A 72089-nucleotide genomic window follows, 5' to 3' on the forward strand; every position below is an offset into this window, starting at 1 on the left:
CCACCCCCATGTCTCTGTCCACTGCTGGGAGTGATAGGCACCCACCCCTCACATGTTTATGTCCACTGCTGGGAGTGATAGGCACCCACCCCTCACATGTCTCTGTCCACTGATGTGAATCCTAGGCAGACACCCACCCACCCGCCTGCACCCTTGGTGCAGTACACTGCTCTCCTGGGCATACACCCCCCCCAATATACTGGTTAGATGCTGCACCAGGCCCTATGACAACATTCGTGGTGTGTGTACGCCTTGTATCACTAATGTACTGGTGCCTTAGGGGTACGCGTGATGCGGTCCGTACCCAGGTTCTCAGAGCGTGAGTACGGTCTGTACCCCTACATCACCAGAACTATGGTACACACGCTCTGAGGGCGTGGGTACAGGCTGTACCCCTACGTCACCCCAACAATGGTGGTACGGCCCGTACACACGCTCTGGGGGCGTGGGTACGGGCCGTACCACCATTGTTGGGGTGACGTAGGGGTACGGCCCGTACCCATGCTCTGAGGGCATGGGTACGGGCCGTACCACCATTGTTGGGGTGACGTGGACCTTGGAGGTGGGCAACAAAGAAATCTGTGCCTTATAAAATCAGAGTGTAAAATAGGTTAATTATCCCTTGCTGCCTGTCTCTCTCTTTCCAGTATTTAACCATGGGTAGCTAGCACACCTACACTAAAATAGATAATATACTTCAATGACCAAAGGGAAGAGTTTGCCAAAGACCTATTTAACGTAGGTAACACTGAGACTCTGAATTTCAGTATGTTTGTATAGGTTTGACAAATTTCTTCATCAACTACGCAGCTAAAGAAACTATATATTCGACCGCAGTACAGTTGTTTATTGGTGAGGAGAAATACTGGTTGGAATCTATGGTGGTGACGGACTCCTTTTTTTGCAAAATTAGTCACTGATAATTATGTAGTCTTGAAGATGTTGGGTTTTAGTAACACTTTAGAGCCCATCACCCTAATTTGTGGTGTCTGATTCCAGGTTCTTTCTTAAAGTACTTTCTTTGTTCTCTTTTGCATTCTTATCTTTTTTGGCTCTTCCCGAGAATGCGTCACTGTGGGATTTGTGGTTGGTTTCTTTTTCTTCTTTTTCCGGGTTTTCTGAATCTAAGGTATGTTTTGCCAAACTGTTTGGTTGGCTCTCAACGCACTTAGTTCAATGATTTCTGTAAACGAATTCACTGTACAATGATCTAGAATATCATGTTTGTAAAATGTGTAATTTGCATTATGCATTGTTACTGATTGCATGCACATTATGTTTGCAGCCCTGTGGAAGCCCTATTCAGGGTGAAACGCGTTGGCTGCATTGGTGCATCATTCTTTTGAACAAAGCAACTATTAAAATATCGTACTTGACGACATTGAAGAGTCCTGAAAAATCCATTCTCTCGTTTTTAGCATTTATGTGTTGTAACTTTGTGTTGCCTCTCTTTGCTTTTCTTTTTGTATTAAGCTAGTCGCACACACCTGTTACACAACCGCATCAAGAGGAGTGGGAATACTGGTAAATACGGGTAGCCCACTGGTAGTAGAAAAGATCTGGCACGACCCCCGGGGAAGGTCGGTGGCCGTTACGGGGAAATGGGAGGGACAGGCTATTAATATTGTCTCAAGTTACATTCCGCCGGCCATGAAGTCTGAAGCATTCACAGCGCTGGGGACCTTGCTGGTCAATCTTCCATCTGGGCTGCTGATGTTGGGAGGCAACATGAACTCTACTATTGACTGAGGGCTAGATAGAGAAACCGCATCAAGTAGAGAAGTAGAGAGAGAGGGGTGGAGCCACTTCAAGCGTTTGTTGAGGCTAAGGGCCTGGTAGATCTTTGGTGGATACATAATCCAGGAACTCACCAGTACACCTTTTACTCAGCAGCACACCGTAGTCACTCTCGCTTAGACCACGTACTGACACATAGAGGGGGTGAAGCGTGGTTCTCTAATGCCCAAATTGGTACATGAAGATCTCAGACCACTCTCCGGTGGAGGTGATGGTGCGGGGGCCGACACGGACAAATATTCTACCACTCAGACTAAATTCATAGTTCTTTAAAAACAAGGAAAATACTGACAAAGTTAGGGAGCGGGCGCAACTCTACTTCCAGGAAAATGAGAGTATGGTCGATGCAGCCTGCACTTTGTGGGAAGCATTTAAACCAGTTATAAGGGGACATATCCAGGTCTGCATAGGTGGTAGCAACAAGGAAAAAAGGCTACAGTGGGACAGATTGGAGGCGGCAGTGGTGGAGATGGAGACATGTTTTACAAAGGGAGGGAGAACTGATCAGGAGCTAGTGCACTGATTAGAACTTAAGAGGCAGGAACTGTGAGATCTGGCGAATAACGCCGCGAGATCGGCAGCACTGGCCACGCAGAGACGAGTGTACGATCTGGGGGATAAGGCCAACAAAATGATTGCCTGGTTAGAAAAGAGAGACAGGGACAGGAATTGGATTGCAGAAATACATGACAAACTTGGAGACATTTACACTACTGGGGAGAACATGGCACGGGTCTTTGCAGACTATTATGAAGAGATATACACGTCCACCCCTTTTAGGTCAGAGACAAACTGCAGTGAATTGTTAGCCAAAATGAAACTCCCAGTGTTTTCTGACGACGATAGAGAAAGTATCAAGAAACATAAAACAACTGAAGAAATAATTGGTGCTGTACAGGACTTACAGGCAGGGAAGGCACCAGGACCAAATGGGCTACCTACGGAGCTATTCAAATGCACGTTGAGTGTGGTGGCCCCGCACATACTGGATATGTTTAATGAATCGGGGAGTTAACCAATAGATCAGTGAACGGCAACCATTGTTGTAATCCCCAAGGCGGGCAAACCGGCGGATCAATGTGGCTCATATCAGCCAATATCCTTATTGAACATTGAAGTCAAAATATTGGCTAGGTCTTGGTGAATTGCCTTCTGGGACCAATCACAACATTGATACACCCAGACCAGTCTGGTTTTATGCCTCACCAGAGCACCAGGCTTAATCTTAGATGCTTATGAGGGGTGATGCACCTAGTAATATCCAATCAAGGGGTGGAAGCAGCACTACTGTCCCTTGATGCTCGTATGGTGTTCGACAGTATAAAATGGCACTACCTGTTCGAGGTCTTGGGACGATTCGGATTTGGTCCCCAATTTCAATCTTGGATTAAATTGCAATAAAAAAATCCCTTGGCATGGGTACGAGTGGATGGTTTGGTGTCCCACACTTTTGCCCTTCATAAGGGAACAAAACAGGGGTGCCCTCTTTCCCCGGTTCTATTTGCACTGGTGATGTAGCAGCTGGTGGCATGGGTGAGGGGGGATCTAGTGATCTCTGGTATCCCAGGGGGGAACCAATGGGAAGAGAGAATATCGTTATATGCAGACAATGTCCTCTTGTACGCGACAAGACCATGATTCACAATAAACTGGCTACTACAGATTTTTAAAATATTTGGGGGGTACTCAGGATACCAGATTAACTGGGATAAATCTCTCTGGTACATGTTACCAAACGGACCGCTGCGAGTGCTCAATGAGGAAACCAAACTACAGGTTAAAGATAGCTTTAAATATCTGGGCATACTGTTACCAAAACAGACACGGGATTTCTGGCTGGAAATCTACAGCCACAGCTAGAACGCTTAAAGAGGGATGTAGATCACTGGAGGACTCTGTCGATGTCCCTAATGGGTAGAGCGGTTCTCTTCAAGATGATTTTGTTGCCAAGAATGTTGTACATTCTGCAGAAGACCCCATGTCCAATACCTGACAATTTTTTTACGACAGTGGACAGCGAGTTGAGGACACTGCTGTGGGACAGAGGAGGTGCAAGGATTGCACTTGCCACGTTGCAGAGAAGAGTGTATGAAGGGGGGTTGGCCATTCCAGACCTCCAGAAATACTATTGGGCATCGCACCTAATGACAATTAATGACTGGATATTTACAGACAGGAACAACCCGGCGTACTGTGTAGACCATTGGGTGATGGGGGCTAGAGGATATATAGGTGCACTGTATGGACGGGAGGGAAAACAAAGTATGCCACCACATACTAAGACCGTGCTAAAAGTGTGGATGAGGGCCAATAGATTCCCAGGATGGGATAACAGACTGACGGAATGGACCACACTGTGGGATAGCGATATGCTACGAGAGGTAGGCAAACTACAAGGTTTCAGCAAATGGAAACTGATAGATATAGCACATCTGGGAGATGTTTGGCGGGGACAGGCGTCAATCTCGTTCTCCGAATTACAAAAAGAGTATCAGTTAGCAGATACAGAACGATATCGCTCTCTACAATTGGGACACGCACTGCGCAGGCACATCAAAGAAGGGGAGCAACTCCCTGAATATAGCCCATTGGAGGACAGACTAGTATTAGGCCCATTCCCAGAAAAGGCACTGTCCTGCACATATAGAAATATTACCAATAATTCCCTGGATCTACTAACAAAGCTACATGAGGTATGGGAGTCTGACGTTGGGTTACTAGAAGATGATGACTGGGAGGAAGCTGTGCAAAGCCCTAGAGAAGTAGCGATTAGAGCAAGATTCAGACTTGTATAGTTAAAAATTCTCCATAGGTTTTACTCCACTAGCACGCTTATGTTTCAGTTGGGACGCACTCTCACGGAGCATTGTCAACGGGGTGCAAACAGAGGGTAACCTTTTTCCATATAATCTGGGACTGCCCGGAAATACAATGGTTCTGGGGGAAGGTAACGCGGGTAATGTCGGAGGTTATTGGGCAGAAAGTTCCTTCAGAGGCCATGTGGCATATACTTTGTGTATCAGGGGATTTTTAAAAATGGCAACTAGTGGCGGCAGTGGTGGCCAAGAGGAATATCGCTGGGGCCTGGGGTGCCATTCAAGCACCGACGTTGGCGCAATAGAAAATGGATATGGATTGGTGCTGCGCAGCTGAGAAGACAATATATGAGAGCAGAGGTTGCCCCAACAAATGGGAAAAAGTGTGGAACCATTGGGACACATACAAGAGTCTATATGGGAAGTTAGACTACCGAGGTGGGAGGGGGTGGTGGACTAGGTGTACACAGGATTGGCGACATCTTAGAGCTGTTTGATAACCCATGAATGTTGCCGTTCCAAAAGAGTGCAAAGTATGATGCAAGGGGGGGCACATATTTATTATCAAACATTGATTGAAGTAATGCTGTACAATATCACTGACGCCTGTTTAATAAAAATAAGTTAAAAAAAAGATTCTTCATGTCTATCAAGAGGTAGTTTCACATCACCTTCCCTTATCCCCTCTACTCCCTGAGCCCAAACTACCATTTGGCTCTTCTTATTAGTAAGGGTATCCAATACAACCCAGGCGTTACATAAAAAAACACTACTGGAGCTCAATGGAATGAAGGGGGAAGGTACAAAGTTTGGGGGAAGACCACCACAGGTCTAACATGTGTTCCACCAACTGAAAGTGGGGAGCACTACACAACCTGTTTGTAGATCTCATCAGTAAGATCGAAGAACTTGGCTAGACCATCAGTATTGACGTGGTCTGACCTAGGATGGTGCCCCACAGTAAAGTCAATTTCCTGTAGGGAGATGGACCACTTCAACAGTATATTCACCCCTCATTTGTATGAACCATCTAGGGGCTCGTGGTCTGCTAGAATCAAGAAGTGAATCACAAACAGGTCTTCAGTGCCCAGACCAGAGCAAAAGCCTCCCTTTCAATTACACTCCACCTCTGTTTCCAGAGAAGTAACCTCCTGGTAATGAAGGCCACACATTTGGTCTAGGTACTCCTCACTTAAGTGTGCTAATACAGCCTCTATGCCATTCTCTGAAGCAACTGTCTGCACTGTGAACTCCTTAGAGTACACATGGCCTCCATGAGGGTATCAAAGGCTCTGTACACATCACCTTTCTGGGCTGCTTCTTTGAAGTCAGCTCTGTTGAGGGGGCGCCAATGGTGCCATTTTATTTAGCAAACCTCCTACAGTACCCTGTGAGACCCAGAAAGGCCCTCACCATAGTCTATGTTTTAGGGAGTTGCCAGGCCAAGGTAGTCTCAATCTTGGCCTGGAGGGGCTGCACCTCACCCTCGCCCACCATGTGGTGCAGATACCCCATGGTACCCTGCCCTATCTGGCACTTCCTGCTTTGATAGTCAGGCCCGCCTGCTGGAGGGCCTGAAATACCTCATAGAGGTGGTACAGGTGTTCCTCCCAGATGGAGGTGTAGACAGCTATGTCATTCAAGTAGGAAGCACAGAATGCCTCCTTCCCAGCTAGGACCCTGTTGCTCAACCTCTTAAAAGTAGTAGGGGCATTCTTTAAGCCAAAGGCTATCACCCAAAATTGTAAATGGCACTCTGGGGTTGAGAATGTTGACCTCTCTTTTGCCTTCTCAGTAAGAGCAGTCTGCCAGTAACCTGAGATAAGATCAAAGGTACTCAGGGACTTGCCAGTGCTCAGCCTGTCGATGACCTCATCAGCTCGCAGGATGGGTTGTGCATCAGTTTTTGAGACAGAATTGTGTCCCCTGTAGTCCTCATGGAACCTACGTTGTGGAGTAATGCCCGGTGGGGCGGCCCTGGGTACAAGAGCCACAGCACTGGACCAGGGGCTGTTGGAGGGGTCAGTAACACCAGCATCTTTCAGATCTGCTCCTTGATACTGGCATTTGCCTTGTCTAACAGCCTGTAAATTTTATTGTTGACAGACGGACAGTCTCTAGTGTTAATGTCATTGGCACCCAGATGTGTGAGGCCAGGGGTCAGGGAGAACAGAGAGGAAAACTGCCCGAGCAACTGGAGACAGTCACTGCTGTACTGGGGCCAGAGTTGGGAAAAGGTTGACACCCTGTATTGACCCATCATGCCTTTGGGAAGATAGCAGGTCAGGGAAAGGCTCACTCTCCCCTTCCACCCCTTCATCCATCAGAAGGAGCATGCTGACTCCGGACCCCTCAAAATGTGGTTTGAGGCAATTCACATTAAGCACCCTTAAGGGCTTCCTGTGGGTCTGGATATCCACAAGGTAATTGGACTCCCCCTCCTGCTCCTTCACCTCATATGGGCCTGTCCAGCTATTGTGGAGAGCTTTGGGCTCCACAGCCTCCATAGCCTACACTTTCTGGCCAGGTTGAAACTCTACCAGAAGGGTATTCTGGTTGTACCTGAGTTTGGTTACTTCTTGACTGGCCTCGAGATTTCTTTTAGCCTTTTTTCAGAAGTGATGCATCTGGTTGCAGAGGCCAGCATATAGCTGACCACAGCCTGAAGGGCTTTCCTGGGAGCTTGTGACCCTGCCACTATTACAAGGCTTAGAGGTCCCATAACAGAGTGGCCTTAAAGGAGTTCAAAGGGGCTAATCCCTACTTCTTTCTGTGGCATGTCCCTGTAGGCAAACAGAAGGAATGGCAGGATGATGTCCCACTTATGCCTCATGGGCTTAGATAGGCCCATGATTATGCGTTTGAGGGCCTTGTTTAATCTCTCCACAATACCATTGGTTTGGGAGTGATAGGGTGTGGAGAACTTATGTTAGTCCTGAGGTCATTTTTATCTGGGAGCAATAGAAGTGTGCAACAAGCCTAGCAAAGGTCTTGACTTGCCCCAGATGTCCTGCCAGGGGAATGTCATGAACCAACCCCAATAGAAAGGCCCTGTAACACTGGGGAACCACCAGCACATGGGCTGCCCCATGTCCAGGAACTTTAGGCTCGCTGTATAGTTCATTCTCTCAATAGATACGGTGATCTGAGAGGTATCGCCTGCTGCCTGGGCCTCTGCTTGCTGCCTCAAACCCTCTAGAGAGGGGTGCTCTTTCTGGGCCTAGCATAGTTCCTCCTGGTGGCCCCGCCCTCAACTTCCCATCCAGCAAGCTCATGCAGGTAATCTAGGCGGGTGGTGTCCTCCCCAGTTGGCTCAGGAGCCTACTCCTCAGGTGTCCTGTCAACCTGGACCATGGGAACATTCCTGTGCCCCTTGCCCCTGCCTGGGCCATTGTTCCAGGCTACAGGTGCCCTTATCTCCCTTCCCAGGCAGCCATGGACCTTGTGATCATACAGACCCATTCAGTCAATCCTAACACTTGCAAGTGTGACCTGAGCTCTACCTCCTTCCAGATTGTGTGCTCCAGGTTGTTGCCCAGCAGGAAATCTACATGCAGGGCAGGACTCACAGCTACCTTTACAGAACCTGGTACCTCCCTCCCCACTCAAAGTGAACCAGAGCCACGAGAAGATGGCTCTCATGGTTGTCTGCGACTATTACTTGGTGGAAAGTGTTAGGAAGAATCTGCTCTGAGGACACCAGCTGACACATCACAGTAGTTATGCTGGCTCCTATGCCCCTCAGAGTCTCCACACATTGCCCATTGATGGTGACCAACTTGCAGGCATATGGAGTGTTGGCACGATCTCCTTATCCCCCAGGGGCACTAGTGTCACCTCTGTTTTATAAATGCAAAAACAACAGTTGATGGACAGAATGCAGAACAATGTCATACATTCACCCCAGTACAAAGATCTGGGCCTAAATCCATCGTTGTTTTGCTCACCATGCCATTCCAGTTTGAACCCAGCCATATGCAAATCAGTCTTGACCCTGTGCCTCATGGGAACAGTCCAGCACGAACTGCCAAGCCAGGTCCTCCCTGGACTGGAAACAAGCATCCTCGGACCGGTTTCGAGGTTTCACCCCTCTTCAGACAGGGTAGCTTGATTCCAGTGGCATGGAGAGCACGGGACCCACGTCTGGGCATACCCGTCCCACTCGGGGTGACAAATGCAAAAACAACAGTTGATGGACAGAATGCAGAACAATGTCATACATTCACCCCAGTACAGAGATCTGGGCCTAAATCCATTGTTTTTTTGCTCACCATGCCATTCCAGTTTGAACCCAGTCATATGCATATCAGTCTTGACCCTGTGCCTTATGGGAACAGTCCAGCTCGAACTGCCAAGCCAGGTCCTCCCTGGACTGGAAACAAGCATCCTAGGGTGACATACCCTGAAACCGGTCCCAGGATGCTTGTTTCCGGTCCAGGGAGGACCTGGCCTGGCAGTTTGGTCTGTACTGTTCCCATGGGGCACAGGGTCAAGACTGATTTACATATGGCTGGGTCCAAACTGGGGTGGCGTAGTGGGCAAAAGAACGACTGATTTAACCCAGATCTTTTGACTGGGGGAGAATCTTTGCATTGTCAGCACCGTCCATCATTTGTTTTCTGTAACACCTCTGTTTGATAGCCAGAGCTAACTGGGTCCACCTCCTCCCCAAGAGCAACACTTGCCAACCCATGTGTCCCCTCTTGGGACATTTGGACTCTCCCTTGGAGTGCCCATGTTTGTATCACTCACTACATTGGTGGACCAACCTCCCTGTCTGTTTGTCAAAGAATCCAGTTTTTGTGGGTTCAGACTGGGACTGGTTACCACTATTCCCTTGGAAATTATTTTGGGGGCCTTTCAAGAACTTCTTACTTTTATGGGTTTCTCCCCCCTCTTTCTTCTTGTGAGACCTCCGACAACCCTTTTGGGAGTCCAACCAGATGCCTTTTTGCACTGTCTGGTGCCAACCCAGAGTTCTGCCTCCTCAGCAAGCTTCCTGGGGTCAGTCAGCTTGCTATCTGCTAGGTGCTTGCACAGCAGTGTAATGCAAGTTTTGAGTATGCGCTCCCTAAAAATCAGGTTGTACAGCCCATTGTAATAATCAGCCTTGCTGCCTCTCCCCCAGCAATTCCATGCCTTCTTAGAGTTGTCCAATAAATACACCCAAGACTGATGAGTTTGTGGTTTTCCCTGAATCTCTGGCAACACCTTTCAGGAGTCTTCTCAAAAGTAGCTAGCAGGATGGTTTTCATGGGGGTGTACCTGGTTTCGTCCTCTACTTCAAGGTCAATTAGAGTGTCCCACACTTTGGAGGCATATACTTCCACAGACCACCCTCTCCACTGGGATTTTGTATACTCACAGGGTCACCTCATAAGGCTGAAAACCATTTATCAATGTCATTCCCCACCACATAACTGCGTACCAGGTCTTTGGGTATACAAATCTTCCTGGCCCCTCCAGACACTGATGATATGCTGCCACCATTTCTGTTGGAATCTGCCTGTTGTGCCTTCAGTTCCAGCTCCCTAAGGCTCCTTCCATGGGCAATTGTCTTTATCTCAGCCTCCAGTCTGAGTTTGGCAATTTGTAGCTTGAATTCCCTCTTTGCCTTCCTGTCCTCCATCTCCTCTAGAGTCAGGCTTTGTGAGGAGACACTGCTTCCTGCTCTGGAAGGGAGTTCTAACTCAGGAGTTGGATCATACTCCTCCACCAAAGGTTGCATTTCAGGGCTGATGTCCAGATCCTGATACTGCTCATCCATCTCATCCTCACCATCCTGTTCCTCTATGGCTGTCGTCAACTGGTGGACCGCTGTCCAGGCTCTCAGAGCTTTCTGCAGCCCCAACATTTTGGTGCCCTTATGCATTTTTATCACCCTTTCCTTTCAGAACTGCTTAAGCTCTGTCACCGTGTAAGTTTCCAAGTTGACCAGCTCAAACTTCATTTTTGCAGGCATGGTTTTGGACAGTCCAGTGAAAGGAATGACGGTAGATTTGGAAGAAAAAGAAGAAACCAATCAGGGAGAATGTAAACATCAAAGTTGTCTTAATTTAGTAATGTGGGGTAATAGTGTGACACAGAATTAATGTATGGCACTGCAGAAACACAAGTCCTACCCTCACTGCTGACCACCAGTGTAAGAAATGGATTACTGGTTGAGGGGGGTGAAACACTTCTCAAGCAGCAACCACAATTCTTCTCATTGTGAAGTCACAAGAAACCCTAAATTGACCAGTGCTCAACACTCAGGTAACTTGGCACAGAGCAGTCAAGCTTAACTAAGAGGCAATGTGTAAACTATTTGTGCAACACTTTAAATAGTAACACAGTGAAAACACAATAAACAAGCATTTGCCATGCAATCGGTCTCGCCTTTGGGACCTTATAAGCATTTCGCCATGCAGCACATTACCGTACATTACTGCAAAGTAGCCTAGCTATGGACTGTATGGCAGTGATCATGGGACTGGCAGTAGATTTGGCAACAGACAAGTGAACGTGGTATTTGTGCTCTTAGGAGTTGTTTGAAGAGAAATACATTAAATTATTGATAATTAAATGTGTAAAGAAGTGGAGCCTACAAAAAAGTCTCTGTAAGTTTGTTGAAATAAAAATGCATGTTTTCAAGTTACTCCCGCCCTCCGATTCTCCACCCACAGTTCCCAAGCATGGTCTCAACGGAAAAGCATATACCAATACTGGCATACACAGGCAATGGCTTCACATCTAAAGGACACAAATCACACAAAGCAAAGTATTTTACTAAATGCAACACACAAGCAGCTGTTATCAGCACAACACCAGCCATGCGGCAACATGTGATGTGTGACAGCTCCACCACTCCGGGCTTTGTAGCCAACATTGCTGCACGTTGCATTCAGGGAAAATTCAGTACGGGCGCAACATCCTAGCACACAATGTGCCATTACTAAAAAGCTAAAAGTAGCTGAAAATGTAACACAAGACAGAAGGTCACAAAAAGAACTTCAAGAGAGCATGTACCAGTTCTTACCACCATGGCCAGATGACTGGTTTCAGCCTTTTAAGTGATCCTCCTCTACCCTCACACTGTTGTAACCCTCCCATTAGAAATACTGATGTGGACACTGTGGCTACGCTGCACCCCAGCCCACCTCTTGCCCTGTTCTCTGATTCACGAGCTGTGGCTACTTCTCCAGACTTTGCTCCTCAATCAATCTCACGGTGCTGCTGGGACATGGGTGGGAGGTTCGTGTTAGATGCCTGCGATCGAGTCCCTCTCTTTGGTAGCCATCTTGAAGTTGAATTTTCTACGGCCATTCAAATACAGCGGCGGGATTAAGCCAATGTTTGTGCTGATATTTGTTTTTTACAGGAGTGAAATGGTCAAAGATATGTTATGGAAGACTTTAGTGAGGGCACTGGTGCCACAACGTTTATAACAGTGTAGACATTATCGGGCCATTCATACTTTGTGGTTTGTAAACTGGAGGAGTCGCGTTTTAAATATTTGTTCCCAATGTCCCAGGGTCTGTTGTGATATTTTGCCTTCTAATTATGGATGTCCCGCTCTCTCAGGGCACCAGGGTATAGGAGAGGTTGCCTATATTCATTATCTCCACACCCTGCCAGACGCCTGGCTTCCGTTTGCTGCTGGCCATTCCCGATTGAGCCCCACCCTCAACCAGGCAACTGCTGCCTAACTTTTTTGGCACTACTTTAAAAACAAGCATTTGCAATGCAATAGGACTCGCTTTTCCGCAAGACCTATTGCATTGGAAACAGGTGTGTGGGAGGTCAGGAAGGCACGAACGGGAGGGGGGGTGAGAGGAGCTAGAGAAGTCACAGACTGTGGGAGGGTGCGGGGGAGACAGGGAAGAATATAGTGTTTCGAGTAAAGGGGCCAGAAGCCATGGAAGGATACAAATGACTGACATGGCCGTCATGGGGGGTGACTAACAAGCTTAAAACCAATCAGAAGGCAGCGTTTATAACCTAAGCCAATGAAGAAGATGGGCCGGAGAGTGGGCGGATCTTCCACGAAGCTTCCACACTATAGTGTATACTACATGCCTCGCAAAGCGATGGCGGCACATTCACGCTGCAAGGCTAGGCGAGACCTAAAAAGGGTCCCAGGCCAGTTTACAATAGTAGAGTATTTTTTTTATAACTAAAACAAGACCAAAATGATGAAAATCTAATCAGTAGAACCAGACATATAAAATTTTAAAGATTTAGGTAAAAATCGGGCCAAAAAGCACACAGTAACACTGGGGGACCACCAGCACACAGGCTGCCCCATGTCCAGGAACCTTAGGCTCATGGTATAGTTCATAAAGTGGCAACTGTGGATATCTGGTCACGCTGGACCGGGACAAAGTCACAGGTGCAGGCCAACCACAATGGAGTGTGGGTTGGCTATGCTGGCCCAATTAGGTCAGCTGGACAAAATACCTTAATTTATGGTTGCAGAGAGTTGTGAGGATCCACGTTGAAGATGCGCCATGCAGTCGAAGGGATGTGTAAGATTCGAGATGTGATGAGGTGTGAGGTCATGCATCGTCATTGAGGATCCCGTTAACGAAGGCTTGTGATGCGAAGTCCAGCTTCAAGGATGCATCATGCAGTTGGTGCAAGGCTTTGGTTCTGAGGAGCTGCAAGGCTCCAATACGGAGTCTGGCATCATCGCCGAGGCTGCTGTTGATGGGGATGTGAAGACCTGTGCCAAGGACACATTGCGCAGTGGTGATACCAAAACTGCGACGTGCTGCGATGTGGGTCTTTGCAACAGTTCCAATTCATATAGTAGTGGTGATTTGTTGGTTCTGCTCGTGGTTAAGACGCGCAGCAGAGGGTATGCGTCAGTTCCGCTGGATCCATAGAGGCAGACAGAGCACCTTGGTTCCACTTTCTAGAGTCCAGGACATGAGTGACGCCACTTGGCAGGGTAGATTCAAAGATGGCAGAGTTCAGGAGCTGGGTTCAAGGTTTTTGGAGCATTCTGACCCTGAGGCTCAAGTCAGAAAGCCAGCCAGTTATCTCTTGGAGTCACTTTGGAGTCGTGGGTCCAATGAATGTATCTCCATTCCTTCTTACCAAGGCAAGAGGGCAGCAGGCATCAGGTTAGCACAGTAGAGGAGCAGTCCTTCAGAGCAGCCGTCCACCAGAGTGCCAGTCCTTTCAGCAACACAGCAGTCCTTCTTCCTGGCAGAGTATCCACAGGTGCAGAAGGGTCCAGAAGAGTTGGGGTATCTGAGGTCCAGTATTTATACCTAGTGATGCCTTTGAAGTGGGTAAGAAGCTTATAGAAATTTCACTTTGAAGTCCCCAGGCACCATGCCTTCCTGTCCCGGCTCCAAACTAACCACAGGAGGTATGCAGCCCTTTGTGTGGAGGCAGGACACATCCTACTCAAGTGTAAGTAGGGCTGGGCCCAACTCCCCCCTCCCATCCAGCAGTGATAGCCTATTCAAGCACACCCTAACTCTATATTGTGTATACTTGTCTAGAAGGAATACACAGAGCCCAACTGTGAACTACACTCAGTCATATGACCCAGAGACAGGCTGTAGGCACCAAATGGCTAAGGCAGGACAATGACAAGTTTTGAAAATTGGAATTTTCTCAGTTGTAACTTAAAATCCACCTTCACTATAAATTTGAATTTTCCATTGCAATTCCAAAGACACCTAACATTAACTGGTTACCTGCTCCTATGTGGATATTGCAACTTACTTAATGTAATAAGGTAACTCCAATGTTAATCTATGGGAGAGGTAGGCCTTGCCTTGCAATAGGAAAAAACAAATGTAGGGTTTTATTTTACTATTAGGACATATAAAACTGAAAAGTGTATACCCCTCTTTTTAAGTATACTGCAGCTTCCCTCTGGTCTGTCCGGGGCCTATCTTAGGGGTGTGTTGTATGTATTAAAAGGAACATTTGGGTTTGGTAAAAGGGTCTTTTTTGGCAGGCCAAAATGACAGGTTAAAACTGTCCACACAGGCTGCAATGGCAGGCGTGAGACATGTTTAAAGGGCTATTTTTTGTTTTGTTTTTTGGTTAGGTGGTACAATAGTAATACACTTCACTCTCCAGAATACGTTACAAAATAAGGAATGTACAAGGAAATTAACACATAAAACAATTTATATATTTATAGAAAAAAGAGACTCCCAATAATATAGTGATATCATGTCAAAGGTAGTCCAATGTCAAACTGGCCTAGCAGTAACCAGAGCAAATAAACGTATCTAAATACATCAGGGCTTCAATCCAAACCCTTCACAGACAGCACAATCCAACAAAATTCATACCCCCTTCACATAAGCAATCATGTGGTTTAAAATATAAAGTGTAATCAATGATAGTGTAATATTGTAAATAAAGTGCCATATCCCTGGACAATCAAGCAGTAGTTCCAAAAGTTCGAATACGTAGCCTCAGATCATCTCGCTCTTCCTTAATTAGTGAAAAAGAATCACCACACCGTTCAAACTTTGTACGTTAGTTGTTTCTTTTGGCTTATGCACAGTCGAGCTGTTTTCCCCTAGACATTTAAGCTTGTCATTGAGCAAAAGATGAACATCTAGAAGTTCTCAAAAATTGTAAAATAAGTGATCTTGCTATTGTAACAACTAAAAAAATAATTTTTTTATACCCCTCAGAAAAGCCCCATTGTTACCAAGTTGCCCAAAAAGGACTCCTAATGGGCCTGGTTGCATCCTTTATGATAGTTGTTGGGTCATAAAATCAAATATCTGATCCTAAAATGTCTGCAAACTTGTGAAACTATAAAACTATGTGCCCATTCACCTTGCTCCATCATAGTAGATCTAAATCATTTATTGGGGACATTGGAAACACATTTATTAAAAAATTTTGTAGTCTATTATAAAGTGTCTATCTAGCAAAGTTGCACACAAAGACTGAAGTGGCAGGCCTCAGGCATGTTTAAAAAGGCTACGTAAGTGGGTGGCACAATCAGTGCTGCAGGCCCACTAGCAGCATTCAATTTATATACCCTGGACAAAGGTAGTTTCACTTGACTAGGAACTTATAAGTACATTAAATTTGCCAATTTGGGATAAGCCAATGTTACCATGCTTTAAGGAGTGAGCACAGGCACCTTAGCACTGGCTGGCAGAGCTAGAGTGTGCAGAGTCCTAAGGCCAGCAAATACAAGATGAGCAAAAATGGAGGAGGAAGGCAAAACGTCTGGGGGAAGACCCCCCCAAAGATGACAGCTCTAACACTCCCTGTCTTAGGATGGAGCTTGCACCTATATTCAAGAGACTGGCACCAGCAGGGGCCCTATAATGAAAGTGGGTGCTGGCTTTCCGTCATGTAGACAAGAAGTCCCAACTGAAATTAACCTGCTACAATCAAATTGACATTGAGGTTTTTGGTCAAGGATATCATGTGTGTTTGGTATCTTTACAAAAGCCGGGCACTTTAAGTGCTATTCACAATGGTGAACGTATGTGAGTAAATCTACGAATAAAAGTTTACTCTTACACTTTTGAGCAACTTTACTACTTTTGATTATTCATCATAACAAGTCTACAGCTGTCTAAAAATCGAGACTTACCTATTCCTACCTCCTGGCGGAGTCAATGCAAATGTGATATACAACGGTAAAGTTACTACTAGCAGTGACATTACCACTTTGTTTGACATTCACACTTTTTTTAAATATGCATAAGTTAAATGTTGATGTAAATTCACTTTATATAAGTATTTTAATTGCAGCTGTATTTTTTATAATATGCCGCATCATGATTAACAATATTTCATCAAAAACAAACTGTTTAACTATTAAAAATATATTTTTTTAAATGTTAATATGTATTTGTTGTGTATTACATGTTACTAAAATTACGTTTAAATTAATTAAAGTTTTATTGAGTTTTAAATTTAATAAAACTTTTTGAAATATTTTTAATAAAATCATATTTAATGAAATCGTACTTTTTTAAAAAACACCTTACATTATAAGCTACAACAACTGTAAAGAACAACTCCTGACTCTCTCCAGCACACCTAGCAACCGTCCCCTCGGAAGAAGCAACCCCACCCCAGTTCGAAAACGTTTCCAGCTGTGTATCAAGGTCAGACTTGCTCACTTGAGTAAAGCTGTGTAGTCATGCGCCGTTGAGTCTGAGAGAACCACAGAAAACTGAAATGGCCCAGACTGGAAACTCCATGTATTTCGAGAGGGATCCCCTCATCTAAGATGCCTACTGTTTATTTATTTCGAAAGTTTTATATAGCCCGAACTTGACCATTGCGGGTATCGGAGCGCTTTACAGAGTATGCATCACAAGGTAAAAAGCATACAAAACAGAATAACCAAAGCGACACATACAAAGTCAAAATTGACCAGCAATCTCGTGAAGGCATAGCAAAACACATCATAAGCAACAGAGGGAGCAGAAAGATCACAGTCTAGAATTGTCCGACTGACTCATGAACAAGGTGGCTGGAGAACAGACAACGGGTATGGACCCAGAATCAGAGGAAAGTGCCAGGCTAAGGCAGAAATTTCTTCATCGGTAACCCTTTGACTTCTTTTTTGAAGAAGACAGTAGACGGGTTCAGCCTGACTTCACGGAGAACGGAGTTCCAGATCCTCGGAGCCATCCCTGAGAAGGCTTGGTTATATGTCTTTTTTGTTGTTGAATTTTTGAGGTTTAAGCAAAAGGGAGCTGGTGCTTGTGGAGGCTCTAGAACCGCAGGAGAGTTCCAGTTTCTGCGCAAGGTACAGCGGCGTCTTGAATTGGATGGCTTTATGAGCCATTCATGCAACTTTTAGCTGTATCCGAGCTTCATATGGAAGCCAATTCAGTTACCGCAAGTCCGGGGAGATGTGGTGGTAATTTTGTGTCCTAACTCTGGGCAGGCCACAAAGTGTTGCACTACCATAGTCCAGCTTTGAGATCACTAATGCTTGAACTGCATGAGCAGGGAGGAAGGGAGGAAGGGTTTGAGCTTCCTAAGTAAGTTGAGTTGGAAGCTCCCTCCTTTGTTGAGGGAACTGATGTGCTTCTGCATGTTCAGGCTTTTGTCTGGAATGATGCCCAGAGAGGATGCTGAATCTACATGGTGCGGTCTGCAGTTAAGGGCAGTCAGCTGATTCAACCATTGCTCCACGACGAGGGATTGGTTGTGGGGGGAGATCAGTAGGAATTCCGTTTTTAGAGCATTTAGCTTCAAGTGATTGCATGTCAGCCATCTTTGTGTTTCCAGCAGGACTGAATTGAGGGAATGGATGTCTTCGGGGGAGGCGATCTTCAGGTATAGTTGGGTATCGTCTGCATACATATGATAGCGAATGCTGAATGATTTTAAAATTTCGACCAGGGGCTCCATAAACAGGTTAAAGAGCATGGGGGACAATGCTGACTCTTGTGGCACCCCCAAGGGGATGGTGCAGGGTGGGACAAGGATGGTTCGCCTTGAAGCTTTGGGATCTGTTTTGAAGGAAGGACGAGAACCAGCTTAATACCGGCCTAGACAGCCCCATCCTGTGCTCTAGGAGGTCAATTAGGTGATCATGTTTGACAGTATCAAATGCTGACGAAAGGTCCAGAAGGATCAGTAAGCACGACTCATTGTGATCCAGCATTCTAAGCGAATCATCCTCGAAGTGCGTTAACTCCAACTCTGTACTATGACCTGAGGGGAAACCAGATTGGCATTGATTCAGGAGTTGGAAATGGTCAATGTGATGGAAAAGTTGGGAAAGCACACATTTCTCCAAGAGCTCTGCCAAGGTGGGGATGTTAGTGATTGGGCGAAAATTAAGAAGGTCAGTTGGATCCGCATTTGGTTTCTTTAGGATCGGGGTAACTTGATCTGCTTTAAGGCAATCCGGAATAGCCCCTTGCATAAGAGAAGCATTGACGATTGTCGTCCAAAGAGTTAGTAAGGCGGATCTCACTTCTGGTAACAAGTTCGATGGCAGGGGGTCGTTGTAGTGTTTGGAAGGTTTCAAGGTCACCAGCATTTTTTGTATAGTGTATTCATCCACGGTTTGGAACAAATTCCAGGATGCATTGTTTTTGAGGCAGCAGGGCTGTGAGAGTTCAGTGATATTTGACTTTGAGGGGCAAAGAGTAATCAGCGGCCCGCTCGAGGTGTGATCATGGGCCGTGCGTAGTTCAGATTCGATCTTAATAGTCTTCTCCGTGAAGAAAACAGCTAATTCTTCACAGTTCGGCAATGTCCCTTGACCCGGGACTGAGAGGTTAGGATGATTATTAGATTGGGACTTGATGATTTCGAACAGTTTTTTCGGACGGTTTTTGCTTGGTCTATTGAGTTCTGAAGAAGGTAGCCTTCGAGCATCTGATGCGTTTGTTGTATATGCTTCACAAGGATCAGAGGTGACAAAGATGTTCAAGGGAGGGATACGATCGCCACTTCCATTCTGCAAGTCTTAAATTCCTTTTTTCATCATTAAGACTATCATTGAACCATGGTTTGGTGAGCTTAGCAGACACTCTTTTAAGCTGAAGTGGTGCCACTGAGTCAAGTACATTAAGCATTGCATGGTTATAGTGGGCCGTCAGGTCATGGACATCATACATGTTCAAAGGGTGTTATCACAGATCTCCATCAGGTCTTGCGAGTTGATGTTCCGTAAACATCTTTTTAACTGTTTTGGGTTCTTAGGTTGGGATCTGCTTGCTCTTACCGATTCAAGGACGAGGAAGGTGATGTAATAGTGTTCAGTACAGTCGCAAGGGAGGATCGCCTCCAAGCTGAAGGATTTGGGCTTACCAATGACAAGATCTAACATGGCTCCTTTGATATGTGTAGGGCTGTCACATATTTGGATAAGGTTAAGGTCAATTAGGAAGGATTTGAGGCTATTGACCAGCACATCATTCCAGTGGAGGTTGAAATCACCCAAAAACATCTGAGTGCCCTGGAAATCTGCATTGGCTGAAATAATATCCATGCTCTGTTCTGTGAAGGGAAGGTTGTCGCGAGGGGGGTGGTAGAACGCATGCAGTTTGCAAGAGTGATTGTTGCCCCCAGTCAATTCAATACAAAGGTATTCACAAGAGGGCAGGAGGTCGGCATGAATGACTTTCACTAGTAGATTACTACAATGTAAGCATGCGATGCCTCCCCCGTGACCACTGGTTCTGTCCAACCTAATGATATCAAAGTTGGGAGGCATTAGAAGGTCAAGGATGGGAGCGGCTGAGTCATTTAGCCAGGTTTGTGTCAGCATTACAAGGTCAAGATCCTGGACCAGAATGAGATCAGCAATATCCACAGCGTGTTTAACAGCAGATCTGCAGTTTAGGAGCGTGCATTTGAGACCGACGGGGTGTCCTTTGGTGGGGGTAGAGTGGGGGTGGGTATTGTGAGGTTGTTCTCATTTAAAGTTCTTAAGTTTGGCCTAGGTACCCTGAAGGGATCAGTAGGGATTGATTCAATTGCATGCAAGTTTGAAGGGGGGGAGGGAAGTGTCAGCTCGTGTGAAAGTCTTAGAGAATGAATATCGCTATCAGACAGGAAGGCTCTACACCTGGAGGGTCGAGAGGGGTCATTAGGGTGCGGAACGGAGGGCCAACTAGAAGGTGAGTGTATGAAGTGGGATGCAGTTCGCCTAGGGTAGTGGGGAGAAGGGCGCCAGGAGCAACCACAGTCTGTGCACGAGTGTAGATTGAGATTAGTCAAAAAGGAGCCACTTTGTCATAATACAGCAGCTACCTTAAATGAGGGACGGCCCTTCATCATCCATTGTGATTTTCCTGTTGGTCAAGAATAAGCTAATTATATAATGAATGGATAAACAGATGGATGATGGAAAGAAATTAATAGATGGGGCAATTGGTGGCTGAATAGATGATTAGAAGGTTGGGTTGGTCATTGGAAATAATGATATGGATGGATGTGGATGACTGGTAGATGGATGATAATGATTGATGAATGGAGGGGTGGAGGGGCAGATGGCATATCTACAGAAAGGGGCATACAAATACACATGGGAGAAATCATTCTCTCTTTCTCTATCCCTTTTGCTCTTTGTCTAACTCATCAGATACACTCTTCTAAAACAAAATTGACCCTGGAAGTATTCTATTTCATTGGAAATGTCAAAATAATCCTCTTATGCAAATGTACTTATGAATAAAGATTTGTTAAGTGAGGAGAGAGCCTTGTGTGACTACTCTGATGCTGGCCTCAAGAAAGGGTAGCCCCTTATAAAATTGTCTGCTCTTGGTTTCACTTGCATGAAGTACCAGACATCTGTCCAGATTGTTATTTAATCAGTCACCAACTCACAGCCATCGTCACCCTGCTCATTTTACCCATCAAATCATTGCTGTCTCTACCAATTCTTTGAATTATTGAATCAAGGAGTCAAAGGGGTGTGTCCATGGTGGATGCCCAGACGCATTTGCCCTCCAGCAGATGCAAACATACCATGCATGCTATCATCATCTATCATTCAACCACTGCAATAATATCTGTGCTGCAAGGAGTCATGCTGGTGGACATTTTCTGTCTCTAATACACTTTACCTCAGCCTTGGGAGTCCCATGAACAGCCACAGACTTTCATATTTGCAAGACCTCCATGCTGTTTGTGGCTCCTTTGATATACCAGCTGCAGCAGGGTGAACAGTGTATGGAATGCAGAGGTCAGTATGAGTGACTCTACAGGTTGCCAGCACCAAAGAACACCAAATGAGCCTGGGTGGTGTCTGGTATTGCACATGCATGCTTTCTGCAACTTTCATATATGTCCAGAGGAGCTCCATGCATCTTGTCTGTGAAAGGAACTCTGACTCTGCAGCTATATCCACCAACGCTGGCTTGCCCTTTACATCCTGTAGCATGTGGGCACCCTTTCTTTTACCTCAATTGTCACCTAAATCTGTTGCTACCTGTGGGCTCTGTTGGAGTACAGTGCTGAAGTAATTTATCACGCTGTGCTCTACAAACTCCCTGAACTGCAGTAGGGGATGGTGATTGCAAAGAGTGGTGGAGCCGGAGGGTAAAGACAGATATTCATTTTAACCAAACTCAATAGTCTTCTTTTTATCGACTTTAAGAGGATGAAAGGCTGAGAGGGGAGCTGGAGTTCAAACCACGGGGTGAAATACAGATCATCAGCCTTTTTGGAGGGCTTAGTGGATATATTAGTCCAATGAGCCTTCAGACCCAGCTAAAAGGCAAGAGGCCTGTGACTCACTAGATTCCATTCAAACCTTCACCAATATCACCAGCTTATGCTTAGCACTATTTCTCATCAACTTGCATTCATCCCTCCACCCATATACTGGTATTCCTTCACTGAACCATACACTCCCATCCACACACTCACCTATTCTAATATTCACTCTCTCACTCATAGTCATTCACACACAATCATGCATTCTCATCTACCCTCCCACTCACTGACCTAATTCACATTGCCTCACCCACTCACTGTTGTACTTTCACTTATTAAAATATAATATTGCATGCAACAGGTTGCATTTCAGGCAATTCATGGTGTTTTATTGAGCTTTTGACTACCCACCGTATCATGCCCATAGTCATTCACCTAGTTACTTTTTCAACTACTCAAGATCATTCACTAACCTATACACATTCAACAATTCATTCACTTCCCCACCTTACATCAATCACTGACCCACTCATATTCACCTATCTGCATTAGCTTCCCACTATTATTCACTCAATTTATATAACCAGTCATCACATTTATCTTCCCTCTCAGCCACCCCCCACGTTCAATAACTCACCCATTTACAGAAACACTGAAGCATCACTCATTGAGTAACCAGCTACACTTAGTGGATTTGCTAGTGCTTCTTTTATTCTACCTGCAGATTACATCTAGATGGCCCAACAATAACCATAGATAATGTGCAAGAGAGAAAAAACAACCATATGTAGTCGTGGCAGTAAAGAGTTTAGAGCTGACCCCATTAGTGCTGCAGAGGAGAGAGAGCAGCAGTTAGAAAAGAAAAGCGAAGACAGGAGGGTCAACAGATCTTTCTCCTTCCCACTTACCCGTGCTGTGTTTTTGAGGCAGTTGCTGATTTGGTCATGTTGACGGAAAAGGTCACGCCAATACAGCACGATCGGATCTAGGATTCATGTGTGTGCTCGTACCGCTTATGAATGGGCTCCTTTCTGACCTTAATTACACTAAATGAAAGGTGACTTGACACCACAGCATGACAAAATAGGTTTGTCTGTGGCATCCTTTACATGCTTCCTAAGTCCACCCTTTCCCATCCCATCACAGGTGTGGTGATTGTGGGGGGGCACCCTCCCGCTGTGCAGTGCGCGCAGCCCTTGCTGCGCGCTGCAAATAATGACGCGCACAGAGTGTGGTGGTTAAGCGCGGACTAACTCGTAGCTCCGCCCATATTTATTTTATACACGTGCTCACGCCAGCGCAGGGGTGGTGATCGGCTGGCGCGTGCCAGCGGTAAACACTGGTGCGCTGACCATCACATCCCATCTTAACTCAGTCCTTGACTGGATTCAAAAGTCTCATAGTTCACTTACTTGACAGGCAAAGTCCCTCAGGCGAATGCTCAGCGGAGGATTCTCTCTCAGGGCATACCAGGAGGGGCCCCTGCTGGTGGTTGAGGCAGGGACCGGGGTGCTGAGTCCTGGAGGCAGACTAGGGGTTTCGCGGGCGGCCTCCAGACTTGCCGGCAATGGGGTCACCCCTGGATGGTGGTCATCAGCTTCTTGGGGCTCTACCTGGCTGACCTCGGTCTCCTCAGCGTGGTCTGCGATAGCAGTGGGAGAATCAGGCTTGTCCACTTGTTTGAACCACGCGATGTTGCAGGTCACTGTCTCTCCCTCCTTCTCGACAGTCACCATGGTTTCTTGTCTATCGATCACTGTCCAGTACCCCTGCTCGTACCGAGTCTGGAATTTCCCCCCGGGTCTCCGGTCCTTCATGATGACAGTGTCTCCTTCCTGTAGCTGGTGGGATGTTGCTCTCCGAGCCCAGCTGGTGGTGCTATTGTGCTTCTCTCTCCTCCTGAGGGCACCTTCTTTGTCAAATGGAGGGGGAGACCACCCCAGAGCAGTGGGGAGACCATCTCAGAGGGTGCCATTAAACATTAACGCCCAGGGTGCTTGGCATGTTGAGCAGTGTGGCGTGCTCCGGTACTCTCGCAGGATCTTCTGCAGTTCTTGTTCTGGGTCGCTTTACTCCGCCACGGCAATGCAAAGGATCTTGTTTATCGTTCTCATGAGACGTTCAATCTCCCCATTCGCCTGGGGTTATTGTGGGGTGATGCGCCGGTGCCAGATGCCATGGTGGTGCATGAACTCGCGGAATTTGTGTCCTTGGAACTGGGGCCCATTGTCCCTGCGGAGCTCATCCGGACATCCGAAGATGCCGAATATTTTCTCTAGGGCAGGGCCAACATGCAAGAAGGCCGTTGAGTTCACGACTTCTACCAGTGGATACTTTAGCTATCGATGAGGGCTAGTGTGACACACCCATCAGGGAAACTTCCAAAGTCCACGCTCACTTTTTCCCATGGGCTTTGGCCGTATTCTTCTGTGAGGATGGCGTTGGTCTTTCGGGCCCGCTCATTCATTGTCAGGATGGGCACTTCTGGACAGTTTCTTCTACCCGGGCATCCATCCCTGGGAACCAGACTTTTTCCCTCATGCGGGACTTAATCTTTTCCACTCCTTGGAACCCTCCATGGATGAGCTGTGTTGCCCGTAGCTGCAGGGATGCCGTGATGACGATTCGGGGTCCTCTGAGGAGAATGCCTCCTTGGGTGAGGCTTAGTTCATTCCGGACCCTCCACATATGCATCAGGCTTTCCTTCTCTGGGCTTGACCATGTGTTTGCACACTGTAGGAATTGACGCCACAGCCCTCCTTGAATAGTGTCCCGAACCTTGATCATGACTGGGTCTTGCCTGGCCGCGGTAGCTACTTCTTCCAGCGTGAGTGCTCGAGGGCACGTCAGTGCTGCGATCATGTCCAGGTGTGCTTCAGTGTTATCATTACTGGTTTCTTCACTGCCCTCTCCGGGTGTGTCTGGGTGTCAAGATAGGAAGTCGGCGGGTTCTTGGCACCAGGCCGGTAGATCACGTCCATGTCGTCGTGTTGGAGCATGATGGCTTACCTTTCAATGCGTGGCGGCGGGTGAGGCGCTGATCCTTTGAATAGTGGCACCAGCTGTTGGTGATCCATGACTACAGTGAACAGGTGTCTGCATATGTACAAGTGGAAGTGTCTGCCACCACAACGGATCGCTAGAGCTTCCCTTTCAATTTGAGAGTATCGTTTCTTTATCAGGGATAGCGCTTTGCTGGCGTACGCTAGGGCGGCCCAGCGTCCGGGCTGCTGTTTTTGTGTGAGCGCCTACAAGTATTTCTGTCCTCTTTGCAGGGTCAAAGTACACCAGCGTGGTATGATCAAGGAGGGCCTTCTTGACGGCCTGGAACGCGGTCTCTTCGGCTGGACCCTACTGCCACATGGAATCTATCCGAGTGAGAATTCGGAGGGGCTCTGCAAGGGTGGCTAGGTCCGAAATAAAGCGGCCATAGTACATGGCCATTCCCAAGAAACTGCATACTTCTGCTACGGTGAGTGGAGCAGCTGCAGTCTTGATGGCTTGGAATTTCCGTGGATCGACCTGTATGCCTTCTTGGGTAAACTCTATCTTTTGTTTGAACAGCATGCACTTCTCTTTGTGTAGGGTGACCCCGTGGTCCAGGAGTCTCTTTAGCGTGACTCTCACATGCCATTAATGTTCTTCCACTGTCTTTGACTGAATGAGGATATCATCACTCACATTTAAGACGCCAGGTAGTTCGACCAGGATCTGTTTGACGGCATTCTGGAATATTTCCGCTGCAGAGGATATGCCGAAATTCAGCCGTTTATACCTCCGGAGGCCTAGGTGCATGCTGAAGGTTGTTATGTACCGACTGTCTTTGGCAAGGGCTAGTTGGTGATAGCCTGCATTCAGATCCAGCTTCTAAAACCATCTGGACCCGTTCAGATCGGCCACAATGTCGTCCATGGTCGGCATTATGTGGCGTTCGCGCCGAATGGCCTTGTTAGGGAGGCGCATGTCAATGCAGAGTCTAATCTTCCCCGGTTGGCAAGGTTTTTCCATGATTACCATGGGTGACACTCACGGCGTGGGCCCGGATACTTTCTCTATGACCTCTTGATCTTCGAGCTTCTGAAATTCTTCCTCCACCAGTGGTCGGAGGTGGAAAGGGATCCTCCTGTGTCTTAGGGCCATTGGCGGGACGGTCGGGTCTATGTGTAGTCGGATGGGGGCTCTCTTTAGCTTCCCTAGCTCCTTGAACAGGTCCTCAAACTGGCTCAGCAACTCTTCCATCTGGTCTGCTTGTACTCTCCTGGCGAACATCACCAGACCCAGGTCTTCAGCCTCATGGCTGCTGAGCAGCGTGTCTAGTTCCTGGTTAATGACATGGATATCGATGTTGATCTTGATGCTTCCTGACCACACTGGCACGGTCCTTTTGCCTCTGAGATGCAGTGGTGAGTCGCTCCCATACGCGAAGATCTGAGCCTTCGACAGTCTGAGTTCCGGTTTGGGCCTCACTTATTGTATTACTGGACCTGCCATATACATTCGACTTGTTGAATCTCTTGCAGTTTTCTTTGCTTTTTCATCAGAAAATGCATTTCCCCATCCAACATCATCCGTAATCTTCTTGTGTGCACTGCACTTCACTATCGCTATTTGGATGGGTAAAGCAAGTGACTCAAGGAGATCAGTCACTTACTGGCCATGCTGTATTTTAGTGCCATGTGAAGTTAAGAAACCCCTTTCTCTCCAGAGACGCACAAAATTTTAACGCGACACCAAAGGCATATTGACTGTCAGTGTACACGTTCACTCTTTTCCCTTTCGATAATACACAAGCTCTCGTCAGTGCTATCAACTCTGCTGCTTGCGCTGAATTGTGTCTAATGCGTGCAGTTTCCACAATCGTATGTAAGGTAGTTACAGCATAGGCTGAAACCGTATCTCCATTAGGCGTCTTGAAACAAGAACCATCTACCCATAGAGTCCCATCCGGATTCTCTAACGGTGTGTCTCTCAGGTCAATTCTTCCTTTTGTCTCTTCCTCAGAATAGAAGAAACAATCATGCTGATCCTCAACATTCTCCTCAGCACTCTCCTCATTTGGAAGGGGCAACAAAGTAGCTGGATTCAGGGTATTGCATCGTTTGATGTGCACGTGACTAGCTAACAGCGTCAGCTCGTAACCAGTTAATCGTGACCTCGTAAGATGCTGTGTCTTCGTTCTGTTTAGCAAGGTATCCACTGCATGCGGCACCATAACAATAAGAGTGTTATCTAACACCATCCCAGCAGACTGTCGGATAGAAATTGCTGCGGCTGCTGTGGCTTTGAGACAACTGGGCAATGCTTTAGCTACGGGATCTAACGTAGCCGAAAAATAAGCACATGGCCGCTGTCTATCTCCAAATTGCTGTGTCAAGACTGATAATGCACAACCTTCTCTCTCGTGAACATACAGCGTAAAAGGCTTAGTGTAATCTGGGGTACCTAGTACAGGAGCAGAACAGAGAGCAGTGCGTAAATCAGTGAAACTCTTTTGGCACTCATCAGTCCAAGGAAGGGGCTGAGGCGTATCTTTTAAAGTGAGTGCCAACAAAGGTTTGGCAATCAAAGAGAAGTTAGGGATCCACTGTCTACAATAAGAAGTGATACCCAGAAAAGCACGTACTTCCCTTTGTGTGGATGGTACAGACATTCGCGCAATCGCCTGAATTCGTTCTGGTGTCAATCGTCGTCCCTCCTTTGATAGGAGATGACCCAAGTAGGTAACCTCTCGACAAACATACTGTAGTTTTGAAGGTGAAACCTTGTGATTCAGCTTAAACAAGTGATGCAACAGTGCAACAGTGACATCCTTGCAGATATCTTCTGAATCTTCGGCGACTAACAAGTCGTCCATATATTGGATAAGGGCAGCACCAGACGGCAAATGAAAAGTATCTAGATGACATTTCAAAGCCTGGCTGTAAATGGAGGGACTTTCACAGTACCCTTGGGGTGCGCGCTTAAATCGGAAGCTTCGGCCTCCAAGAGAAAAACCAAAAATGTCCCTACTCTCTTCTGCAATAGGAATACTGAAGAAGGCATTCTTTAGATCAATAACAGAAAACCAAGACGCTGTGGAAGGTATCATAGTCAGCAAGGCAGTGATATCTGGAACAACAGGAAATTGTGGAATCACAATTTTGTTTACTTCTCGCAGATCAATCACAAACCGGTACACAGGAGGCTGAGAAGGATCAGTACATTTAAGAACAGGAAGAATAGGACTATTGCATGTGTTACCTCTCGTTTCTCCAACCACATCCTTCTGAATTAAGTCATGAATGATTTCCAAAAGCGCTTTTTCACCTTCAGCAGAAATTCTATATTGTGGGATACGTGGTAATTCAACATTGGGCTTAAGAGTGACAACATAAGGCGGTATCTCAAGACAACCCACATCGTTCGGACCCGTGGCCCAAAGTGCTGTCGGAAGAGAAAGCAACTCGGGTGGAAACTGATCTTTGGACAGATACATTGGGGAGATCAACTTCTGACCTAGAGTGAGATGTACGCCTAAAGGAGAACAATATATTGTAGCATGCATTCTTTTCAATAGGTCTAAACCCAACAGATTCTCACCACAACCATTCGTCAACAGAAGTGGAGCTTCCAAGTCATAAGGACCAACTGAAATAGGCAAAGGACAAGAAACCGGATTGCGAACAGGGGCGCCAGAGAATCCTACAGAAACATTTGTGAAGCCAGACAAAGGTGCCCCAGGGAGTTTAGAATGAATAATAGAACTTCTCATTGCTCCAGTATCTAGAAGAAATGGTTCTGAAACACCCATTGTAGTAACGTTAACATAAGGACCATTTTGATCTACTGGGATTAGCACAACTCCCTTACTTTGTCCATGGCTGTCCTAGTTAGCATGAAGACTCTCATTCTCGCCTTCAACATAATGGTCTTCTTTATAATACTGTGGTTCATGGAATGAGGAGAAGGGAGGGCACGCTGTTCTTGAGTCAACACACCTCGACCTCTACCTCTGTTTGCTGACTGGAGGCCAGCACGACCTCGTGGAGCAGATAACGCTCTTTTGCGCTGCAATAAAACCGGACAACTGCTTTTAAAATGACCTTCCTCTCTACAATAGGCACACTGATTAGGACCTAACAAAGGTCGTGGAATGTTTGGCTCAGGTTTCTGATACAATCTCTGAAACTGCGGTGGCTGTTGAGTCTGAGGTTGAACATAACGTGGAGGATAGGCTTGCTGCAAGAGAACCTTCGTTTTTAAATCTTTCGTCTTTTTCTCTTGCTTTTCTTTTTCTTCCTTATCCCTATTCTCGTAATATTGTGCAGTAGCCAATATCTGGGCAGAAGAAGAAACAGCCCAAGAACTTTCTGAATCTTTTAATTTGTTTGACAGCTCGGGAAGCAAATTGAATTCAAATTTGTCCACGAATAATCGCTGTCCACCCTCAGTAGCCATGTCCTGACCACTGTGATCGATAAATGTCTCTTCGAAACGAGTAAAGAAGTCAGAGACACTTTCATCTTTCTTTTGCTTGCATGCTGCTAACTTATCCCAATTCACTCTCAATGCAGGCATCATAGTTTTCATTAACGTAATGATTCTACCAGGAAGTTCTGAGATCAAAGGGTCAGGTTTTGCGCCACCCACTTGGTCTCTATCTGTATCAGCTATAACATTCCAAGTAGCATCTAGTTCCTGTGCGTGATCCTCTCTACGAATCTTAGCCCATATTGTCTGTGGGACTACATTACCCATTAGCATATCAATATCTGCCAGATTCATAATACAAGCATCGATTGTCTGCGATAATTCTTTGTAATAACCTGCAGGGTTCTTACGAGGATCTGGTAGAGTCTGCTTAAGGGCCAAAACTTCAGATCTCTTCCATGGCACATGTACCCATATACGCTGAAAATGAGCAGGAATAGGTGCATTACCACCTACTCCCGCAACCTCTTCCTTCCATACTGGAGGAACCTCTCTCATAGGATAATTTTTCGACGTCAGTTTAACCATCGGATCGGAATCAGGAAAAATCTGAGAAAACAATAAGGATCTATAACAGATAAGTGTCCTTACAGATTCCTCGACTTTAGAACCTACAATAAGTCCTTTTTCAAAATCGGCTTGGACATCTGACAAATCTTGTGAGATCGGACTCGAACTCACGCCTTCCCATTCTTTAATGAGAATGTCGCGCATTACATTAAAAACATACCTTTGCGTAGGCGCATTCCATTGCAAAAAGGTAAGCATAATATCAGACACACTATATTGTGGACCCTTCTTGATCCATCTTCGTGCAAGAGAATCTAGCTTCTCTCGTTCCTCAAAATCTGGAAACTGACTACGAGATTGTCTTCGAGCAAAAGCCGGAGACGCAATAAAAGATCCAAAGAAAGGAGACAGAATACTAGTGACAGAATCTGTGAGACGCTTACGCATAGACGGTGAATTAGACATTAGAACTGGAGACAGAGTATTAGGAGAACTAACAGGAGAAGGACTAGAAATTACAGGAGGAGCAGAAGGCAAAGGAGAGCTAAGATCAGGAGATGAAGGCAAAGAAGTTGAGACTGATGGTAAAACCGGCAAGGGCGGTAATACTGGAGGAGGCAAATGCTGAAGAGCCGGAACCGGCGGAGGTACCACTAACAGCTGAGCAGGCTGTAATGGCTGAGGTACATTGGCATTTTGCGCATAGGGCGGAGGCAACCTCAATAAATGGGACATTAGGGGATCTTCTTCTATATCTTTCTTATTATCAGAAGGAGAAACAGGCAACACCGGATAGCATTTATCTATCGCCATACGATGTTGTCTTTCTGAAATTTCAGTCGCATTGTCAATTTCATAATTTGTGAACTGTTGGGCAGCCTGTATAATTGTCATATCCTGTGCTTTCCTATCTCGTTTTGCTTGTTTAATCTCTTTCTGTTTGGCTTCCTTATGCCAAAGGCGGAAAGAGTCAAACATTGCCGGCCGGGCTTTTCTTTTGAATAAGACTGCTTCCAAATTATCTAGCACATCAGGGTCAAAACTACAGTTTTCTGGCCATTTTAGAACACCATCTTTCTTCGTGTATCGAGTCCATGTCTCGTTAAAGGCAATGGGGCCGATACCATGTTTCGAATAGAGCTCATATGTGGGAGTTCCAACCGAAGGAATCGGACAAGAGTCCTCAAGTCGGGAGTCCCTATTACAACCAAGACAACAAATTCTTCCAAACTTAGTAAGACCAGGCATTTCGCAATGTCTCTGGACTGTTCACAAACTTCAAGGGAGTAAAACTCAGTTTATGCAGCACAAATGCACTTACCCTCGGCTTTAGTCTTTGCAATGACTAAATCTAAGACACCTAAGGACATCAAACAACGAACCAAAATTGTGGGCGCGACCCACGAAAATACTTAACTTAACTAAGGACGTCTTCTTCCACCAACAGAGGCCCGTCTATCGTCTCTCTTTACCATACATCACCAAAGGAATGGGCCAAAGCAGGGCGGCAGTCAGGGCAGCGGTCGTCAGTAGCCGTCAGGAAGGAGTAACCGCACTGCAAAAGACCTTCGGACCACTTTCGACATACAGGGGTCGCTTAGTGTGGCTCGCGAACCCTCCGGAATTTTCTTGCGAGGTTCCTCACGACCTTCGAGCAGAACCGGTACCACTGAAGCCGCCCCATATTGGGCGCCAATTGAAGAACCAGAACCTTTTGGACCTGGCGGCGCAGGGTACGCCCTCTGTCTCCGGAGTTCACCTGCTTCGCTACACAGAGACACGGGACAATCTGTCGGCGTTAGAAGATTGGATTTATTTAGCTGCAGCTAGTACAGTTATCCTAGAAGTACACAAAGTAGGTTCTCAGGAGACTGCCACTTCACTCTGTGGCGCATCAGATTAAATACTATACAATACATAATTATTAACAAAACACACGCCCCAAGCATAGAAGGAAAGAGCCAATAGGGTAAGTGGAAAACAAAGCGGAACCAGTAAGAAAGGTTTGAAAATAGAAATATCAGATGACTCGAAGAGACCTCTCCTCCAACTGTGTTTATCATCCCACCCCCGAACTAATTTATTAACAGATTACAACTGACTTGCAGGTGGTGAGATACGTTTGTGTGTATTGGAGGACAGTCATGACACAAGAGAATGCTAGCAGGAGACAGTGAAGGCCAGTCGATAAGATATGATCGGGAAAGAATAGTGTGAGCCTACAGATAGTTGAAACAGGGATTAGAAAAGCCAGACAAGGATTAGTGTACTCGGCTAGTCCAAACACCAGCTTCGCAAACAAGGCCGAGGACGTATTTCGACACCAAGCTACAGGAAAAGCAGAATAGACTTTGTTCGCCGTGCTGCCTGAGTGATGGCAACACAAAATGGCGGCGGGTTACAAAATGGCGGGTCGATTAGATCGTGATCGAAAATTGAAGTTCCTCACAGTCTAGCTGGCCAACTGGCATGTGTGCTCTGTTGCTCCCACTGACTCCTAAGCAACCTATTTCCTGTAGGTTTTGCTAGGGCTGTGAAGTTGAGGAGCCTGGCTGATAAATCCAAGGTAGAGCGGATAGTGTGGTACACATCGGCTTCTTTCAGGAGAAGGGTGTGGCAGTCATAGACAGGGAAAAGACAGAAATTCCAGTCTGACTTTCGTAATGGTTGTAGTGGCAGGTCATTATGGCAGCCATGGGTAAGCATTACTGCAGGAGTCATTGCGTCAGGGCCACCATACAAACTCCGGTAATGCATTGTCTCAGGTGATGGGAACGGTAGAATTAATGCCTTGGGAAGTGCCCAAGGCAGTCTTTTTGCTGGTAGCTAGAAGGAGAGGCCCTCAGCACACTGGATTCAACTTACTCCCTCATCTCTAGTGCACCGAATGCCAAATAGCACATGCACCATATCATTATGTTTCTATGTGGTGGCCATGATGTAAGGAGGACCCCCCATTGCATCATGACCGTTATTCTGCTGCATCAAAACAGCATCTTCTATGATGGAGAAATTCCAGTGTTGTGCCCATCCTACTGGCTCTTGTGATGCTGGGTACTTCTGGGGAATGGCTAAGAGTGGTAGGGACAATCTTCACTGCATCAGCAGTACCGGTTTCTCAGCAGCAGGACCCGCGACGTTTAGCATTTGTGTCAGGGATGCTCTGTAATGCAACATCAGAGAAGGATAACTTTTTTAGCCCTATCACCAGTAAAACAAAACACACACAATGTAAAATGTATAACTGCTTAAATATGCACTGAAACTCCCTTCCTGTATTCTTGTTTTTTGCCATCACATGAGCTCTGGCAGACAGCTAGATTTAACTATAGCCAGCCCCAAAGATGGTAGTACTTGTGTTCACAGAACAGCTTTTGTACATGCAATAATTTATACAACTGTGAGCCTGTCAGATATTTACTGAACTGAATGTAACTGTTTAAACTGTTGATTAGCCTATATTGTTATCCAATTTCCCAAGCTTTTGTCAAACCATTCTTGACAAGGCAAAGTAAAGCAATGACTTTTAACAAACATTTTAAGATTTGACATTTTAACTTCCTTCCATTGAATGACAAAATACACTCTTCCTATACTAAGACAATTGGAATAAGTTTAAGGTGTGTGCTAATTAGTAAATGTGATTAGACTGTAAAGTGTAGGCTCACAATATAGCACATTAGGGTTACAGCACCCTTAAACTGCCCGCGTTTATTTATTCAATTGAATTTAATATGTTTTAGAAATGTAATTCAGTGCCTCATTGTCATTGCTTCTCATGTCACCTCTGTTAATACATGTTTTGTGAAGTTACAAATTACTCTGGTTATTTTATCAAAATAAATGAAGTGTCTAATAATTGTCCACAAGTGATTACAAGTGTCTTCACAGCTGTTTGATTGTGGTACTAAAAAAATACATTAAATAGCATACAAAATGTAAAATATATATTGCACCATTAAGGTGTGCATTTCTGCAAATACACATTTTGCTTTTAATTTGCAAGATTAACTTTCAGGAATTACATTAAGGGAAAATATATCCTTACTCCTCCTTATTATGTGTAATTACAATACATTTACATATCAATGATCATAATTATACAATTTCAATACCAGCATGTGCGAGTCTTTTTCTATCTCACTTTCAAGCATTACATGATCACTGAAGTTTTGAGAAATGCATTTAAGTCTAGTGTTGAGGTACATAATTAACCAGCCAATCGCAAAAACAGCACTAATTATCCTGTATATGTTTTGTTTGTAACTGTCAGGCAGTGTAATATAGTTTCTACATTAACCAACTCAACATAAATGTAAGTATGTTTTATTTTTACGTTATGATTTGAGAAAACAATTATTAAATGTCTAAAGCTTTCGTTAAAATATGAATAATTGTAATTTAAGAAACCATTGGGCCCGATTTACGAACTTCATTTTGTAGTACTACAGCAGTACTACAGCAGTGCTACTCACTACAAATGCAATCCACAAACCTATAAGTGGAAATGTTCATGTTTGAAAAGCTTCATTAAATAAAAATAAAGGAATGCCATTTTGCAAAGAAAACTATGGTTAACATCATAAAATAAACCTTTAAGGTAAAATATACATCAATGAAAGTAGAAAAAGTTGAAAATATCCTACAATAATAATAAAATAACTCCATGTAAAAAGGGACTTAACAAAGCTAATTGTAGTTGATGTAAGCAAAGCATTTATAGTTCTATCTTTTTCTTAAAAGTTGGGAAGAAATGGGGGAAGAAAGGAAAGAAATGGGAGAAAGGAAAACGGGAAAGAGAAAGGGAAAAGGAAGAGGGACAATAATGAAAACATTTACCAAATACAATTAAAAAACAATGTTATACAAAGTAAAAGGGCATACTGAAAATCAAATAAATATATAAGTAGATTTAATAAATATAAATGACAAGAACAATGGTCATTGAAATTTGAGTGACATAGAATACAACTTTTCAAGGAGGTTTATAGTTTTCAGCAGAGTCAATATAAGTACAAGCAGACGTTTTGCTTGAGTTATTAAGGAAAAGAGTCAGTGGTAATCACAACTTTTGATTAGCAAGAGAACGGATGAACCAGAAAAGCTTCTGTGAAGCCTATGATTAAAACAGACTGCATACCACCATGCCTTTAAAGAGATGTTTGAGAAGCAGTTCCAGTTAAAAGTTATTTGTTGAAAAACAATAGCCAATAAAAGATCTCAGAAAAAATCGATTTGTTATTAATTCTAAGGAATGTATTGTGCCATAAAGGCTTATGAAGGGAAGCAGCATGGTGACTATTTCCTAAAGGGGAAAAAGGGTCTTACCAACTAACAGGTAAGATTGAAGACTGGGAGAGAGGGGATTGAAAGTTGTGAAGAAAAAGAAGCAAGCTCTTTCAAAGAGAAGGGATGAATAAAATAAGACTCTACATCAAGCAACATAGGAGATAGCAATGAAAAATATCTCTTTAATCGAACAGATGCCTGGCATAGACAAAATGCTTTATAGTATTGTTGAAATTTAGTAAAATTTACACCATCCTGCCTTTTCATTTTTTCAATTACAGAGAAGGAGATTCTTAATCTTTTACTTCCCCCAAAGAAGTATTTAGAAAGCAATGAACTAATTTTCATAAACATATGAATATGAAGAGCATAATTACGATGTCGGGTGGACTCAAGTCTGCCCAACAATGTCTCGGTCCTGGGACCGACCGACCTCTGGTCGGTGGTCTCGACCGCCTAATTAGGATTCAACCAAACACTTTTCAATCGCATTCCTACATTTCCCTATGGGAGCATGCATTACGGCCGTAAACCGGCCATAAGACATGCTACCATAGGGAAATGGGCCATGCTCTTCATCCCTGCACCACGTGGCAGGCACCTCAAGCTACCTGCCACAGGTGGAGGAATCAACAGGGGGCACCCCTCGGACCCCAACCGGAGGCCACACATACAAGGGGGCCCTACTGGGGCCCCCCAAACACGCTTTCCGACATGGTTCTCATGTCGGACAGGCTGGCATGGAAACCATGGTGGAAACCGTGCATCGTAATCCCAAGGACGTAAAGGCCTGCCCTTTGGGATTATGAGCTGGTTCTTGAGCCCGTTGGAAGCCAGCCGGAATGACCGTCCGATTCAGTTTCTGACCGGCAGCATTGTAATGTGGTGGTAGGAAAGTAAACCAAGGGGCTGATTACGATAAGGACCGGAAGGCTCCAACCGTCAGTCGGAGCCTTTCTGGGCCGCATCGTAATCGCAAATGTTTATGGGTATCACAGAGATAGCATAAATTAGGAAAGGGGAAATCCTCATCTTGATGGAATCCAAGCAACCCCACCAAGATAAAAATAGAGGATTCCATGTAGAATGTAACAATTCAATTTTAAGTTGCACTTCTTGAAGATTCATATTAACTGGAATAGAAATTGAGGTAGTGGCCCAGATATCTAGATATTTTTTGAAGAAATCCAAACAAGTCCAGAAGGGTCCAACAAAGGTCTGGAGCAAAACTTGTTTTGAGAAAGGATTTCCATTTTGTCTGAATTAATATTTTATCCTGAAACAAAAGAAAATAATGTATTTTCATCCAATAAGGTAGGTAGAGAGGATTCAGGTTTTTAAAGAAATAGAGGATATCATCAGTATATGCTGCTAATTTGAGATTATATTCTTTGTATCTGAAACCAGAAATCAAAGAGTTCTTTATAATCCATCATAGAAAGTGCCACAGAGCTAAAATAAATAACAATGGGGATAAGGGACAACCTTGTTGAACCCCACATTGAAGTGGTAAGAAACTGGAAAAGTTACCTTTTAGCATTAGCTTTGAGATATTTGTAAAGTAAAGAAAATAAAGATATTCTTTGTGGACCTAAACTGTGCCATTTTAAGGTAGGCAAGAACATTTTAGTAAAATGGTGTCTGAGCATCAGTAGTCCTTGCTGCGAATGGGTAATAAAGGGAGCAAACCCTACTCAAAATGTTAAAAGCAAATCTTGCGTTGTCTAATGCAAGTAGTACTTTTATGAAGCACAATTGTTCAGGACCCAGTAATGAAGATGAAACAAGGATCTAACCTCAATGCTAATAGTTTGGAGATGATCTTAAGTAATTAAATTGGTGGAATAATTTTGGAATACGTAAATAAGAAAAAAGAGAGTAGAAATCAACCGAAAAACTATCAGGGCCAGGATTCTTACCATGCTCTAAAACAGCAGTTGCATTGCTGATCTCTTGGATGGAAATATCACTCTCTAAACTAAGAAATCAATTGAGTGAGTGTGTATTATATTTTTTAATGGAAGATAGAAAATAATCAATATTGGATCGTGTGGAGTAACTTCTGGTGTATAAAGAGTCTTATAAAATAACTCAAATTAATGCAGAATATCGCTATCATTGAATCTGGTTACCCCGAGAGCTCTGCATTTTTTGTATTTGGGTGTGTTGTTTCCCAACTTTCAAATAATTAGCTACTTTGCTCCTTCCTCCATAGCAACACATGCTACTTTTCTAAAGGATTGAAGAGGAATTATCAGTGGAAACTTTGTTAAAATTTAATTTAGCTTTCACTAGATCTTGTAAGTTAATGGGTGATTTAGATACATAATATTTATTCTCCAACCTCTTATTATCATCTAATAAGAATTTATGATACACGGTAAACCTCTTCTTGTTTGTTGAAATGTGATCAATTTTGAAGCCTTTCGTCACTGCGCTGAAATTATCCCAAACCAATCGAGCAGATAAGGTGGTATCTTTATGAGAGTCAAAACAATGTGTAGAAAAGTCTTTTAAAGAAGAGGAGAACGAGGTATCTTGCAACTATGAAGTTTTGAATTTCCTTTTTTTTTTTTTTTTATTTTATTTTACATTTTTTACAGTGGTGGAAAAAAGGTATTGGCGATTTAAACTTCATAAAAAGAAATACAGAAATATATACAATAGATAAAAAATAAACAACAGAAAAAGAGCAACAAAAATACATGACAGTTGATTATAGAAAACAACTTATTAATTTGCTAACCAATCCTGAAATGGGGCCCAGTTTTTAGCAGCAATTAAACGTCTTCTCCTTCCCTGAAACTTACGTACAGCAGTTTCTAACTTAAACCAAGCCAACTTCCTGGCCTGCCAATGAAAGAAAGTAGGAGGTTGAGGATTTATCCAAATAGAGGTAATACAGAGTCTAAACATTGCCATTGCAATGAACAGAAAGGAATGAAGATATCTTGATCTGGCAGTGTCCATAGCATATTGATAACCTGTAATCACCATTTCAGCAGAGATTTTAATTGGAGATTGAGTTATCTGTGTGAGGAATATTTCAATTTGCTTAATGAAGAGTGATAGTTCAGGGCAGTCAAAAAACATATGAAGAGAATCCGCAGATGGGAATTTACATCTTGGACATAACGAACTTGTGGCCCCCGAGGCGATCCCCCATCTTGATATTTTAGCTGGGGTATAATAAAGGTTGAACATAGCCATATAGCTTTGAGTACGGAGAGTACCGGAAACAAAAACAGTCTTGGCTAGCATAAGTGGTACCTTTAAATCTATAGTAGGTACCCCAAATTTAACTGCCCATTTGTTATTAAAATTCGAGAGATCGTCTGATAGTTGGGATAGCAGAGTTTGATACAATATGCCAATTTTGGCTTGTTTTTTAACCAGTTCAAATATCAAAATCTTATCAAACAGTACTGAGTTTTCTAATAATTTTTTCTCAAGAAAGCTTCTAACTTGTAGATATTTGAAAAATTGGTTAGAATGCAATTCAAATTTATGTTGTAAAAAAGAAAAAGATGCTAGCATGCCAGAATCGGCTAGATCGCCTATGTCGGTAAGGCCTTGCAAAGCCCAGACAGCAGTTATTGAGTCTTGAAATATCACTGGAGGAAGTCCGGACGCATTCAATGGAGTATAAAAGTTGATTTTATAGTTAGAGAATAATCGACGAATTTTTTGCCAGATCGTGAACAAGGCCCAGGCTACCTTAAACCTCGTTTTTTTAAAATAGCTTGGTTCTAAAATACGTGTTAGTATCCCTTGTGTAGCATTACCTAATGAAATTGAATAGATTGAAGGAGCCAAAAATGGCTGTAATACCACCTTCTTACCAAATAGTGGAAAGGCAAAGTGTTGAATCATCGCCGCCCAATAATAGTAGGTAAGATTTGGAACTGACCAGCCCCCGCGTTCTTGCGGGAGATAAATCCATTTGGCAGCTCGTCGTGGCTTACGATATGCCCATAAGAACCTCTGACAGATTCTTTGTGCCTTTATTAAAGTAAGGTTAGAAACTAATAGCGGGATGGATCGGAATAAATACAAAAATTTTGGAAGTACCAACATTTTAAGAACGTTACAGCGCCCAAATAGGGAGAGATGGAGGTGGTTCAGCCGTTCTAATTTATTATGAAGCTGGTCGATGATAGGAGAAAAATTTAAATCTGAAATTTGTCCTACATCCGCCGATATCTCAATACCTAAATATGTCGCTTGTGAAACAGTAGAAACAGTTGTTATTGGCATAGCTGATGATTGCAGGATTTGAGTTTTTGTAATATTTAATTTGTATCCAGAGATTGAACCAAATTGAGCTGCTAGAGTCTCCAGCACAGGAAAAGATGCAGTAATATTATTTGTTAGCACTACTATATCGTCAGCATATGCCAGTGTTTTGTACTCAGTGCCATGAACGATAATCGGAGAAATATTTTGTGCTTGTTCTATGAGGGATAGAAAAGGATCAATATATAAAGCAAAAAGGAGAGGGGAACAAGGGCACCCTTGTCTGGTGCCACGAGTAATAGGAAAATAACTCGATTCCTCTCCTGAGATGCGAATTTTAGCGATTGGGGAAATATATAATGTTTGCAAGGCAAGAATGAATTCAGGCGGTATCCCTTTCCAACGAAGAACAGCCCAGAGATAGCCCCAGGAGACCCTGTCGAACGCCTTCTCGGCGTCCAACAGGATCACACCCAGGGGAGATTTTGTAGTCTGAGCCCAATCTAAAAGTGCAATAACACGCTTGATATGATCAGTGGTATCCCTACCCTGAATAAAACCATGTTGACGAATAGAAACTAATGGAGAAATAATTTGGACGAGACGAAATGCTAAAACCCTGGAATAAATTTTGCTGTCAGTATTAATTAGTGCTATAGGCCTATAAGATGCTGGATATAGTTCATCCTTTCCTTTCTTTTTGAATAATACAATGGTCGATTGTCGCCAAGTCTCGGGAATGACCCCCTTCTGAGCAAGCTGAAAGACTTCGAGCATCTGTTGTTTAAATAGATAAGAGAAAGTTTTATAAAATTCAAGATGAATAAGATCAGGTCCTGCGGCCTTGCCAGAGGACAGAGATTTTATGGCAGCTTCGATTTCTTCCCAACTTATAGGTTCGACCAAGATTAGATTCTGTTCGAGAGCAGTCTTCCGAGTTTCAAAGGATTTTAAAAAATGATCCAATTGACTTTGTTGTTGCTGAAAAATATTTGGTTCCTCAGTATATAAGGTTGAATAAAAATCCACGAAGGTGTTTAAAACACCATTGGGTGAGTCTTGTAGAGTACCCCATCGGTCTTTAACCTTTGTTATATGACTAGCTATTGTTCTTTGTTGTACTCTTTTTGCCAAAACCTTGCCTGATGCTTCACCAAACTCATACATTGATGTACGAAATTGAAAGTACTTAATAGCTATATCAGCATATAAAGGATCAAGAAAGTTAGCCTTGGCAAGAGCGACCGCTTTCTGACAAGTGGTTAGATCGCCACCAATACGGATGCTAGTGCTTAGATCTAGCTCAGCTTGTTGGAGTGCTAAAGCCCTATTTTTAAGATTTTGCTGCTCGGTTTGCCACCGATAAGACGCAATTCTCTTAGTTTCCCCGCGTAGGGCAGCTTTAAAGGTGTCCCAGACCAGGCCTGCAGAAGCTGAATTACTATTAATTAAAAAAAAGTCTGGAATCCAAACTGACATCCGTTCATGATAAAGTTTATCCAACAACAGCTTCCTGTCGAAAGTCCAAGATCTGATATGGTGCGGAGGCCGATTCCAAGAAAAACTAAAAATTATGGGATTATGATCAGATATGGTCCGTGGGTCGAGCCTTACCTTAATAGAATTCAGAACTTCGACAGAAGCAAAGACATAATCTATACGAACCAATTTTTGATGGGGTATTGAATAAAAGGTAAACCCGTTAAGTGCTGGATTACTAACATGCCATGTATCTACTAGACCATGCTCACATATTAATATACGAAGTGCTTTATACACCTGAGGTTTCCTACCGATATAATTAATCGATTTAGTGATATCTAGCCCACTAGGAATATTGATATTGAAATCACCACAGAAGATTAACGGATGCGGCCAATTAGCTAATTCTACATTTAGATCCATTAAAATCTGTGGATCATCCAGATTAGGGGCATATATTGAACAGATCGAAAGTATAGAATTATTGATGAGCAATTCAGCGATTAACCATCTACCTGTATTATCTTGTTTAGTTCTCTTGAGTTGGGCAATTCCAGCTTTTACGATGATAGCAACGCCCCTAATAGTGGAGGTTTGTCTGGTGGTAACCACTAAATCATAACCCAAAAATTTAAGATAGTGCCTGTTGGACCAAGAAATATGAGTTTCTTGCAAGCAGATCAAATCCACTTGCATGACTTGCATCAGCTTATAAAATATCCTCCGCTTCTTAGGATCATTTAACCCACAGATATTCCAGGTTGCACAGGTCAATTTACAGTTTGCCATTGAGCCTAATAGAGAGAGAGAACATCATACATATAGACGTATACACACTTTGAAAGAGATTATATAGGATATACCACCAACATATCAAAAAAGAGTACATAATTAACACTTTAGAAGAGATTAAAGTCCCCCTGCCATGCATCTTACTTGTATGGCCAATCACCTCAAGTATCCACCACATTATCACCCAGTGACCCCACCCCCCCCTACCCACCTTCCAACCCCCCCTCCCACCCCGTTGCCCCCCCCTACCCTTTAACCAAAAACGGGAGCTCAGGACCGAGGTCCCTGTGATGGTTGAGTAAGCGTCACACCACGCTCCGCTGGGCCAACAACAATATACTTGATAAATATTATAAGAGAATCGGTCCTATCTAAATCACGTTAAAGTAATACAGAAAAAAAAGGGTCTGTTAACTTCCTTTTAACACATTGAGGCAATAAATGAAAAGAGAAATACAGCAAAGAAAAAATTTTTTTTTTTTTTTTTTTTATAGGTTATATAAGTCAGCCCCCACTATTCTAAACATTTTTTTTTTTTTTTTTTGCCACCCTTACCACTCCCTTTTCCCTACATTGTGTCCAGATAGTCTCTTGCAGTTATTTCAGAAAGAAAAAAATTTGTTTCTGACTTATGTATTATTTTCAATTTTGCAGGGAAGAGCAAAAAAGCTTGGGCACCTTTCGCTTGAAAAAGAGGGATCTGCTGACGGAGATGCCAGCGGCGTTCTACTGTCTCTGCTGCAAGATCGGGCCGAGCAAAAAACTGGCAGCCCTTGGCAGATCTTTTTTTATTGGGTCGAGCTAAATCGAAAACACACTCACGAGCAAGAAAGGTGTTAAAACAAACCAGAATAGCACGAGGGTAAGAACTGTTAGTATTAGTAGAGGATGTTTTCTTTCTTTTTGATAGCGGGAAGCGATGTGCTCTCTGGATTTCTTGATTCCATTCCCATTGGGTGACCTCTGGGAACGCTTCGGTGAAAAGCTCAACTATAAATTGCCGAGCATCGCCTCCTTCAATATCCTCATCAATTCCCAAAATGCGGAGATTATTCCTTCTTGAGCGGTTCTCAAGGTCCGATAGCTTCCATATTATGTCTTTTCGCTGTTCCTTAACCTCGGTAACCAAGTCTTTTTGGACAGCTGCAGCATCTTCAAGTGCTGAGATCCTCTCTTCAGCTTCAGTAACTCTCGTGTTAATCTCCGCTGTTGATTTGATTACACGTCGAAGGGAGTTTTGTAATTTACGACACACTGACTGAGTGCGTAAATTCTCTTGCTTTGTTGCCTCTCTATGTTGGATAATCGTATGATATATTGTTAACAGAGAAACCTCCTCTGGCAGATCAGGGGCTCCAACCTTGGAATTTAATGATGTCTGAAGATCAATTTGAGATTGATCTCCTAGAGGCTTGATACCAGGGGCCTTACGGACTGTGTCAGTAGCCTGGGCTTCTGTAGTCAGACTGGGTCGCCAATCACCAGCTTCGCTGTCGTAATCTGACCATTCTAAATCAAGATCACCCTCCTCTTCGTCAGACAGCGAGTGATCTGAAACAGAATAGAACTTTTCCATTGAGTCACTGATCGCACCTGTGACACGACCCTCCTCCGAGGCTCCCAAGCCAACAGATTCCTGATAGACTGTGGAAACCGCATCATCCATAGAGCACTGAGGTGATACAGAGCCAGATGCAGATAACAAAGGAACAGAGAGGACCGGGACTGTCAATGAAGAGGGGTACACCGTAGATTGAGACAGGTCGGGTGTTTCAGGGGTAGCCACTGTAGGGATCAGATTGTTGGAATTGGTCACAGCATGAGGAGAATGAGCATGGATATCTGTCAAGGAAGAGCGTTGCTCTACGGGAGGCAAGATAGTGGAGGTAGAGACAGCTGTTGCCGGTACCGATGTAGCGGATGGAGCAGTTGAAACAGATGTTACCATTTTTTCCTTTGCTCCCAGTTTGGCAAAGATATCCGACAGGGTCTGGACCTTACCCGGTATCAAGGATGAGGTTGAGGCTACAGTCGTGACAGCTGGCGACCGCTGAACAGAAGTTTTATCCGACATTGGAGCTCTGCCCCTCCGAGTGGCCCGTGTGCTATTGGCTTCAGCGTCTGGAGGGTGATTGCGAGTAGGATTGCGAGGTTTCACCGGCTTAGGAGCTGTCTTCAAAGCTTTTGGTGGCATTACCGGTAGAGCAAAAAAGTCCAAGAAGAACCTGGAAGGAGGCTGAGAAACCGCGGAGAGGATATATTTTCTGCTGGCCGTCGTATAACATATGTTGGAAATCGGGCTCTGATCAGCTCGCCACTGCCAGCTCCGTCTTGATGAGAGGGCAGGTCTTAAGATATCCAGGCAGAATGCTAGTGCCATGCGTAATACGGTAGCCTTTTAGCCCTTAATTTTTCAGAAAGGAAACAGTTTCGATATTTCAGTATTTCAAAAGGAGATAAAGCCACAGCTGACTAATTTCTAGTTAATTAGAGAGACATACGATTTTAAGTCCCCAGGGCTTAAAGAGAGTAGCAAACTCTCCTCTCCTCTCCTCTACTCTCCGCTGTGTTTAAGTATCCAAATCCTAATAGCAACCGGGTCTGGATTTAGCAGTACGTTAACTATGTAACCATCAAACCATCAGATGATACAATGTTGCAGACCTCCTCTTCACTGCTCAATCAACTTAGTCAGCCCCGTTGAGGATTTTTTCAGTAAGCGGCTCAAGTCCGAACAAAAAGCAAAAAGAGTCTCCGTTAAGCTAGATATCCCGTGCCCATTCAATCCAGTTTGCTCATGTTACTCACAGTTTGGAGTACGATCGCCTCTGAGGAGACATAGCCCCGGAATTTTCACACTGGATGGCGGCGTCTCAGAGAACGAGAACGAGATCAGCTCCAGGTACACGCTCACACCTGAGGCGCTGAACAGCGCTGGCTCCAAACCGTCGTCCAACCTCCCTCCAGAGTCTCCGGCAAAGCACCATACACCATACACCATATGAACGGCTTGTGAGGCAGAGCTCTGGTCAGTGATTGACGGTCTTCGGATTCGCTGGGTAGAGCGCCAGCGCCGGCGCCAGAGCCTGAGCCTGCGCGCAGATCGTCATCTCTCCTTGTTTGGTTTTTTTTCTTCAACTCACGATTATTCCGCCGTGCCTCTGGAGACAACGAGCCTCCTTAACGTTTCGCTGGCATTTCCCCGACAACTCTCCCAACGTAGCCGGATACCGGGAAAGATAGGACCGTTGAAATAACGGCGTGGTCCAGCGGAGTGAAAAACGCTACCTCACTCGGCCAGTAGCACGGCCGCCATCTTGCTCCTCTTTTGAATTTCCATCTACTATTATTTTTATTTGATTTTTTTAACAACTGACCATTAGAAGTCAGTAATGTATTTAATCTTAAATCACATCAATCCATATGGCAAGAACAAAAACAAGTGTACAATAGTTTCCAAAAACGTTGACACGCAGTTGTAGAGCATAAATAGCCGACGATGAACGACTTTCTCAAGGCTCAAAAAATATAACTATATGTGTGTCCTAGGATCCACCATGTTAAACTTGTTGCCCGATTGTGGTTACCCAGTAGTCTTTACAGATCTCGAAGAGTCCGACCGCACATTGACCTTCAAGCGACATCAGTATGCCTAGAATGCCCCCAAGACACTCTTTTCCTTCAAGGTATCGCGTAGGTATTTCTAATCAGTCCGTGGGAGTATGAGTTTTTAAAAATATATGATCAGCTTACTTGGCTGGGTCACAGTTAAGCTTGAAGGTCCCGTTATGATAAGCGGCTAGCAGTCAGCGTGCAAGGCCTCAAGGTCTTTCGCCGACATCCGAAGAGCGTATAATCCTGCTCCCGACGTGTGAGAAGGTGTATTTGTAAACATGAATGTCTGCTGTCACTTTAACTTACACTCACCACTATGTAACACATTATTTTTCATTACACAAACATTAATTCAAACCTTAATAATTCTGAAAAAATCGGTCATGCAAGTTGCCATTTGTTGTAACTATTTTAAAAGTTAGATCAAAAATCCCTTTAAGCAAATTACTATTAAGAATCACTTGGGTGACTGTCTGTCCATACCAGGATTGACAGAAGTTACCCACAGACATTTGTGAATACTCGATATTCAGGCTTGTATTACTCCCGCCACAAGCCTAAGGTGTGACTGTTGTGTTCGCACTGGATTGTGGAAGAAGGTGTCTTTAAGGTTGAGTGTAGCAGGAAGACCTGCTGGTACCATGCACTGTTCAATTGTTTTTTTTCCAAAACCTCTATTAGTAAATGGAAATAAACAAGACTAACAAAATGAATGAACTGTCATTGTATTCAATGCAGACACGAATTAATCACTACAAGTCAAATAATAACATCCATAACACAGAAACAATATATCTGTGCTTAGTTCGGCATAACATTATTCACTATTAAAGATGCAAAAAAATACCATAGACAGTCTTAAATGTTTCAGAAACATAGTTGTTCAACTCTTCATCCGTATTTGACGAGCGGCCCGATGCATTTCGGGACAAAAGAGTCCCTTCCTCAGGGGAAAACCAAAACATTGGTGTGTTTACACAGCATTTAGAATTATAAATACAAGGTCATTTTTTGTATAAATACGTTAAAAAACAATTTCTTTTCTAAAACACAGCCCTTGATATAAATAGCTGCCGCTTTATCAAGGTGTTGTTCCTGTATAGAGTCCAAAATTCCAATCTGTCGCACACAATTGTATTATGACCAGTGTTTTAAATGAGCCGGTACTCACCGGTACTGAGTACCGGCACTTCTGAATTTTTTTTCCGTCAGTACTGGCACTTCTCTGTAGCCAGGGAGAGTACTGGTACCCCGATCCACGGCACGGCAGTCTCGGTTTCTCTGCTCCAGTGCAGGGCAGAGGCCGCTCTGCCTCCGAGGAGCTTGTAATTAACTTGGCTGCAGTATCCTTTTACAGAGTTGCTGGTGAAAATTCCAGCAGCGCCCATTTCATTGTCCCCAAACTGCAGGGGGGTGAGAGGGTTTGTGTCACGCTGACACTAGACAGACCCTGCACTGTCAATCAGGTGCGCAGCGACCATTCAGGAGAAAGTGCCATCATGACTTTCATTTTGTGTTATAAATTAATCTGTGTTTTTTGACATAAACAGATTTCTCATGTGTTTTAATATGTGCTGCAACTGGTACAGAAGTCTCTATGTATGATGTTATTTTGCCATTAGCCCCGCCCCTAGCCCCGCCTACTTGCTACATATCTATTTTAATGAGTACCTGCACTTATTTTTCCCCATTTAAAGTACTGGGTAAAACAGCTCACGGGATGAGCGGCTGCCGGGGAGATTGTAATCCAGGCTTGGCTTTTCCCCCATTGGAGGCAGAAAAAAAGGACTGTTTGCAATTCGAGGCTCTTAAAACAGCCAGGCAGCCGGACCCCCGTCTGGTTACACGTCCGCTGGTCCTTTGCCTGACCTCCACTATCTATTAACTACATGCACTGCCTTCAACTGTATTCGTACACTAGTCGTGTTTAGACAGCCGTGAACATGTGCACAAGTCCTGGTGCACGCCGGGGCCTCGCCTCAAAAGAGAAAGACACAACAGCAGATCTGGGCAGCTCTGGGGCAGCTCCTCTCTGCTGAATCCCCCAAACAGCTTCCCAAAGATGTCGACTTGTGGATTCATGTGGATGAAATTCATACTGTCGAGCTGCGTAAGTATAGCTGTCACCAAACGCCAAGAAGCAGCTGAGCAGCAATGACCCTGCGGCCTGTTTCTGAAAAACACAATTATTATGGTAGCTCATTGGGTTATTGTGCGTGCTACTGGCGTGGGTGCAGCCTGCTATTTACAAGGGTGACCCTCGGGCCGGATCATCTTTTCACACCTTGGTAGTGTAAACAAATAGCGCCACGAAGTTAGGCAGCAGTAAGATGTGCTACTAACAGCGCTCTGACAACACATTTAGATCAATTAGTAGAACTCGCGGGTAACAGTAGCTTTGATATTGATATTGTTATTATCAGTTTACTTTGTGGGTATGAACACGCACTTCTGTCCAACGCTAACTTAAAAAGCGCTGTGTTGCAGCCAAGGCTCATGTCTTCGAAGCGCTTTAAAAATCTTGAGCCTGTGGGAGAAGCCATGGACGCCATTTATTGTATATTAGCGCATGTGATCAGCCGGCTCATTAGTGTAATAGCAGGCCCCAGCCCCCCACCACCACTTACACACACACACCCCTACTTCCCCCACTGTGTTCGGGGCGCCTCTTCCTGTTAACACTCTGCTTTTTATGGCCTGTTAGCTTTGTGCTTTTAACTAACTGCTGATTGCAGCCAACTTACCTCCCCTGCAAGAGGAAGCATGTGAGTTGCCATGTTAAGTATAGTGCCTAATTCTTGGCTAGACGTCGGTCTAGGTGCCTTTTATGTCTGTTAGCTAAGGAAACTAATACGAAAGGGGTGGCTTGATTTGCCCATTGTCACGCAGTTTAGCCATGTGGGGAAACTGGGTTTGGAGATTCTGTTACGGGACCCAGCCCCTGGAGCAATGCAGCGCCCAAGCGCAAAGAAGCAGCCTCGTCTCTACCATGGGTTTCATGCAAGCCCCCTCCAGCCTCCGCCACCTACCTCGACCCCCACGCTTCCTTCCTCGATTTCTTGGTTGAGATGTTGCGATATATATATATGAATATAGATATATATATATATATTCACTGAAAAAACCATAGGATTCATGCACGTTATAGTTAGGTATTGGCATTTAAAAAACCTTTGAAATTCACTGAAAAAACCAAAGGTTTCAGGGGCGTTATAGTTAGGAATTGGCATTTAAAAAACCTTAGAAATTCACTAAAAAAAACATAGGTTTCAGGGGCGTTATAGTTAGCTGGACATTTCCCTCGTACAAAACCCTAGAAATTCCCCTGTTATAGTTAGTTCAGCTAACTATAACTCGCGCCCCCGCAATGCACTGCTGATGACGTCACATATTACATCACTCATGACGTGGTCAGTGACATCACTGATGACATCATTGATGACATCACTGATGGCATCACTGATGACGTCATCCATGTGATAAATTAGCGCATCTTCTCACACCCTAATATAACCTTTGATACACCGACTCAAAATTTCAGACGGCCATTTTGAAAACCATAGATACTCCAACACCAATAACTACATACCCACTCATTGACTCTTAGGTCAACATATTTTTCAAATTTTTTTTTAACTATATGTGCAAAACTTTATTTAATATATATTTTTCAATGTTTTTGGATCCGCGCACCCTAAGCGCACCGTTCCCGATCCCTACGCAATAGTATCCGCGCATGGTATGTGTTGGGTATGTGTTTAGTGCGCGATCGCAATGCGACCGGTACGCGACTTCCAGCCTATACGCGACACGTACGATGTACGTAACGTGACGTTTACGCGCTTCCGCGATGCGTCATCTGCGTCTATGACGCGGTAGGTGCGCGGATCCCGCGAAGTATTTAACATTTAAAAAAACATAGGTATGTATTTCATGTGAATATTAATTGAAGACAAACTCTAAACTAGTCTTACAACTAAAATATTTTTACATCTAATCCTATAATTTTTTTTTTTTCAATTTCACGGATGCGTGCTGGGTGCGTGCTGCGTACGCGCAGGGTGTGCGGATCTAATGTGACTCGCAAAAAAAGAGATTTGATTGGTTCATTACACTTCCTCTTCTAACTATTGAAAGACCCCACCCATTTCAATCATTCTTCTTTGACCTTCTTTAGAGCACCATCTCTTTGGAGAGAAGAAGATTTTTTAGACTAAGTTTACACTTAGCTCTAACTTTTTTCAACCAAAAATGGCTTCAGGGCAGCAGGCATCACCTGCATCACCTCATACTTCTGAGGATGAATTTTTGGCGGAGGCACCACCCAAAAAACGTTTTTCTTCAGTGGTGTGGAAATTTTTTACTTTTCCCGAGGGGCAGAATAAGACCAATGCCACCTTGGTCATGTGCAAGATTTGCAAAAGAGTCCAGTCGCGAGGGGATCCTAACAAGAAATACTCTTGCGGCACAGCAAGTACGATGAAGCACATGAGGACCCTTCATCCGAACAATCTTGCACGAGAAGAGTGCCGACGGAAACACTCCTGCTCCTGCGCCATCCACCTCATCGCAGCCGAGCACATCAAGAGTGCATCCATCAGCCCAAACCTTGGACATCTGTCCTCAATTTCAATTTTTAAAAGTGCTCTGCACGAAGTGCAAGGCGACTTTGTGCTATGGTGAGCAGTCGATCGATCTGATCTGCCGCCGCCAAGAAAGTCAGATATGCTAGTTTTTTTTTTTGTTTTTTTTTATTGTTCCCTGAAGTTCATTGTTTGGTTTCTCCTGTTTTTATTTATTTATTGTTTTTGCAGAAAAACCCCCCAAAATTAAAAATTATTCAGAAAACCCCAAAAAATTATAAAAGAAGAAAGAAGAAAAAAAAAGTTCTTGTAAGAACTAACTTTCCTGGTTTAAAAAAAGAGCTAAATTTCTTTGTTAGTGTTAGTTTAGATGAATGTATGTGTAGTACGTAATTGACTGAATGAATGCATTAGTAGCGTATGGTGAATGTATAAGTGCAGAAGTATGAGGAAGTGCTGCAGCATCACACAGTAACCTCTTTAACTGCAGTGTGCTGTAGTACTTCCGAAGCACAGGGATGCAACATATGTACATAAATATGTTGCAAATCTATGCTTCTGTCTGCACGGCTGCTTAAACTGCAGCCATGTGGTGACACAGGCTCCCTTGCACCATAGTGCAAGGATATCTGTGTCATGTGCTGTTTGTTTTTCTGCAGGAAGACACACCTTCCTGCACAAAAACAATGAGAAAATGCATTTTTCTCCTTCGATGTATGCTGAACATTTCAGCATACATTGAAGATATAAAAATGTGGAGAAATGAAAACAATTCTCCATGTTGTGATTTCCTACACCAATTTTAGAATGGTGCACCATTCACACACATATGGAGATTTATGATTTCTGATAAATCTAGACATGTGTCTTGTTCTATGAGTAATCAGTGCAATCATGCACAACAACAGTTATAGAACACCCTTTCAAAACAAAGTGGTCTGCATAATGAGGTTGTATTTACATGGAGTATAAAAAGTGCACAGAGTGCCTTTTCCTCTCTTTGTAAATATGAAAGAGTATCTTACACAATAACTATGTTACAAAAAGTGACATATTTCCGTTTTTAAAATTCCTTGCGAATGATTAAAGGTAAGCACAGAGTTTTGTCTGCAAAGATGTTCAAAGAAGAATGATTGAAATAATTGCGGTCCTTCAATACCTAAAATAGGGAATATTATGAACCCCTCAAATCTCTTTTTTTGCAGGTCACATGATATCTGATTATGGTCAGATTTCAAAACTACATAGGTATAAACAGAGTGTTTTTAGAAACATGTTTCCACTTTGTAGCTTCTTGCAGACCTCCTCATTCTGCATATTGAGACTTAGTTAAACTTACCTTCACAGTAATAGGAATAAAAAATGGTACACATTTTTTTCACATTGTCATTCCCATCTAAATTCTTAAAAATGGCTTATTTTAAAATTTGGATCTGTGAAAGAAAAGGAAAAAAAACATTATAACATGTAATAATAAATTTTTTACAACACAGCATAATTTCCACAAAGTAAGTGTTTTTGCCTTTTTTGCTGTTCTCACAATATATTATATTTCACTAAAAATAGTGATTTCAATCGTACTCATCACTTAACAGCGGGCAAAAAAAAAACAATCACAAAGATTGTTAAAAAAACAACAACATGCTATTCTCAACAAAATACCACAAGATACAAATCACAGATATATAAAATGCTTACAGCTAACAAAATGTTATAAGTTTAACTTACAAAAACTGTAAATGTTGTCGCTTTAAAATATTCACGGAATCTAAGGATGAATTTTTGGTGGACGCACCACACCCACGTTTTCCTTCAGTGATGTGGAAATTTTCTACTTTTCTCGAGGGGCAAACAACGACCCATGCCACCTTTGTCACGCGCAAGATTTGCAAAAGAGTTCTGTTACGAGGGGATCCTAACAAAAAATACTTGTGCGGCACGGCAAGTATGATGAAACACCTAAGGACCCTTCATCCAAACAATCTTGCACGAGAAGAGTGCCAACAGATGAGAAACACTCCTGTTCTGTACCTGTAAAATAGAATCACAAATAAATGTATATTAATAACTTACAAATTTATACTATTCCATTACTGTACAAACACATTTTATATAAAAACTGACTAAGAAACTATAGCCCTGGACCACAAGTGTGACGATTGTTAAAACACTACATGCATAGTGCATACTACTTTGAAGCAGTTCATGCCCTAAAGCCTACCTCACTAAAACCCAACATGCTAACTGACTAAATGATTACAGTACTAGAAGGAGACACACTGGGTGAGTGACAAGGTGTTTGCTAGAAGTGTATGAATACTAACTAGGGAATTGAAGGTGTGAAACACTACTGTGTAGGTGATTAGAGGCCTGCATGCATAGTGAATAGGCATTTAAAGCAGTCCATGTGGTAAGGCCTGGCTCACTGCATGACTACTTGGGTACTGACTGAATGATTAGAGTATAGCAAGGAGAGTGCCTAGGTGAATTTATAAGTGGTAGGCTTTTCGCACAGGGAGTGGATTAGTACTTGGTACTGAATGGGTCACTAGAGGAGTGCAAAGGCAGTGACAGGATGTTTGCTGGACTGTACATATACTAACTAGGGAATTGAAAGTGTGAAAGACAAGTGTCTAGGTGGTTAGAAGACTGCATACATAGTGGATAGGGGTTTGAAGCAGTCCATGTGCTAACGCCTGGCTCAGTGCATGAATACTTAGGCACGGACTGAATGATTAGAGTACTGCAAAGATAGTATCTTGGTGAATTTATAAGTGTTTGAGTTTTCGCACAGTGAATGGATTAGTACATGATGCTGAATGGGTAACTAGAGGACTGCAAAGGGAGTTACAGGGTGTTTCCTGGAAGTGTATGGATACTGACTAGCGAATTGAAAATGTGAAAGACAAGTGTATAGTATGTTAGAAGACTGCATGCATACTGCATAGACATTTGAAACAATCTATGTGATAATGTATGGTTCACAACATGAGGACTTGGAAACTGACTAAATCATCAGACTACTACTAGGTTAGTGCCTGGGTAAAACTTTTACATTTTCAGTTCTGGCACAGTGAATAGAATAGTACATGGTACTGCACTTTAGTTTCAAACCCTGACTCATTTTATCAATGCATAAGCAAAGAATAGCTTCTAAAGCTACTAAAACTTGACAACATGACCGATTTTAAATCAGTTATCTTTCATCAAATACACTATGTTACCAAATGCTTCTCTCACAATCCTTACCCAAATCTACACAGACTCACAGTGTGATTTTAGACAAGCAACACTAGCCATAACTGTCTTCTAATGCCACTAAAACTTCACAACATGACAGGTTAAAACAGTTATCTGTCAGCAAATACACAATGTTACCAAATGCTTCTCTCACAGTGGTTCCCAAATGCACACAGACTCACAGTGTGATTCTAGACAACAACCACTATCCCTAGGAGTTTACCAGAACTTATTCACTACTATGGAAGTGGTAAGGGATCTGCACACAATCTACATATTTCAGGACTGCACTTTTCTGTCAAAGCCTGACTCATTTAACCCCTTGTGTGCCCCGCCCTTTCCCCGCCCAGTGCCGGGCGTTGAATTAGCGGGCGGGGTTCATGACGAGATAGTCTCATCATGGGCACAGCGCAACCGCGGCCCATGACGAGACTATCTCGTCATGGGCACTCAAGGGGTTAATCAAAGCATAAGCCATAACTGTCTTCTAATGCTACTAAAACTTCACAACATGACAGGTTAAAACAGTTATCTGTCAGAAAATACACGATGTTACCAAATGCTTCTCTCACAGTGGTTCCCAAATACACACAGACTCACAGTGTGATTCTAGTCAAGCACCACTATCCCTAGGAGTTTACCACAGTGGAAGTGGTAAGGGAACTGCACACAAGCTACATATTTCAGGACTGCACTTTTGTGAGAAGTTGGCCTGGTATATGATGCTCACTAGTTAAAGTGATCACCTTGTATCATGCCAAGCAACCCCTTATGGTGTGGTTGTAAGTCAACCTTTTCGGACTAGCTGCCCTAGTGGTAGCGTAGGCTAAGCAGTCTTTGAGGCTAAACTCGTGAAGCGTGTTAAGCCAGCTGTTTTACCAAATGCAACCCCCTTTCATACCAATGAAAGGACACCACACAGATATATATTCAAAATATATATGTATTTATTTCTCAAAGTAACCCCTAGTCTCTTTATGAGCACAGGAGCACAGATCGTCAAACAAGATTACAGTAGAATACACAGAAGTTGCACTTTATATGGATAGGCCCTGGTGGCTGCTCAAACCATATACTAAAATAGTGGTATAAGTACCACGAACAGAAAAGGGAAAAGGCCTAGGGCCTCTAGAATCGCTGGGCCTACAAGGAGCTAACTTCAGTTAGTGACCAGGAGGTCCACGGGTGGCGTGTGAAGAGCAAATAGTCACACGCGTGCTCCCATAGGTTTCAATGGGTGCGTAAAAAGTACAAAGTTACTGCAAAGAGGATCTTCCGGATGGACTAGGAACTCAAGATTTGGAACACAGGCACTAGAGATGTAATACTACACTTGGGCACAGGAGTGCCAGCTTTACCTCACCCACAGGAAGCGGGTGCATAGGCCTCGAAGTGCGTCGGGTTTCTTCTATCTGTTCCGTGGAGCCTGAAGACAAAGATGCTGCAGGTGGTCGGTCCGGGAGAGATGCGGTGGATCCAAGAGTGGATCGGAGATGTTGAAGACCTGTAAGCAGAGGGGACAGTGTTCACAGTCACTAGCCAGTGACCAGCGTGGCACCAGGTGGGTACCAGGCAATGTCGGGTGCAAACAGGAAGAAAGGTGTAGCTTGTCTCTGCAGCCACGTGGTCCCTGGAGGTCGACGACGTCCAGGAGTCGGTTCACGAGCTGTTCCACGCAGGCTCTCGCTGTCGGCGGTGTCGGCGACTTGATCGAAGCAAACAAGCCTTGGCAAAAGCAATTGTTGTAGGAGATGAAATAAGCTGATGGTTCTGACCAGCAAGGTCAGAAGGACTGCTCCTTTGGAGGGGAGCAAGGGCCAGTCTGGAGCAACCAGACCAGCAGTGTATTTCGTAAAGTTCGTCGCCAAGATGGCTCCTAGCCAGCGGGCCAGCAACCGGTTAGGCGCGTCAAGTGGCAAAATGCAGAAGGGCTCCACGCAGATCGTGGAGATGCTGGAGGGCTCACCTTTGGTGCAGATGCTGCTCGAGGGTTGGGCTTCTCAGATCCCAAAGCACAACTTGGAGGGAGCCTCGGTTGTTGCACTTGTCAGCTTGTCGTGGTCGTTTCAAGATGGCTGGCTCCACGTACACCACAGCAAAGGCCTCCCTCTCAATAGCTGACCAATTCTTCTCTCTGGGGGTCAACCTTCTGCTAATAAAAGCAATGGGTTGGTCTTGACCATCTACATTAAGTTGTGACAGCACAGCTCCCACACCCAACTCAGAAGCATCTGTTTGGACAATAAACTCTCTGGAGTAGTCAGGACTTTTCAGGATAGGTGCAGAGCACATGGCCTCCTTCAGGTCATCAAATGCCTTTTGACAGCTTACTGTCCACTGAACCTTTTTGGGCATCTTCTTGGATGTCAGATCATTAAGAGGAGTCACAATGGACCCATAGTTCTTAACAAACTTCCTGTAGTACCCAGTCAAGCCCAAGAAAGCTCGAACTTGAGTCTGGGTGGTTGGAGGGGACCAGTCCTTGATGGATTGTATCTTACTCTCCAGTGGTTGAACTTGGCCTCCACCTACAAGGCGGCCCAAATATACAACCTTACTCTGCCCTATCTGGCACTTAGTGGCCTTGATAGTGAGGCCTGCCCTTTGCAGAGCCTCAAGAGCCTTCTTCAGGTGGATCAGGTGATCCTCCCAGGTGGAGCTAAAGACAGCAATGTCATCAAGATATGCTGCGCAAAAGTCATCCAACCCAGTAAGGACTTGGTTCACCAGCCTTTGGAAGGTGGCAGGTGCATTCTTCAGACCAAAGGGCATCACCACAAACTGGTAGTGCCCACCTGGGGTTGAGAATGCTGTTTTGGCCTTAGACTCCTCAGCTAATCTGATTTGCCAATAGCCAGCTGTTAAGTCAAATGTGCTCAAAAACTTTGCAGAAGCTAGTTTGTCTATGAGCTCATCTGCCCTTGGAATAGGGTGTGCATCTGTCCTGGTGACAGCATTGAGTCCTCTGTAATCCACACAGAACCTCATCTCTCTCTTGCCATCTTTGGTGTGAGGTTTGGGGACCAGAACCACTGGGCTAGCCCAGGGGCTCTCTGAGGGTTCAATGACACCTAATTCCAGCATTTTATGTACCTCAGCCTTTATACAGTCCCTGACGTGGTCAGGTTGTCTGTAAAGCTTGTTCTTTACAGCAGACTGTCACCAGTGTCCACCACATGGGTACACCAGTCAGTTTGACTAGGTATCAAGGAAAACATATGTGAAAATGATTGTAGAACCTGTCTACATTCAGTCTGCTGATGGGCAGTGAGGTTGCCTCCAAGGGTCACTCCTTCAACTGAGCCATCTTCAGGGTTCTGAGACAACAGGTCTGGGAGAGGGTCACTCTCTTCCTCCTGTCCCTCATCTGTAGCCATGAGCAAGCCCATGTCTGCCCTGTCAACATATGCTTTAAGCCTGTTAACATGGAGTACCCTGTGGGGACTCCTGGGAGTTCCTAGGTCCACCAAGTAGGTGACCTCTCCCTTCTTTTCCAGGATTGTATGGGGTCCAGACCATTTGTCTTGGAGTGCTGCTGGGGCCACTGGCTCCAACACCCATACCTTCTGTCCTGGCTGAAACTCAACCAAGACAGCCTTTTGGTCATGCCAAGCTTTCTGTAAGGCCTGGCTTGCCTCAAGGTTTTTGGATGCCTTCTCCATATACTCAGCCATCCTGGAGCGGAGACCAAGTACATAGTCCACTATGTCTTGTTTAGGCTTTTTGAGAGGTAACACCCATCCTTCCTTCACTAAACACAGTGGGCCTCTTACAGGGTGTCCAAACAACAATTCAAAGGGGCTGTAGCCAACTCCTTTTTGTGGGACCTCTCTGTAAGCAAACAGAAGGCAGGGTAGAAGGATATCCCATCTTCGCCTGAGCTTTTCAGGTAATCCTTTGATCATACCCTTTAGGGTCTTGTTGAATCTCTCAACAAGCCCATTGCATTATGGGTGATAAGGGGTGGTGAATTTGTAGTTGACACCACATTCCTTCCACATAGCTGTCAAGTATCCTGACATGAAGTTGGTACCTCTGTCAGAAACTACCTCCTTAGGAAACCCCACTCTGGAGAATACTCCCAGCAGGGCCCTGGCCACAACAGGTGCTGTAGTGGTCCTAAGGGGAATTGCCTCTGGATACCTGGTGGCATGATCCACTACCACCAGTATAAATCTGTGCCCAGATGCAGTGGGAGGATCCATGGGACCCACTATATCTATTCCCACTCTTTCAAAGGGGACCCCCACCACAGGTAGTGGTATCAGGGGGGCCTTTGTTGTGCCACCTGATTTGCCACTGGCTTGGCAGGTCACACAGGAGCGACAAAACTCCTTTGTATCTTCATTCATATGAGGCCAGTGAAAGTGAGGGACAAGCCTGTCCCAAGTCTTATTCTGGCCTAAGTGTCCTGCTAAAGGAATATCATGGGCCAAGGTAAGAAGGAAGCCCCTAAATTGCAGAGGTATAACCAACCTCCTGGTAGCACCAGGCTTGGGGTCTCTAGCCTCTGAATAAAGGAGCCCTTCATCCCAATACACTTTATGGGTGCCTTGAGCATTCCCAGCAGCCTCAGCAGCAGCCAGCTGTCTGAGGGGTTCAAGAGAGGGACAGGATAACTGAGCCTGCCTCAAGTCAGCCCTTGAAGGTCCCCCTGTCCCCAGAAACTCAACCTGATCAGGTTCAAGCTCTTCAGGGACAGTTGCTTCAGGGTCCTCTAGATCAGCTTCCTGGGAAGGCTGATCATCACTCTGAGGCAGGGGGGAAGGCACAGCCTTGACCCTCCTGTTCTTCTTCTTGGTAGGTGCTTGGTCCATTGTTCCAGGATCCAAGACCTGAGGTTCAGTGAGGCACTTTTTGGCCTGTGACCTGGTCACAGCAAGGACATGTGATGATATACCTAACATCTCTGCATGAGTCCTGTACTCCACTTCTGACCATAGAGAACTCTCTAGGTCATTGCCCAACAAACATTCTACTGGGAGGTCTGCACTAACCACAACCCTTTTGAGGCCAGTTACCCCTCCCCATGAGAAGTTAACAACTGCCACACTATGTGAAGTAGTGGCATTGCTGGCATTGGTCACCAGGTAGTTCTCACCTGGTATGTACTGTCCAGGGTCCACGAAGCCTGGTGTCACCATAGTGACACTGGCACATGTGTCCCTGTAGGCTTGAGCCACTTTTTCATTTATTAAAGGAGTCTGTCTGTACTTGCCCAGGTTACTGGGGCTCACAGTCAGGGACAAATCAATGTCCCCATCACAGATCAAGACTGCCTGTGTCAGGGTTCTGTCTAAGTCAGAATCTCCTTCAGTTCCCATAGTGATTCCCACTACACCCTTTGTCTGGGGACCAACACTGATAACAGTAGTACTGGGAGCAGGTGCCTTAGGGGCAACAGTGTTGGGAGCTCCACCCTTTTTACAATCACTAGTCCAGTGAGTTGTATTCTTGCAATGATTGCACCAGGGTTTCTTTTGACCTTCTTTCTTCTTTCCCTTGGATTGTTGTTGGGACCCACCCTCCTTAGCAGTAGTTTGGGGCCCTGTTGAAGACTTCTGGTCTTTAGATTTCTGATCTCCACCCTTTTGGTCTGTTTTCTTCTGATCACCCCCTTGGCCCTGGTTCTGGTTCTTTTGCTTAACCCTGGTTCTGACCCATTTGTCTGCCTTCTTTCCCAATTCTTGGGGAGAGGTCAGATCAGAGTCAACCAAGTGTTGATGCAGTTGCTGGTTTTGACAGTTATTTAAAATCTGTTCTCTCATCATCAAATTATACAATCCTGTAAAATCAGATACCTTACTTCCCAGCAACCAACCCTCCAAAGCCTTAGTGGCACATTCAACATATTCAGACCAGTCCTGAGTCTGTGTCTTTTGGGTGTCTCTGAACATTAACCTGTACTGTTCAGTGGTTAAGCCTAACCCATCAACTAGAACACTCTTCAGGACTCTGTAATTTCTGACATCCTCTTCTCTAACAGTGAGGAGTCTGTCTCTGCCTCTTCCTTCAAAGGCGAGCCAGAGGATTGCTGCCCACTGGTCTTCAGGAACCTGCTGTACTTTGCAGGCTCTCTCAAGAGCAGTTATCCATTTGTGGATGTCATCCCCACTTTTGTAGGGGGGCACAACCTTAGACAGGTTCCTATTATCAAAGACCCTATCTTTGTCCTTAGGGACAATGCTGCCACCAGTGGGTATAGACCCACTCTCTCTAGGTTGCCTAGCCTTGTTCAGTTTTTCTTCCATCAGGGCTACTTCTAGCTCCTGCTTCCTGATCCTCAGCTGGGCTTCCTGCATTCTGGCCTCATGTTCCCTCCTCTGAGGGGTGGTCATCCTTTTTCTGGAGTGACCTTGAGAGCCTCTAGAGGCATGAGAAGCATTGGAGTCACCTGAGCGATTCCTTTGCCTCCCAAGCCCCTGGTTAAGTCCACTGGGGAGATCCAATGGGATGATCCCACTGTCAGTCCCCAATAGCCTTAGTTTAGCTGGGCCAAGTATAATACTTGGCACTGGGCTAGTTCTCCCTTCATCATCACTACTCTCTGTATCCTCCCCACTTTCCTCCTCTGTAGTATAGTTCTCATCTAAGGGATGGCTATTGGAAAGGGGTACTTCTGTAGCATCTTCAGAAGGGGGGCCTCCTGTTCCTGACCCTAAGGGGGCTAACTGGGAAGCTTTCTTGAGCTCTCTCTGATTTTCATCATTTTGCAAGAGTTCTCTGAGCTCAGCAGAGGTAGGGTTCTTGGGCTGTTTAAGGCCTCTAAGAGTTGCCAAATGCCTGAGCTCATTCTGATTAAGGGTAGCAAAGATGGATGGTGCCCTCTGGGGGTCACTCTCAACAGAGATGGGTACAGTGGACCCCTCTGCCCCAGCCATTGCTCTTAAGTGTGGGTGGATGTGTTGCAATCTACCTACACTTGGGTTTACCTACTAAACCTATCTAGTAGTTGTAGTCAGGGTGTGCTACTCCCTTTGCTCTACAACAACTAAGTTCAGTAGAACTTATGTATATCTAATCTTGTTTTATATGTACCTACAGGTACCTATGTGATCTTTCAATTGGTAACCAAGAGATTACAATGGTAAAACACAGCAAGCTCAAATCCCACCGCTGCCACCAATGTGAGAAGTTGGCCTGGTATATGATGCTCACTAGTTAAAGTGATCACCTTGTACCATTTCCAAGCAACCCTTATGGTGTGGTTGTAAGTCAACCTTTTCGGACTAGCTGCCCTAGTGGTAGTGTAGGCTAAGCAGTCTTTGAGGCTAAACTCGTGAAGCGTGTTAAGCCAGCTGTTTTACCAAATGCAACCCCCTTTTATACCAATGAAAGGACACCACACAGATATATATTCAAAATATATATGTATTTATTTCTCAAAGTAACCCCTAGTCTCTTTATGAGCACAGGAGCACAGATCGTCAAACAAGATTACAGTAGAATACACAGAAGTTGCACTTTATATGGAAAGGCCCTGGTGGCCGCTCAAACCATATACTAAAATAGTGGTATAAGTACCACGAACAGAAAAGGGAAAAGGCCTAGGGCCTCTAGAATCGCTGGGCCTACAAGGAGCTAACTTCAGTTAGTGACCAGGAGGTCCACGGGTGGCGTGTGCAGAGCAAATAGTCACACGCGTGCTCCCATAGGTTTCAATGGGTGCATAAAAAGTACAAAGTTACTGCAAAGAGGATCTTCCGGATGGACTAGGAACTCAAGATTTGGAACACAGGCACTAGAGATGTAATACTACACTTGGGCACAGGAGTGCCAGCTTTACCTCACCCACAGGAAGCGGGTGCATAGGCCTCGAAGTGCGTCGGGTTTCTTCTATCTGTTCCGTGGAGCCTGAAGACAAAGATGCTGCAGGTGGTCGGTCCGGGAGAGATGCGGTGGATCCAAGAGTGGATCGGAGATTTTGAAGACCTGTAAGCAGAGGGGACAGTGTTCACAGTCACTAGCCAGTGACCAGCGTGGCACCAGGTGGGTACCAGGCAATGTCGGGTGCAAACAGGAAGAAAGGTGTAGCTTGTCTCTGCAGCCACGTGGTCCCTGGAGGTTGACGACGTCCAGAAGTTGCTTCACGAGCTGTCCCACGCAGGCTCTCGCTGTCGGCGGTGTCGGCGACTTGATCGAAGCAAACAAGCCTTGGCAAAAGCAATTGTTGTAGGAGATGAAATAAGCTGATGGTTCTGACCAGCAAGGTCAGAAGGACTGCTCCTTTGGAGGGGAGCAAGGGCCAGTCTGGAGCAACCAGACCAGTGGTGTATTTTGTAAAGTTCGTCGCCAAGATGGCTACTAGCCAGCGGGCCAGCAACCGGTTAGGCGCGTCGAGTGGCAAAATGCAGAAGGGCCCCACGCAGATCGTGGAGATGCTGGAGGGCTCACCTTTGGTGCAGATGCTGCTCGAGGGTTGGGCTTCTCAGATCCCAAAGCACAACTTGGAGGGAGCCTCGGTTGTTGCACTTGTCAGCTTGTCGTGGTCGTTTCAAGATGGCTGGCTCCACGTGTCTCGGTGCCTCCACGGGTCTCCTCTTTTCAGGGACTGTGGATCGGGCGGTGAGAGGTCTGGAGGTCCAGGTCTTGTCAGTCTCTGGGCTCGGGCTCCAGCAGGAGGCGGCGGCAAAGCAGACGTTGATTCGCTGGATGGTGCTTGCGTTAGCAAGGTGGTCACTCCCTGACCACAGGGGAGATTTCCTTCAGTCTTCTGTGCAGCAGAATGTCGAAGTTCCCGTCTTCTTCTTAGTTTCAAGTTGATTCCAGGATGTCTGAAGTCTTAGGACACAGCTCCTACCTTTAAGCGGATTCTAGGGGCCGGACTACCTGCTAGGTCCCTCCCTATGGGTGGGACCAGGAAGGGGGGTGGTTACACCCCCAATCCTTTGTCCAGCTCGCCCCAGGCCCGGGACTGGTGTGCCCCAGGACCGGTTTGAACTGGCATATGCACCGAGGCTCCTTGTGAGCCCCAGGCATGTCTGGTTTCTTTCAAGCCCTACCTGACCAATACACAAAATCCTGTCTGGGGTGGTGCATGCACCTCCCCTGGCAGGAAACCCTTTGTCCACACCTCCCAAGCTAGAAGGACTCCCAGCAGCAGGAGGGCAGACTTGTGTCTGTGGTGGCAGCATCCATTTTGTGGAGCTGAGGCTATGTCTGATTTTACCCGAGTTTCAGGTACTGTACATGTCGTGTCCCTCTAGAAGGGTGGAATGCTAACCCCGTCGCCAGAATTGGCGAGGTGTTAGTATTCCAATTCGTATGACACCTTACTCGACATGTTTTGATAAAGCCAAACCAAAGATAGCATTTAACCGCGAGGTTCATAATGCACTTAAGAGTATATGGTATGACGATATCTGGAAACAGTAGAAGGAAGTTGTTCCGACCACTGCAGACAGGCTCAGCTCATGCCAGAGCACCATCTCACATGGAACCAAGCACTCTGCCTTCAGGATTGTTAAGGCCTGCCATAGGAGTGACTTATAGGTTAACATGTGTCCCATTTAAGGTTAGGTATAGGTATACTACACCTAAGTAAGAGGTGATTACACCAACTTACCCCAGCTGAGTGATCAGCCAGTTGTGTCAAATTGTTAGGCCAAGCCTGGGGTGGCATAATACATGCTTCAGCCCCTGGCAGGCCTTGGGTACACCAATGCCCTGGGTACCTAGTGTACACTGGTACAGGGGCTGACAGGGTGATCCACTTCCAATTGGTTATGCACCTAGGGTGCATAGTTTTAATTTAGTAGAGAGAACAGCAGGCTGGGGGTCTGATTGGCAGGCCCACAGCCTCAATATGTCAAAAACCAGTGAAGCAAAAAGCAAAAATTTGGGGTGACCATAGGATAGCAGACCCTACTCTCCTACAACTTTTGTGTCAAAGCCTGACTCATTTAATCAAAGCATAATCAAAAACTGCCTTCTAATGCTACTAAAACTTGACAACAAGACAGGTTTTAAAAGAGTTATCTGCTAAAAAATACACGATATTACCAAATGCTTCTCTCACAGTGGTTCCCAAATGCACACAGACTCACAGTGTGATTCTAGACAACAACCACTATACCTAGGACTTTACCAAAAATCATTCACTACTGTGGAACTGATAAGGGAACTGCACACAATCTACATATTTCAGGACTGCACTTTTCTGTCAAAGCCTGACTCATTTAATAAAAGCATAAGCAAAAACCAGCTTCTAATTCTACTAAAACTTGACAACATGACAGGTTTTAAAAAAGTTATCTGTCAGAAAATACACAATGTTACCAAATGCTTCTCTCACAGTGATCCCAAATACACACTAACTCACAGTGTGATTCTAGACAAGCACCACTATCCCTAGGACTTTACCAAAACTCATTCACTACAGTGCAAGTGGTAAGGGAACTGCACACAATCTACATATTTCAGGACTGCACTTTTGTGTCAAAGCCTGACTCATTTAATCAAAGCATAAGCAAAAACTGCCTTCTAATGCTACTAAAACTTGACAACAAGACAGATTTAAAAACATTTATCTGTCAGCAAATACACAATGTTACCCAATGCTTCTCTCACAGTGGTTCCCAAATGCACATATACTCACTGTGTGATTCTAGACAAACAACACTATCCCTTGCACTATACCAAAACACATTTCTTCATCTAGAAGAAGTACTACATTTTAGTATAGAAAAATAACATAACTCATTTCACAAATTCATAAACAATGACTGGTTTCTAATTCTACCAAAATATAAAAACTGCACAGTTATCTGTCTGCAAACACATGAAAAACACAAATGCTTATCACAGAATGGTTTCTACATGCACACACACTGTCAATAAGATTGTAGAGAAAAAAAGTACTCCCTACACTTTAGCAGAAGAAAAACATTAGTCTGATTAAAATCAAAATAGTCTACATACATCCCCTCACAATTAAATAACTCAGCTTTCAAGTTGTTTTGTAGATTAAGAAGTATATCAGTCACTCACCATATTTTCTTTTACAGAATCTCTGCACTGTGCACCTCTCAGCAAAAACAAAGAATGGAAAAGTTTCCCTTTCATTTTCCACACATAAACATGTAAACATCAAATCACAATCCTTCACACATAAACTCAAAAGCAAACACACATTTCTATTGGTTAAACATTTCAACCCTTCCCAACTGAAATATATTTCAACCCTTCCCCCAATCTGCCTTCTGCCTGTTACCATAGAAACAGGTCATGGAACACTGCACTGAGCACACAGGTCAGAAGTTCAGCACACAATGTTGCTAAACAAGAGAGGAAGTGTGCTTCACTTTTCAACATATCAGCTTATCATATATAATGTTCCTTACAATCTGTTTTTGTTAACCAATAAGAATCATACTGAAGAAATTCAAAACTCCTTTTCAGGGTTAAACTAACAAAAAAAAGAAGTTGGCACAGAAACTGAAATATAAAAGAACATCTTTATTAAACTCAAAATGAGTGTGACTACGTCACCCAGAAGCCGCAGCAACTGAATGAGGCAGTCCAAAGAGAGCAGAACACTGGGGCCTTATATATGTGAGGGTTATATACTCAGTATAAAAGAAAGGGGCAGTCCTGGCTCATGCAAGCATGCAAAATGCCAATATGGACATACAAGATCTGCCAAATATTAGCCAATAGGAAAACATTCAAAACAAGGCATCATGTAACCAGAACGTCCCCCTTGAGTCGTGTTTTTGCCGAACCCCATAACTCAATCAATGACAGCACCTATAGGTCAATCAGTAACGGCAGGACATGTTGGTGTGCTTCAAAGGACAACCTGCAAAATAGGATAATGCGGAGAAAGAATACTGAAGGCCAAGCAACGGTACTTAGTTCATCAACCTTAAAAGGATGAACGTCTCAGTAGGTCTAGCTAGAGTTAGAACCTTCAATCTTGATATTAAACCCAAACCTCTGCACTGGGCACATTGGCTCACTGAGACATTAAAAGCAACCCCAAATGGGAACAACCTGCAAATTTGTATTATACCTAAAGATATGCATTTACTGAAGCCTAAGGCACTTTAAATCTATTGTAAAGGGCAAGAATGCTGTTAAATAGTCTATTTTACCCAATTTCGACTTTGATATTTGGGGCACTTAAAAATAAATATCCTATAATTGTGCTACATATTAATCATCCTCAGAATGTTCTTTACAGATTGCAAATATTGGACATTAGACGTATCTCTTGCAAATCCTTTAGAAAAATTAGTTTTTCAAACCTGCGTCAAGTGAAATTCCATATACAAATGTCCTCATTATGCAGTACAACACAACTTAAATTAAATTATAATGCTAGGAGGTCACAGTATTAGTATTAAGCTTTATAAATAGTAAAAAAATGAATTTAGAAGCACTTATTTTTAATAATTATTTTTCATAATTAATCATTATTTTTGATAAACCCAATAATTTTTGATAATTTCACATATAAAAGCAAGCTGCATCCCTTGCCTATCATTTTAGATGCATTCATTTATAAGCCTAAGCACAGAAGCCTAACTTAAAACATGACAACATTTTTTTTTTCTTCGCCACTTTTTTTTTTTAACAGAACAATTATTTTAACATTAGAACCAAAAATATTCTTATAAAAATGCTTAAAGAGAGGAAACCCTTAACTGAAATGTCTTCCTGTAATACAAAATAATGAACCTTAGTTTTGGAACCTTTTTAAAACAACATTTTGAAATGCAAAGTTTCACCCGTGCTCAACTGAGGGCGAAATCCTGGCTGAGTAAACATTCCTGTCTATTAGAGCTGCTTGCTTAGCGACAATTAAAGCTTGTCTCTCAGTGTTGTAACATGAGCACGGTGGCAGTCTTTTTCAAACTAAGACATATCAATGCGTGTTGCATTTGAGTTCAGCAAAAATTTACTTCAGCTGAAGTGTTTGCCTGTTAATATCTAATACAATGTATGTAAGTAAAAAATACTATAAGTTTATTTTTCTACAAAACACACAATTTCGTTTTTGAGGCCATTGTATTCCTAGTGAATGTAAATTTTAATTGTATTTTTTTAAGCATTTAACAGTTTGTACATGTGCATAATTGCTTACTCTATAAATTATATAGCAACATATAGCTATTTAGCATATCACATGGTTCATTTCTGGATTTGTATTTAATTTCTACTTAATATTAATTAACTGACATTTTGGTTAACAGACTGAAAACATCAAGAAAAATCACAAACACACATTGAGCTCATTTCAGACATAAACAGAAAGGGGTCAAACACTCAGGACACATATATTTAACCCACAGAAACACACATTTAACCCACAGATCAACACTTAGGACAGAAACAAAGGACAGCACACAGACTGTACTTAAACCAAACCATTTGTAAATACTAGTTGCAAGTCATATTTACAAGAAACGCTTCTTAATAGTGTTCTAAAAGACTGCAAAAAAACCAGCCCAACAGACTGCTATATGTCCAAGAAGCCAAAATACACTCCATTCATAAGATTGCGCAGAACAAAGGGTCCTTGTATGTATTATGTCCATATTTTAATTCCCTGGGGATACAGAATCACCAAGGAAGAAATATGTTTTTATACCTAAACCTATTTAGGTATTCTCTCATGGGAGCCGGCTAATTTAATTCACATCTCACTATGGTACCTTAAAAAAAAAAAAAGCAACACATTCTTCGATGTGAGCTTGAAACAGGCATGCCAAAAAAATACTGCAGAATATGCAAGTATTTATAATCAAAGTAGTGCTTAAGGTACTCTCCGTACGTTGCACCGTTCAAACTTTATACAAAGTAGAGAAAAATCTCCTCATGACCTGCCTACACAAATTGCAATTTGCATATCAATCCAATACAAATCCAAAGTTGGCCAACACAAATTCATAACGACTCTTACCAATAAAAAGGTTGTCCAAATTCTAACTGCGAAGTTCTGAATGACCTAACGGTCTTTTTTTAGAATACTCACGCCAAAAAAAAAGTTCTCAGTCAGGAGTGATATCATGTGGAGGATCAAAATCAAATCAGGAAGATCAGAAATATACTGGGCTGCAGAGACAAAGAATCCCCAGAATCTCCTTGCACAGAGTACCTCCTTAGTAGAGTCCTGTCCTGTCCTCCTCAGTAGATTTCAGTCTCCTGACAAGATCTCTCCCTCAGATAGCCACTCCTGATGATCCTCAGAGAGGGCACAAATTGAAGAAATTCAAAACTCCTTCTCAGGGTTAAACTAACAAAAAAAAGAAGTTGGCACAGAAATTGAAATATAAAAGAACATCTTTATTAAACTCAAAATGAGTGTGACTACGTCACCTAGAAGCTGCAGCAACTGAATGAGGTAGTCCAAAGAGAGCAGAACACTGGGGCCTTATATATGTGAGGGTTACATACTCAGCATAAAAGAAAGGGGCAGTCCTGGCTCATGCAAGCATGCAAAATGCCAATATGGACATACAAGATCTGCCAAATATTAGCCAATAGGAAAACATTCAAAACAAGGCATCATGTAACCAGAACGTCCCCCTTGAGTCGTGTTTTTGCCGAACCCCATAAGTCAATCAATGACAGCACCTATAGGTCAATCAGTAACGGCAGGACATGTTTGTGTGCTTCAAAGGACAACTTGCAAAATAGGATAATGCGGAGAAAGAATACTGAAGGCCAACAAATAGTTGGGACAAGGATTAGTCAGTATAGGCAGGGATTTAGTCAGTCTGGCTAGTTCCTGGAATTGGCTTCACAACAGGGAAGGGAAGGTTATTTGACATGTGGCAGTACAAAGGGCAAAAACACTCGGTGTACCAAGCTGCCTGAGTGAGGGCAACAAAATGGCGACAGAATACAGAATGGAGTTAAAACTGAATTACATCAATACCTTTAAAAAACAGAAATATACACCCTACCTTTCAGTGTACAAAGTAGTCATACAACCAATGATGTCTTGTCTTTTTTCCCAAAAAAATTCCATGGATCCGCGCACTCAACGCGGTAGGATGCCCGCACCGTGCGCGCATTTCGCCGTTTTTTTTCTAAAAAAAAGGGGCCACAGGGGGTCCTTCTGGGACCCCCTAAGCACCTCTAGAGGGTCAGAGTATTTCTACTCTGCCCCCTTTATATGTTTTACACACTTTTTCCCCTTGCTTCTTCAGCCTCGCTTCTACCGACGCAGAAAATGGCCGCCAACAGTTCCTGGTTTCGAATGTAGACAGATACTCGACAGCCAATTAACATTCAGTGTGCGACCGGGAGGGTGCGCGCTCGGTTCGGGGAGGGTGCGCTTACGGTGAGGGTAGGGTCCGCGGATCCTCCCCGGCCACTTCTTCATAGAGGCGTGATGTACAGCAGCAAACTTTGTGCCGTAAGCCTATGAAGAAGGAACACATTTCCGAAACGCGTCGGCAAGGCAGTCCAAGTGTAATGGAGGGCAGGATGTTAATTGTCGCCTGAGTGCATCCCCGACCTTTGGGCAACTTGGAGCATTATATTTAACGGCAGCCTACGCCGTGGGGAGTGCACCATCGCAATTAGAGCGAGCACGGACGCCGTGAGGCCACAACACCGAGGATTGTTACTCTCCTTGCCTTGGAGTCAATTGGAGGACAAATAAAGTTTTAAAGATGGCTGCGAAAAAGGAAAATACATTTCCCAGCAGGCAATATGCCTATGACTCTCTTGAAAGTGCCTATCAGGAGGCAAGAGACAGATCATGAGCCTATCAGGAGGCAAGAGACAGACCACGACAGCCTATCAGAAGGCTTGATTTAAATAAAGGCGTGATGTACAGCAGCAAACTTTGTGCCGTAAGCCTATGAAGAAGGAACACATTTCCGAAACGCGTCGGCAAGGCAGTCCAAGTGTAATGGAGGGCAGGATGTTAATTGCCGCCTGAGTGCATCCCCGACCTTTGGGCAACTTGGAGCATTATATTTAACGACAGCCTACGCCGTGGGGAGTGCACCATCGCAATTACAGCGAGCACGGACGCCGTGAGGCCACAACACCGAGGATTGTTACTCTCCTTGCCTTGGAGTCCATTGGAGGACAAATAAAGTTTTAAAGATGGCTGCAAAAAAGGAAAATACATTTCCCAGCAGGCAATATGCCTATGACTCTCTTGAAAGTGCCTATCAGGAGGCAAGAGACAGATCATGAGCCTATCAGGAGGCAAGAGACAGACCACGACAGCCTATCAGAAGGCTTGATTTAAATAAAGGCGTGATGTACAGCAGCAAACTTTGTGCCGTAAGCCTATGAAGAAGGAACACATTTCCGGAACGAGTCGGCAAGGCAGTCCAAGTGTAATGGAGGGCAGGATGTTAATTGTCGCCTGAGTGCATCCCCGACCTTTGGGCAACTTGGAGCATTATATTTAACGGCAGCCTACGCCGGGGGGAGTGCACCATCGCAATTACAGCGAGCACGGACGCCGTGAGGCCACAACACCGAGGATTGTTACTCTCCTTGCCTTGGAGTCCATTGGAGGACAAATAAAGTTTTAAAGATGGCTGCGAAAAAGGAAAATACATTTCCCAGCAGGCAACATGCCCATGACTCTCTTGAAAGTGCCTATCAGGAGGCAAGAGACAGATCATGAGCCTATCAGGAGGCAAGAGACAGACCACAACAGCCTATCAGAAGGCTTGATTTAAATAAAGGCGTGATGTACAGCAGCAAACTTTGTGCCGTAAGCCTATGAAGAGGGAACACATTTCCGAAACGCGTCGCAAGGAAGTCCAAGTGTAATGGAGGGCAGGATGTTAATTGTCGCCTGAGTGCATCCCGACCTTTGGGCAACTTGGAGCATTATATATATATATATATATATATATATATATATATATATATATATATATATATATATGTGTCACACACCTTCCTGTACCTCCAAACGGCGAACAAGAAATGCAACGTCCCACACGAAAGCTCGTCAATCACAGGTGATTTATTTTCTCATAACATCGCCTATCGTTCCTCACGACGCGTTTCGGGCATCTAGTGCCCTTGATCACATAATGAAATGGCGGTACAATTCAGGTATATATACTCTTTCTTTTTTTCTTTTTTAGTGTTTTTTTACGTTTTTTTACGTTTGCACCATGTGATAATGGAAAGTGACAACATACTATACATATAGGCTTTTTTTCTTTTCTAACTTTTTTAACTTCTCACTCGTTTTCAAATCACTGGTGTAAATACCAATGCGTTGTCTTATTGCATGACAATATTTAGCGTCACAAATATTAAATATCTCCAAACAAAGCTTATTCAACAATAAAAATAAATAAATATGCAACAAGTAATTTAAGTAACTTTGAATGTGCAAAGTATGCATGTGCAATATTGCGCTGTAAACAACTGATAATGATGCATTAACATTTTGATAATTGCCATAATATGTCTAAATACAAATATATATGCAATTTATATACATTATTTATAATGTATAAAATAATGTCACATTATATGTGTGCAAAATACGCAAGTGCAAACTAAGCTATCATTAGTGCAAATTATTTTAGGATGTGCAAATCACCACATGAATGTGGATCCGCTTGTGCAAAATAATGCTGTTGAAAGTGAAGCTAACTGTCAATATTAAAAACATGAGTTAAATATTAAGAAGTGTCCTTAGATGTTTATAAAAGCCTAGGTGTATATAAAAAATTGTTGTTCCTAGTGAATTAAAGTGTCAAGTGCAAATGCAGTTAAACAAAAAAACTCTATTATCAATAAGAATTATTGATTGGGAACAAAATCAATATTCAACAAATATTGTTCAGAAGCAAATGGCACAGATTCAGATTGAGGAAATACGAGTAATGACAGCAAGTATAAATATAAATATGAATATAAATGTGAATATAAAAGAACCTGATAATGTTTTGATCATATTTCCAATTGCAGCTACATAAAATATTATGAGATACAACAGGGTTTGCTAGGGTCCAATGATATCATGCATAGTTTAAAACTGAGCCCAGTTAAAAACTATAAAAAGGTATGCATGTCCTCTGTATTATTAAGACCGTTAGGAAATTTACTATCAAGTTCTAAAATATATTTTGTTTCTCGCTGCCTTAGTATTTTTTCTCGATTTCCTCCTCTGCGTGAGGCTAACACTGAGTCAATCACAAAATAAGAAAGGCAATTGATATCTTTGTTGTGTACTTCTTTGAAGTGACGAGCGACCGGATATGCCGGATCGCTGTTGATGATAGCACGAAGATGTTGTAGGATTCTCACATGCACCTGGAGCTTGGTACTTCCCACATACCGAAGCCCACAGGTGCATGTGAGTACATAAATCGCGAAATCAGTACGGCAGTTGTAATTGCCGTTGATTTGTGCCTCCTTTTCTCTAAATGGAGAATGTTATTTGGTAGTGTTTACACCAAATTTACATGCACGACAACTTGTGCATCTAAAAAAACCTTTTCTGGGTTTTAGCCATGAAGTGGACTGTGCAAGTTCGGGACAGTTTTTAGAAAGTCTGCCTGCTGTTGACTGGTTTTTTCTAAAAGTGATGGTCGGTTTGTCTGGCAGTATGTTTTTGAGGACATTATCGGTGAGAACAATGGGCCACTTTTTATTTACAATGGCTCTAATTTTTCTTTCCTGACTACTGAATGTCGTAATTAGTCTTGGTGATTCTTCCGATAAACTGTTCTGTCCTTCATTATCTGGGGCATTCGGTAAAAGAGATGCCCTAGATTTCTTACTGGCTTTTTCAACTGCTTCCGTTAGTATTTTGCTGGAATAACCCCTTTTCCCTAATCTAATTAGGGCTTCGCTTTGGCATTTTTCAAAGTCCTCTGAACTGCTGCAAATACGCTTGAGTCTTAAAATTTCCCCATAAGGAATGCTAGTGATTAAATGTTTTGGGTGTGCACTGGTCGCGTGTAATGTAGCGTTTCCTGCTGTAGGCTTTCTAAATGCAGTAGTGACTAGTTCACAATTCTTAATTTGAATGGAGACATCTAAAAATTCAATTTTGATGGGACTTATGCATGATGTAAAATGTAAATTAAAACAATTCATATTGATGGCACTAATAAAATCCTCTGCACTCTTGCAATCTCCATTCCAAATCATAAAAACATCGTCTATGTACCGCAACCAATGCATAATT

The sequence above is a fragment of the Triturus cristatus genome, chromosome 5_1, assembly GCF_964204655.1.
Source record: "Triturus cristatus chromosome 5_1, aTriCri1.1, whole genome shotgun sequence".
In the NCBI taxonomy this organism is placed as follows: Eukaryota; Metazoa; Chordata; class Amphibia; order Caudata; family Salamandridae; genus Triturus; species Triturus cristatus.